Raw genomic sequence first — 61,933 nt, 5'->3', positions numbered from 1 at the left:
GCCAAAAACCCGCAGGACCAGTTTAGCTGCAAAAGCCCTAAAGTCCAGTTTAGATCGTGATTCCTTCACGATGGCTCCAAAGCAGAAGGGGTCCATCACGAAGGTGAAGTAATAGCCTCCGATCAGCACCGTGAAAATATCCCCGTGTTTTCTCTGCATCCTTTTTAGAAACTCGGAACTGTCCTTTCTGAAATCCAGCACATAACCCAGCCAGGGAATGGTACCTTTGTCCAGAGGCGGCTCATCGGGTCTCCGTCTCCGAAATGTGCCCAGGAGGTAGAGCCCACCGAGCAGCAACGCTATCAAGGTACAGAGGAGAATCATCGGGAGCACCATGAGAGCTCTGCGCCCGCCCAAGAGCTTGGACTAGAGCTAGGCTGGGGCAGGAGAGTGCTTTTTATTCCCATCCAGCAGCTGATATGCAGATGCACAGCTGACAACCTCTGTCCCCATTGGCAGCGTTTGCCTTTCCCCAGTGCACTGCTCCAGTGTGTACTTCTCCCTTGATGAACAGACAGAGATTTTTAAAGTGGAAGGTACATTATAATCAAGTTGGAGTTACCAGGCTGCTGCCTCAGGCAGATGGGTTTTGGCGTGTCCTTTGCTGCAGCTTAAGAAAATTCCCTTTTCTAGATTGCATGGAGCCCAGTTTTTGAAAAAGAAGGTTGAGAGCATTTCACACAGTGATTTCTGCCTTTAACACCAGGCTATGGACATGTGCTACAGGCTGAAAAAAGAGAGGAACAGGGGATTTGGCAATGCTACTGGAAATGAGCTCAGCACTGAGGGAGGAGGTTACAGCTGAGCTAATTTGGTGTCAAGATCCAAGAGAAGGAAACGTCTCCAACATTTCAGTGTTCTCCAATGCACAATGCCCCATAAGCGCTTTGCCAACAAGTGGTGCAAGCACTGCTAACCTGTACAAGGGCAAAGCAGGGCCGCTTTTCCCATGGGTGATGGGGGCTTGAATCAGTTGCATTTGCTTTGAATCAGATGAGTCCAACATCTGCGTGTGGCCAAGTCCACCTCCTGGCTGGAGAGCAGCGGCGCCCAGATGGATGACAGCACTTTCTTCTGTGCACAAGCACACCCCATGCTCGGCGGTTGCAAATCAGTTGTGTCCCCTCCAGCCAGCAGAGAACCCCTGGCCCTCTGCCTTGGGGCTGGCATTTTTCCCCATTTTTGCCTTCTGCTTCTCGATCTCTCCTGCTCCCCACTCTCCAGATGGGGTTCGGGGACGACGCCAGGGACCCCGTGCCCCATCCAGCACTATGCTCCTGGGTGCTGCCACCCTGATCTATGCACCCAGTCACCGCAGCCCCTGCCCCAGCCGCTGACGTTTGGATCTCACAGCACCCTCACGTAGGATAGTGACATATGGAAAGAGAGTTAAGAAAAAGGATTTAATAAGGAGACAGGACAGACAGCCGTGACCGTGCACAGGGCACACTGCTTACCCACAGCCAGCCCCTTTTATGCACTCCTCCCTATTTTCCCATCCCAATCCAACCTGATACCCCCCCATTTCCCCTACCTTTGCCATTCCCCTGAGCATCCCATCATAAGTTTTGCACAGTCCCACGAGCCCTCCTCTGTATGGGATCACAATCTTCATCTTTGTTTTTGCTTCCCAGCTGCTCTTGTCTTCCACGTTCCCTCCCAGTGACCTGACCTGTGGAGTGAAGGCCACATCATAGCATCAGATAAATATTTATTCTGGATATTTTTTTTTTTTCAAGGAAAGCTCCCAGACTTATCATTTTGGAAACGCGCTGTAGCAATGTTGGGAAGAAAAATAACAGCAGTGAAAACAAATCCACTTTTCTAGATCAACTCAAAGCCCTTCTTGGTCCAGTAACCTTGTCTAGCACTAAAATTAAGGTGATGAGTGTTTTCTGCCGGCTGTCAACCACTACCCTCAGGTCCTTTTCCGCCAGGCAGCTCCCAGCCACTCCTCCCCACGCCTGCAGCGGTGCCTGGGGTTGTTGTGCCCCAAGTGCAGGACCCGGCACTGAGCCTTGTTGACCCTCATACAGTTGGCCTCGACCCAACGACCCGGCCTGTCCAGGTCCCTCTGCAGGGCCTCCCTGCCCTCCAGCAGATCGACACTGCCACCCAGCTTGGTGTCATCTGCAAACTTACTGAGGGTGCCCTCGATCCCCTCATCCAGAGCATCAGTGAAGATATTGAACAGGACCGGCCCCAACACTGAGCCCTGGGGAACACCACTGGTGACCGGCTGCCAACTGGATTTGACTCCATTCACCACCACTCTCTGGGCTCGGCCGTCCAGCCAGTTTTTAACCCAGCGCAGAGTACACCCCTCCAAGCTGTGTGCAGCCAGCTTCTCCAGGAGAATGCTGTGGGAGACAGTGTCAAAGGCCTTACTAAAGTCCAAGTAGACAACATCCACAGCCTTCCCTTCATCCACTGAGCGGGTCACCTTGTCCTAGAAGGAGACCAGGTTAGTGAAGCAGGACCTTCTTTTCATAAACCCATGCTGGCTGAGCTTGATCCCCCGGTTGTCCCACACGTGCTGCGTAATGGCACTCAAGATGATCTGCTCCATGACCTTCCCCGGCACCGAGGTCAGGCTGACAGGCCTGTAGTTCCCCGGATCCTCCTTCCGACCCTTCTTGTAGAGGGGCGTCACATTTGCTAACTTCCAGTCACCTGGGACCTGCCCGGTTGACCAGGACTGCTGATAGATGATGGCGAGTGGCTTGGCCAGCTCCTCCGCCAGCTCCCTCAGTATCCTCAAGTGGATCCCATCTGGGCCCATGGACTTGTGGGCATCCAGGTGGAGGAGCAGGTCACTGACTGTTACCTCTTGGATTATTGGGGCTTTATTCTGCTTCCCATCTCCATCTCCCAGCTCAGGGGGTGGAATACCCCGAGGATGACCAGTCTGACTATGAAAGACTGAGGCAAAGAAGGCATTAAGTACCTCAGCCTTCTCCTCATCCTTTGTGGCGATGTTTCCCTCTGCATCCAATAAAGGATGGAGATTCTCCTTGGCCCTCCTTTTGTTGCTGATATATTTGTAAAAACACTTCTTGTTATCTTTAACCGCAGTGGCCAGTTTAAGTTCTAGCTGGGCTTTTGCCTTTCTAATTTTTTCCCTGCATAACCTCACAACATCCTTGTAGTCCTCCTGAGTCACCTGCCCCTTCTTCCAAAGGTGGTAAGCTCTCCTTTTTTTCCTGAGTCCCAGCCAAAGCTCTCTGTTCAGCCAGGCCGGTCTTCTCCCCTGCCTGCGTGTCTTACGGCACATGGGGACGGCCTGCTCCTGGACCTTTAAGACTTCCTTCTGGAATAACTTTCAGCCTTTCTGGACTCCTTTGCCCTTCAGGACTGCCTCCCAAGGGACTCTGTTAACCAGACTCCTGAACAACCCAAAGTCCGCCCTTCTAAAGTTCAGGGTAGCAGTTTTGCTGACCCCCCCCTCCTTACTTCTCCAAGAATCAAAAACTATCATGTCATGGTCGCTGAGCCCACGACAGCCTCCGACCACCACATCACCCACCAGTCCTTCTCTGTTCGTGAACAGCAGGTCCAGCGGGGCCCCTCCGGGCTGGCTCGCTTACCAGCTGTCACGAAGTTATCATCTCCCACACCCTCCAGGACCCTCTGAGACTGCCTCCTCTCTGCTGTCTTGTATTTCCAGCAGAGATCTGGTAAGTTGAAGTCTCCCAGGACAACAAGGGCTAGAGATTGTGAGACTTCAGCCAACCGCTTGTAGAATGCTTCGTCTGTTTCCTCATCCTGGTTGGGTGGTCCGTAACAGATCCCCAGCAGGCTATCTCCCTTGTTGGCCTTCCCCCTGATCTTTACCCATAAGCACTTGTCCTGGTTTCAGCTGGGATAGAGTTAATTTTTTTCCCAGTACCTGGTAGAGTGCTGTCGTTTGGATTTCGGATGAGAATAATGTTGATAACGCGCTGATGTTTTAGTTGTTGCTGAGCAGTGCTTACACTGATCAAGGGCTTTTCAGCTTCCCATGCTCTGCCTGGTGCACAAGAAGCTGGGAGGGGGCACAGCCAGGACAGCTGGCCCAGACTGGCCAAAGGGCTATTCCGTACCGTATGACGTCATGCCCAGTATAGAAACTGGGGGAGCTGGCCAGGGGGCAGCGATCGCTGCTCAGGGACGTGCTGGGCATCATTGGCAGGTGGTGAGCAATTGTACAGTGTATCACTTGCTTTGTATATATTTTTTTTAATTATTATTATTACTATTATTACTACTATTACTACTATTCTATTCTATTTTACTTCAGTTATTAAATTGTTCTTATCTCAGCCCACGAGATTTCCCCTTTTACCCTTCCAATTCTCTCCCCCATCCCACCAGGGCGGAGTGAGCGAGCGGCTGCGTGGTGCTTAGTTGCTGGCTGGTGTTAAAACCACGACAGTCCTTTTTGGCACCCAACACGGGGCATGAAGGGTTTGCGATAATAACAGATTAACTAGAGGGTATTAAGGAATTTTTATCTGTTAACAGTTGCCGGTCATAATATTGATTCAGCTGTTCTCGGTATTAGTCTACCTGATCTGCACCACGCTCTTGTTTTTGCAGTACGTGTTAAAGATTGGTGCTGGGTTTTGCAGGTTGCTGTGCTCTGCAGTGATTGGTGATGTCTTGCGTGGGAGATTTGTTATTGAAACACTGACCTTGAGCGCTATCTGGTATTTGGGTTCTGTGATGAAGCCGTTACTGTACTTCGGGTACCACCTCATGGAGACAATTAGCAATTAGACCTCTTCCTCTGAGAGGTTTTTTTCTGGAGGAAATACAGAATGGCACCTTCGTTGCTTTCTTCTATGATGTTTCCTCCTTCATTACAACAACTTTTCAGTATCTTGAACATCCTGGGGCAGATAAAATATATCTATTGGTAGTTCTTGGGAATATGTCATCGTTTTCCTGCCGTGCAATGGCTTCCAGCTCCTCCTGTTTATTGCCCATGCTGTGTGCCTTGGTGTAAATGCGCTTCAGTTGGGCTACTGATCTCGTCTCCAACACAAGTATGCCACCCCTAGGCTCATCCCTAGCAAGCCTGGTTTTATCCCCTTCCCCCTTTGAATCTAGTTTAAAGCTCTCTCAATGCGGCCTGTTAACTCTTGAGACAATGATTGGCCAGGACCAATAAACGGGTAAACTACAGCACAGAGGGCACATGTGCAACATAAATAATGTAAATATTTATTATGTATTTGTGACACTCAACATTTCTATCTCAGCTGCGTATCTGCTGCAAGACTGGCTTGTGTCCGAGGGCTGGATGTCAAAGAAAGCGCTTCTCCTGAAAAGGGCCTGAGGGATCTTCCATAAATATAACCTGAACCGTTTTTTCACAAAAGCATAGAGCAAGGGGTTGAGACAGCAGTGGACAAAGGACAAACTCTCCGTGATCTGCATGGCATAGTCCAGACGCCTACTGCTTTGACAGCTCCTGATGACACCGACATCTTGCAGGGAGTGAAGGATGAGGGCAATGTTGTAAGGCAACCACAGGACAAAAAAGACACTCACCAGAGTGAAGACTAAGCAGAGCGCTCTCCTTGAGCCAGGCATCTGAGACGTGGTGAGGACACACGCTATGCGGGAATAGCAGAACACCATGAAGAGGAAGGGAAAAAGGAAACCCAGGCAGTTTTGAATGACCCGAAAGACAACTTTCCAAAATAAGTGTTTCTCGCCATAATCATGGGTGCACAGGATGGCTTTGTTGTGGATTTGCCTTGTGGTGGTGAAGAGGCCATCAGGAACGGAGAGAAGTATAGAAAGGACCCATACCACCAACAAGCTGAGGATGGACTTCCTCCGTGTCATGGAGCTGCGAGGAGAGCAAGCATGAACTATGTGCAGATACATGTCCAGACTCATGCAGCTCACAAAAAAGATACCACTGTAGAAATTCACAGTGTACATGGTATTTAAGACCGGGCACAATATGTCCCAGGTCACCCCCTGAGAAATGTGCAGAGCCCAAAAAGGAAGGGTTAGTAGTAAGAAGAAGTCTGAAACCACCAGGTTCAGCAGATACACCTCAGTCATCTTCTTTTTCTTCTTGATGTACGTAATGAGGACAACAAAGAGGAGGACATTCCCAGTCAACCCGACCAGGAAGACCATGGTGTAAAAAGATGGCAAGAACACTCTGCTAAAGGAGAATACCTCTTCTTTCGTGCAGAGGCCATACTGCATGTAATCCTCCTCGTCCAAGTACTCATACGGGTAGTCGCTCGAATTGGCAGCATCCAGCCAGGCGGCAGAGGTTGTTGTTGCCACCTTTGAAGCTGAATTTGACAAGTTTGCTAGGAGCAAAAGAAAAGCGAAGGGGATTAAAATGTTGTTCCAATCCAAGACAAACACCACAACACGGAGGGTTTTCCTCCAGTTCATAGGTTTAAATTTCTGCCACCTTCTGATAAATATTTTGTGTCCTGCACTCCTTGGCCTTTGCCTACAGCATGGGGACAGCTGTCTAGATATACATATGAAAAAATAATTCTAGTTTCCTTACTCCAACATGTTGAAACTTGAAAATAAATGAGCATGGTGTCCTCTGACATAACTTACCACTTCCTCCTGACACCACTACAAGCTTTGAGGAAGTTTCTGCTCAAAATTATGTGAAATCCACCACCACAGCTCACTGTGAGCTGCTTTAGATTCACCCGGGTTGCTACTGAGAAAGTGGCATCCCAATTCTTGGTGAAGCAGAACCTGCCACCAGCACCTTTATGTTGGTGGGGCTGCTCCCAGAGGTGAAATGCTGAACATCTTGGTGGGATGCTGACCCCTTTTCATGCCAACTCTAGGATACAAAGCCATGGATTCTTGTAAAAGATATTAGTAAGTGGAAAATAATACAGAATCATAGAATGGTTTGGGTTGGAAGGGACCTTAACGGTCATCTGGTTCCAACCCCCTGCCATGGGCAGGGACACCTTCCACTAGATGAGGTTGCTCAAAGCCTCATCCGAGGTAAGGACATGTAGGGACCAGAACCAACTCCTGAATCAAGGTTAGAGGTGGGGGTTAGATTTAGCTGGAAGGATGTTGCTGCAGTCGATCCTGCGTGAGACGAGGTGTGGATTGAAACCCTGCTGACGGAGGAGGGCGAGGGCTGCGCAGTCGGCCACTCCCCAGGCCTGCAGGCTGGCGTCCGTGTTTGTTAGACAGCTGCAGGCCAGATTTCAGGAAACAGAGACTGATTTGGAGAGCTTCCTTTTTAGAGTCTGATTTTCAGAAAAAAAAAAAAAAACCACACACAAGAACACCAGAAGGGTTTCATTTTACAAAAGTCACCCAAACTAGGCAACGGCAATCGCTGAAGAGCCCATCACCCGCGGTGAGAGATGGGATCTGCCTGAGCCACCTCCCATCACTACAATGAAGGTTAATGTGGGTTTTAAAAATCAAGCCTAATCTCCAGGCTCTGACAGCAAACCAGGGCTGTCACAGGGAAAAACAGAGCAAATATTCCACCCCTAAACCACACCGGTTTTCAGCCATGGCCAAAGCTACCTACCGTTCCCTGCGGGACTCATTTTGCCAGCAATCCCAAAACAGGCATGGTTATGTAGTTCCCTGCTTCAGCCACTCCCGCGTTGCTCTCCTCAAGGATCTGTTTCTTCCATTGCCCGAGACACCTGCAATGAAGCTGTTGGTCCGTGGTTGTGTTACGCATCCCGAGGAGGACATACCCCACGGTGGCTCTGCACCTTCCAGGGACAGCTCCCTCCCCACGAACACCCTGGGAAAGGGCAGCCCCTCCACCCCAAGTGGGGTAAGCAAAGCAGCCAAGGCTTGGAGTGGGGTGCTGAGGATGCCTGTGGGTGTGCAGCCACAAGGGGTGAAGCTGTGGACATACCTGTTGTGGTCCCGTGTCTAAAATTGCTTAAATGTCTATTCCAGGCAATTCCAGGTGGCTGAAAAGAAAAGAAAATTTGGGTTGGGCTGGATTTAAATGTTTTCTTGCTGTCTCGTAGTTCTTTAGCAAGTGCCGCGGGGCACTTCAGACCGAGCAGCCATGGAGAGCGGAGATCTGTCACGGAAGAGTGCCAGGAAAAGACTTTTCTGGGAATGACCTTTTTTTTATCTGTTTCATATTTTGGGGGAAATTCATCTTTAGCCATATGCGGTTCTGACTACACCAAAGCTGCCGACCCTTGTGATTGCAGCAATACCCAGCAGGACTCCTAAACACCTCCCCCCGGCCCCCCACTCAGGACAAGCCATACCCAAAGTCTCCATTTCTGGGTCTCTTCCAGCCCACCGAGATGGCTTTTCTCCCTCTGCCACGTCTTCCTCCCTCCGTATCACGCTGCCACTGACATTCACATTCCCATCCCGTAGCTCATAGCAGAGAACTGATGCAATGTGGGCTTAGCTCAGAAATTAATCCCGAGCCTGTGGGAGCACTGGAGTTTATGGGCTGGCTAACTTTCAACAAGAAAAGAAAACGTCTCCAGGTTTCTCGTGCAGCTTTGTCTACAAGTAAGAAATAGAAAACGCACTTACAGGAGCTCCTTCTCCACCGCGGGCAGTTCCTATCCTGCTGGAGGCCTGAATCAGGCTTTTAGGAACTTCTTTTACTCGTGTGAATGCGTTGGCAGGAAATGTGAGCTCAACGTGACCTCCCTGGTTTTGTTTTGCTTTTCCTGGTGTTGATCAGTGGGTGACAGCACTGGAAGAATCATCTCTGCACTGTGTCCAAGCACGAGTCCCTCTACAATATCTACAACCGGCGCCTGCACCCAGAGGTGGGCTTTGCCACCGGAGATACCCGTCAGGACCGCAGTGCCTCCTGCCACGGGTGCCGTGGGGAGCCAGCACCCCTCCTTGAGAAATACAACCTGCTCTTGTATAGCTCGAGTCAGGCACGATGCTAGGGATGGCCGGAGCCGCTGGGACCGAGGACCCACGTCAGCACAACGTGAAGATGGCTGGTGGATCCCGTGCACCCCAGCATGCACCGGCTGGGTGGTGGGAGCACCCACAAAACACTCTGAAGTAGGTTTTTCTGGGATGTGCTAGACCAGGGTCACCCAGGCAAGCACACAGACCAGCCACGTGCTTAAACACAACCAGTTCCTTTTGCCCTTCTTCTCTCCATTTTTCCATGCATCCTTTTCCCCTCTCCATCTTGATTCCTTCCCTTTTCCCCACCCCATCTCCTCCCAAGCAAGCAATCCGTCCCTAATTCCTTTTTCCCTGTTGGTCCTGGGTTTGCTGCATCCCAACCCCAGATGTGGCAAGAAGCTCCCTCTTGTTATTTTGTTTTTTAAAAGCTTTAATCAGTGGAAACATCTGCCGTTGCCTGAGAGAAGGATATCGAGATGATGCCCACCCTGCCCACCTCCCCGCTCCCCTGGGCAGGACTGGACCTGCTTGGTCTCTGCACCGAGAGGCTCCTGGGACTGAGGAGAATGTGGGATGGTGTAGAAATCTACATTTTTTCCAGTAAATCTGAATAAGCCACGTGCTACTTGGATGCTGCGGGATCCTCATCCCTTGCAAGAGCAGAAACGGCTACCGGTGGGGACATGGCCGGGGCCAGCGGGTGCTGGTGGCTCCATGGGGACAACCCCATGTCTTTGCAGGCAGTGGTGAAGCTTTGCAAGTGGTACCAGAATAAGGAGCTTATCTCTGTCGTTGAACGTACAGAGATTGACCACAGCAGAGATGTGCCAGGCTCCTGGCACTGCCACAGGGACGTTTTGGGGACAGCTTCATGGCATGAGCCTTCGCTCGCCTGTCAAAGGTGTCTCTGATAAAGTAGTTTATTGGAGAGGTCACCCTCCGGCTCGTTTCCCTCGTCTCACCACCAAACAGGGCCACGGGGAACACCCTGACCGTGCCACGGCCGTTCCCACCCCGGTTGCGCTTTATAAACTCCAAACCGCCCTGCTAAAAACAGGAGCAGGGAGCAGCAGCGATGGCCACAGCTCCGCACCCAACCTGCCCCGTGGCACGGGGAGCCACGGAGAGAAATACGGTATTTTTACTCTTTTCCATCTTCGCCACCATCAGCTGGCGTACACTTGTGCTTGCATTTAAAAGATATCGTATAATAAATATATCTGGGTAACATACACATTAGGAGAGAGCAAGAAGCCGCTCGCAAAGCCGAGGCACCAGACACGCACACGGGGACACTACAGGTGACAGCAGTTTCATTAGCCCAGCAATTAAAATGAAATAAGTTTTTGTTTTTAATTGAGTTTCTCCCCCGAAGCACATGTCGCGCAGAGCTGCAGGGAATTAAATGTGCCTCTGAGAGTCACTGGAGAAAGTAGCCTTCACTGTAATTTATTACAAGATTTTAACTCAATTCGGGAGCTGGTAATTGCATAGATTTCTTTTTCCTTTCAGACTCTGCAGAGCCCTAATGGCTTTGGCAATTAAAGTAACGAGATTACCCATAATGGGAAGCCCATTTAGAGAGGTACAGCGGTACTAGCAAACAGTTATCTGCACCACTTTCTTTTACGCTGCCGAAAACGCCGCGTGTCAGCGGCGGAGTGGGCCCGCGGGAGCAGCAGCTCCGCTTCCCCCCGTGCTCGGAGATGGGGAGTCACAAACACCGCGCCGGAGAGCTGCAAAAGCGGGCAGGGTTTCTGGGGAAAAGGACTTTTTTTTTTTTTTTTTGCTGTTTTGCTCTGAAGGGCTGCTGCGGGGTTTAGGGGAGGGTTTTAAGTATCTTCAGGATCCCAGGGGATTTTTTCCTCCTGCTCCAGAGTTCGGTTTGGTTAAAGTCAGGAGCAATTTCAAGGTTGCTTTTGGGCTTCAAAATCCACTGCCTGGCATACAGCAGGGGCAGAGCAAGCTGGGCTTGAGAGCAGACAGCCTGAAAGGAGGCTGGAGCCGGGGGGGTCGGTCTCTGCTCCCCAGGAACAAGCGATGGGACGAGAGGGAACGGCCTCAAGCTGCGCCAGGGCAGGGTTGGGGTGGATATTAGTAATTAATTTCTTCCCCCAAAGGGCAGTCAGGCCCTGGCCCAGGCTGCCCAGGGAAGTGGTGGAGTCCCCATCCCTGGAGGGATTTAAAAGCCGGGGAGATGTGGTGCTCGAGGACATGGGTTAGTGGTGGCCTTGGCAGCGCTGGGTTAACGGCTGGACTCGATGATCTTAAGGGTCTTTTCCAACCTTAACGATTCTGTGATTCTAAAGCTGAAATTCAGGAAAAAACCAGCCAACAAGCCGATTCACTGAGAGGAAAAAGCGAAGCAGAGCGTGGGAAAGCCGGGCTCTCCCTGCACTTTGCTGAGGAGCTCCCGCTGGCAGCGACACCCGCCGGGCCGCGGCAAAGCTGCAGCCTGCGCCGCCGCCCCCAGCCCCGCCTCGGGGGTGACACAGCCCGCCCAGCTCAGCCCGCGGCCTGCGCCTCCCGGCCGCCTCACGTCACCCCCCGCGCCCACCGCAATGCGGAGAGCGCCCCCCTGCCGTGACGTCACGGCCCGCCCCGCCTCCCCGCCCGTATAAGGACGCGACGTCAGCGGCGGCGCTCCGGATTGGGTGGCGGCGGGCGGGCTTTGCCGCGGGGCACGCTGGGAGTTGTGGTTCTCCGGCCGGCGGACGCCAGAGGGCGGAGGGGGCGGGGCGCAGCCGGCCAATAAGAGCCGCGGGGCGGGGCCAGGCGCCGCAGACGCCGGCCGGCTTCGGGATCGGTGAGGGGCGGCGGCGGCGGGGTGAGGGCCGGGGCCTCCGGGGGGGACGGGGGCGAGGGGACCGGGGGGCGAGCTGGGCCGTGGGGGAGCTGGGGGGGGGCCGGCATCTGGGGCAGAGGCCCTGTGCGGGTGGAGGAGCCCGGGCCTGGAGTAGGGCGGAAGCCCGCTGCGGGGACCTGGGGCTGGGGTAGGGCCCGGTGCGGGGCCGGTGGTGCCCCCCCCGGGCCGCCTCCTTGGCGGGAGGAGCGCTGAGAGCTGTGATTTCCCACCCGTCGTCTTCCACCCGTGTCAGGGCTGTCCCCCGTGGGTGGCCGGCCCCGCGGCTCCCTGCTATGGGTGGTGGCAAGGTCAGGGCAGGCAGGGCCTGGGTTTCACCCGGCTTCCTCCGCCCCACGGCCTCTGGTGAGCTGAAGGTCGCGGAAACCTCCACCCGTGGACAAATCGATTCACTTCTCAATATCCTTCTCTCGTGTAAATCTCCCCTCCGGCTGTCTCACCTCTCCTGAGTGCTCCCGTGTTTCCCTCTCTGAATGAGTCAGGCTGAAATATAATTTACGCTTAGCACATAAGGGTAACTGTAGCAGGCGCAGAGAGATGGGGTCCTTCGGATGGCAGAGGAAACGTTTTTTTAGTTTAAAAAAAGAGTCAGCCCGCTGAAACGGATGTGCACGGAACGGTGCGTAACCAGGGAATACGGCCACCTTTGAAATGTATCTTCTGCACGTGTTTGCTAGCCCGTGCTTAAATTAAATTCCCGTTGGCTGATTTGGAGAGCTTGGAGTGCTTCCACGTGAGGCCGAGCTGTGTTTTGCCGCTGAGCGTGTTGAACAATGCCGGTAAGACGTTGTTCTAGCTGAGCCCTTTGTGGTGTTGCTGAGCTAATTGTGGTAGCAGAGATAGGCACTAATTGAAGGACAACGCTTATGCCGGGCACTGAAGAAGGAACGGGTCTTGGCGTCACCTGGGATGGGGACAGCACGACACGCTGGCGAGTTTTGGCGGATGGCCCCACCGGCTGGGTGATGATGGCTCAGCCCTTCTCACTGCCACCGCCGCTTTTTTCTTTTCCTTGGAGGGAAGCAGGTGAGAAATCACCTGTGCTGCAGCAGAAACTCCGTTCACCTTCCTGATGTGTCCCCACACCGGTCTGGGCCTACCAGGGCTTCAAGACTCGCTCCGGCTCCTCAGCAGCTGCCATTTTACCCCCTCGTGTGCTCCAGCAGGAGTTTGAAACCCCGCTGGAGCGGCAAAGGGGGCGGGATGGGCTGTGGTAGCGAGCGACGAGCTGCCAGGTAGGGCTGGCCTTTCCACCCTGAGTGCTTGGGTTGCCGTTCTTGGCAGGGAGCGAAAGAGGAGGAATGAGCTTCTGAGGTCAGAGCTGCTAGTAAGGAGTAGCCTGGGAAAGTGAAACGGCGTGGTGGAGGATGGAAGTCCTAAAAGGAAACGCAGTGACCAAAGCTTTCAGCAGCCGCTGGGATCCATAATAGTGTGAAAAGGGATGGCAGAAACTTGTGGCTTCGCTACTTTTTTTTCTTTTCCTTCCCCCCCCCCCCGTCCTTACCCATTCTGGTATGCAACGATCTCACTTCCCAAGATTTCACTTGAATTAAATCACCCGTATGTAGCTCATCAGCTCAAGTCCAGCTCCTGTGCTTGTGACTGCTTGGACATTTGTGACTGGTGGAATACGCAAGGGATTTTCTTTTTCTAAAAGTTCTCTTAACTTGGCGTTTCTCAAACCTGAAGAGAGACTCTTTGTCTTCACAGCCACCATGTCATCCGGTCAGGAATCCGTTTTCTCTGAGTATGAGACTGACACCAGCCAGACATCGAAGCTGTTAAGAAAATTTAAAGAGACGCCGTTTGTACCCATCGGTAAGTTTAAAGATGAAAAAATGTGGTTACGTAGATCTTCCTCGTCGTGGGCAATCCATGTGGTAATCGCCGGCGCTGCTCACCGTTTTCCTGTGAACAGGAAATTAATTTGAAATTACTGCCTCGTGCAGGCTTTGTGTGTGATGACAGCAGTGCTCCTTCTGCCCGGAATGGTATTTGTTCTGCAAGAAACAGGGAAATTAGTGAGGCCTTTTATTTTAGATAGAAACCCAAACCTACCACTACAAAAAAAACTCAACCCAAGAAGAGTGTTTAGGTGAGCTTAACAAAGATGTGTAGGGGATCCTGTTAGGTGGGAAGGAGTGCGTTTTGCAGCCGTTCCGGAGTACGGTTACTGGGAAGTGTGTGATCACTACGAAGTGACTTTCAAGCTAACAAAATACAAACCAGAAATATCTAAACTACAGCTTCCCTGCTAAACATTTAGCTCTTCTCTGCTGCCATCCCTTAGTTTAAAATGCGTTTTCTTAGTAGATTTTATGGTACCCCAGCCCGAGGAGGTTGTCAGAGTTCTCAGCCTCTCTGCCGAGACCCCAAAAAAACCCTCTGAGGGGAGAGGGGTTGGGTCGTGCTCACCCTGAGAGCTTTCCTCTCGTCAGGAGCCGCCTCTGACGCGAGACACGTTTTGATTTCCAGCCACCTTAAATGGAGAGCCGTCGGGTCACTCGGGGTGAGCTGTCCCAAGCGTTTGCCAACAGATCTCTCTCACTGGTTTCTCTGGTCACAGGACTTTGCTCTCCAGCTCGCTAGAGTGTACTACGGACTCCGAGTTCGGGTTCTCCCAAGCAGATTAGCAGAACTCCAGCCTGTGTCAGAGCTAGTTTGAGGGCCATAAAACTCTTAATTGGTATTTAATGAAGCTACCATGTGGATCATGCCCCAGTGAAGTAAGGGTTTATGGCTTCACAAGTGGGATTGGTCATGCTCCCGTTCAGGGAGACAAGCTGTCTGCTCTCTGGGCAGGAAAAATAGACACAGCACTTAAAACTTGGCAGCTTCCTTCAAGCTATGCAAATAATCATCCTGAATATGGAACAGAGCGGATGGAATTGGGAAGTTCTGTGCGTTGCTGCTCTGTGATCTGTGAGAGCATCAGCGTACACAGGTTGGAGCTGGCACAGCCGGGGCTGTGTTTGTCTGCTGAACCTCTCTCCCCACAGCATGGGACAAGTAACGTGTGACTTGTCCTGTCCTGGTGAAAGCAGGCCAAACGTGACAACACCCAAAATAGCAGCCTCCGCAGGCCGGCGGGTACGGCAGGGAGCACGCTGAGTGTCCCAGCTGCAGCTGAGAGGTGTTCCTGGGTGTGAGCTTCGTCCCAGGAAAGAGGGTGCCAGCGGCACGTGTGCTTGCTGAAAGATATCCAAGAAACTCTGGCACCTTAGAATCATAGAAACGTTCAGGTTGGAAAAGACCTTTCAGATCATGAAGTCCAAGCGTTAACCCAGCACTGCCAAGCCCACCACTAAACCATGTTTCCAAGCACCACATCTCCCCGTCTTTTAAATCCCTCCAGGGATGGGGACTCAGCCCCTGCCCTGGGCAGCCTGGGCCAGGGCCTGACAGCCCTTTGGGGGAAGAAGTTTTTCCTAATATCCAACCTAAACTTCCCCTGGCGCAGCTTGAGGCCGTTTCCTCTTGTCCTATCGCTTGTTACTTGGAGGAAGAGACCGACCCCCCCCGGCTCCAGCTTCCTTTCAGGCCGTTGCAGAGAGCGATGAGGGCTCCCCTCAGCCTCCTCTTCTCCAGGCTGAGCCCCCCCAGCTCCCCCAGCCGCTCCTCCCCAGCCTTGTGCTCCAGCCCCTTGAGTCGCTGCTGTTGCATTTTAACACCAGTGGAAATCTCTCGCTGTTCTCTGCGCTGACTTGTGCATTGAACGAGATGGCACTTGAGTGAAAACAGTAAACAGGCCAGGACTTGCCATCTACACAAAACCGGCGTGATTAGATGAAAACATGATTATTCCCAAGATACCCTGTCCAGGTGGGTCACTTCACACATCTCAGTGGCTTGGATCTGGCCTCAGAAGGATGCTTTCCTTGCCTTGTAGGGATGGCTGGCTTTGCCGCGGTGGTTGGCTACGGGCTGTACAGACTGAAGCACAGAGGTGACATGAAAATGTCGCTTCACCTGATTCACATGCGCGTGGCGGCCCAGGGCTTCGTCGTGGGAGCGATAACGTGCGGTACGTACCCAACGGGAGGCTGTCCTCAGCGTGGGCAAACCACGGGGAACCTCTCGCATCTCTTCTCCTAGTGGATAATACAGTGTGCATGACATACCCTCGGGGTGGAAGTGTCCAGGCCGTTCTATTTGAGGATGTTTATGCTCGTTACTGGTGTTTTCTCAGCCTTTTTAGAGTAACGTGATGTTTAAGTACACATATTTAATATTAAACTGCACTACCTTTGATAGTAGAAGTTTTGATTACTCTTAGATGTGGGAAGTATGTGGGGTTCTGCAGGTGTTGAAATTAGAGGCAAAGAAAAAAAAAAAGATTATCTCATGTTAATATTTTCCCTTGTAAATATGTTCTGTTTCTGAATTTCATGCATTGGAAAATCAGCTTGCATAGCCTATGGTATTATTTTCAGGACTGGAGTTGTGTCCCTGAATGTACTGATTTGTACATACCAGGTCTCCTCTAAGTATTGCAGCTGCGTATGTGTGTAAATGTATAGCCCGTGAAACGCCGTTTGGCTATACTGTATTGCCAGAGGGTGCAACACAAAAGCCTGACTTTGGCTGCAAAGCAAACTATAATTGGCTGGCGATCTGCATTTTCATATACAGTATATTTTCCTGTCCGCTTTCTCTGTATATGAAGAATTTTGTAGTGTTCACCACCGCTATTAAAAAAAAAATACAGACAGTAGAAGAGGAAGGGAAGCATTATTCTGTTGCTGAGAATCTCTCTTACTGTTCAGATTTTGAAACCCATTATTTCCTATTTGTGCTCTTTAATATCTTTATAAATGACTTGGATGCAGGACTGGAAGGTTTGTTATCTAAGTTTGCCAATGACACAAAATTGGGAGGAGCCGTTGACGCTCTCGAGGGCAGAGAGGCCCTGCAGAGAGATCTGGGCAAATTAGAGAGCTGGGAAAACACCAACCATATGGAGTTTAACAAGGGCAAGTGCCGGATTTTGCACCTGGGACAGGGCAACCCTGGCTGTACATACAAACTGGGGAACGAGAGGCTGGAGAGCAGCCCCGCGGAGAGGGATCTGGGGGTTCTGGTCGATGGCAAGTTGAACATGAGCCAACAGTGAGCCCTGGCAGCCGAGGGAACAGCAGGAAGCTATGCCAGGGGAGGTTGAGGTTGGACATTAGGAAAAGGTTCTTCACCCAGAGGGGGGTGGAGCACTGGAACAGGCTCCCAGGACGTAGTCACGGCGCCAAGCCCAAAAATATTTAAGAAGCATTTGGACAACGCCCTCAGACATGGTGTGAATTTTGGAGTTGTCCTGTGCAGAGACAGGAGCTGGGCTCGATGATCCTTGTGGGTCCCTTCCAACTCGGGACATTCTATGATTCTATTTAACCCAGCTTTCTAATTGTGCTTGTGTTTCTGTCTTGTAGGTGTGCTCTATTCAATGTTTCAGGAGTATGTGGTGAAGCCCAAGGAGTAATGGAAAGCTGACTGAAATCTCTCTCCTGGTGGTGGCCTGTGTACTGCAGCTACAAACCTCATATCGAGGGGTTCTTGAGGAAAAAAAAATTAATACATGGTATTAGAGAATTGCCCTATATCTATTTGGTGTATGGTACACTGTCTTGAAGCTGGCAGCCTAAATGATTGCGTGCTGGGGGTGTGGGTATCAGGGTCTGGTTCTTTCTGATTGACGCTACCGTATCCCAGTTTTTAGGGGATATAGTGGAGTACAATCCCTTTATCTTCCCCTCGACTGTCAACTCAGTCTTAAAATTGGTGACTTCTTTTTGCTGCCATTGCCCAAAATGACAAAGTCTGAAGTAGCTTCTGTTAGGCCTCAGGCAGAACGTGGAGGCCGCGTCTGTAGGAGTGTTGTGAATGTTTCGCTGTCATTTTCTATCCTGTATATTTGTCAGCCTCCAGCTTTGTAATTTAGAAGCTTCTAGTAGCACTAAATGACTCCTAAAATATTGAGAGAGATATAAACATCTATTTTTTTATTTAAGGCGTAAGTATTTGGTATGTTGCAGCTATTTAAATGTTGTATTTATTCATTGTTAATGAAGACACTGGCTCCCTATTTTTACTATAGATTTTCAGACTCTTGGATTGCTGTATTTTTTTAACTTTCTTTACAGTGTTCTTCTGAATAACATTTAAATGTAACATTTAAAATACATATTGTGGAAACCAAACCTTGATTTGGTGTTCTAATGCTTTTAAAGTATATGATCTGGCTCTGATTTCTGCAATATAATTCCTTATAGACATTTTAAGACATTTAAATCTGAAAAGCCCCCATCATCCTCGATGAGGCGTTAAAACCCTTCTCTGTAAATTGCCAATGCTATTTTACACTCGAACCCCTTGTATCTCCAACAGCAGTCACAAAAATAAATGTGTTGATAAAGCCAATTTGTAAAAAAACTCATTTTCTCCTATTAGCTTACATTCCATGGTGACAGTATGATGTCTCTTTGTAATAAATACCGCAGGGTACGTACTGCACCTCTGTCTGTGACATTGTACAGAGCAGTGGGAGATGAAATACGAATAAACGCGTGAGCGCTGGAGATGAGAAGTGTTTGGCTATGGATTTGTTGGGGAGGTTCCCCCTCTGCACGCAGCCTCCTGTGGAGGGATGGGGTGAGCTTATATACGTGAATAAAAATCACCTGAGGGGCTGCGATGCTACAGGGAAGGGCATTCCCGGCCGTTACAATCCTGCCGCCCTTGACTGCTTGCTCTCAGAGGTCTCCCTCACCGGGGTGGAGCTGGGGAGGGCGTGAGGAGACGCCGCTCCACCGCGCAGAGGCCTTTCCCCGTAACTGCCCTCCTCCTCCCCAGCGTGGGGCGGGAGCGGGAGCAGCTCCCTGCCGGTCACCGCCGGAGGGGCCGGACTTTCTGCGGGCAGGGCAGGCCCTGCCGCCGGGGAGCGGAGCGGCGCCATCATGGCGGCCGGCCGAGGGGAAGGCCGCCAGCCCCGCCCCCGGCGCATGCGCGGCCCTGCCCTTCCCCTGCCCTTGGCGCCGTTGCTATGGGAACCGCGTGGGGCCGCGGCCGGGCCTGCAGCGGGAGCCGGAGCCGGGGCAGCCGGGCCCGGCCCCGCCGAGGCGGGCAGCCGGCGGGAGAGGGCGGCTGGGGGGACCCTCCCGCTGCCCTCCGGGCGGGGGAAGGCGGTTTCGGTAGGCTGGAGGGTGGGGGAGGCGCTGGGCGGCCGGCCCGGGGGTGGGGGAGGCAGCGCGGGCCTGTCAGGCCCTGTCACGCCGCAGGACAAGGCGGGCGTTGGGCGGGAAAGAGAGGGAACCGCTTCCCCCCACACAGCAGCGCTCTCTGTGCCAGGTTTGGAGTCGGCACCCAGTAGGCTGGGGGGCTAAAGGTTGCCCCCAGGCCATCGCTCATACCCAGGAGGCCCAGGGGCTGTGCGGGAGCACCAGACTCTGCTCTTTGCACTTGTCAGCCCTTAATGCACCTTGTCCGCGCCCGTGGTGTCCGGAGACAGGCGTGGAGGTAAAGCTGCTTGCAAAGCATCTCTGCCCGTCCAGTACATACAGGCACACAGGGACAGAGCGTGTATTTTGGTGCTTTATCAATATGATTGCTGCCTTAGTGTGAGAAAGGGCCTGCGTTAATTACCCAGGGCAGGGTGTGCCTTTGAAAGTTTTTACTGATTGTTTTTGCTAGGTGAAAGGTGCACTGGATTTTTTGCTGACAGTAAATGTTAAACAGAAGGAGAGGGGGCTGGAATACATTAGAAAACTGATCGTCTTTAGTCATACTAAGTAAAGCTCTAGACATTTAAATGGGTAGCAATATTATCGCTTTAATGTTATCACTTAATGCTTAGAAATTTGGGGGATAGATGAAATTTCAGGGATGGATGATTTTTGCTGGGTAAAAAACTGGCTGGATGGCCAGGCCCAGAGAGTGGTGGTGAATGGAGTCAAATCCAGTTGGCAGCCGGTCACCAGTGGTGTTCCCCAGGGCTCAGTGCTGGGGCCGGTCCTGTTCAATATCTTCACTGATGATCTGGATGAGGGGATCGAGTGCACCCTCAGTCAGTTTGCAGGTGCCACCAAGTTGGCTGGAAGTGTCGATCTGCTGGAGGGCAGGGAGGCCCTGCAGAGGGACCTGGCCAGGCCGGGTCGTTGGGCCGGCGCCAACTGTATGAGGTTCAACAAGGCTCAGGGCCGGGTCCTGCCCTTGGGTCACAACAACCCCAGGCACCGCTGCAGGCGTGGGGAGGAGCGGCTGGGAGCTGCCTGGCAGAAAAGGACCTGGGGGTGTTGGTCGACAGCTGCCTGAACATGAGCCAGCAGTGTGCTCAGGTGGCCAAGAGGGCCAGTGGCACCCTGGCTTGTGTCAGGCACGGTGTGGCCAGCAGGACCAGGGAGGTGATGGTGCCCCTGTGCTGGGCACTGGTGAGGCCGCCCCTCGAATGCTGTGCTCAGCGCTGGGCCCCGCACCCCAAGGCGGCCATGGAGGGGCTGGAGCGTGGCCAGAGCAGGGCAGCGAGGCTGGGGCAGGGGCTGGAGCACAAGGCTGGGGAGGAGCGGCTGGGGGAGCTGGGGGGGCTCAGCCTGGAGAAGAGGAGGCTGAGGGGAGCCCTCATCGCTCTCTGCAACGGCCTGAAAGGAGGCTGGAGCCGGGGGGGTCGGTCTCTTCTCCCTAGTAACGAGTGATAGAACGAGAGGGAACGGCCTCAAGCTGCGCCAGGGGAAGTCTAGGTTGGATATTAGGCAAAAGTTTCTTCACTGGAAGGGTAGTCAGGCATTGGAACAGGCTTCCCAGGGAAGTGGTTGAGTCCCCATCCCTGGAGGGATTTAAAAGCCGGGGAGATGTGGTGCTCGAGGACATGGTTTAGTGGTGGGCTTGGCAGTGATAGGTTAACGGTTGGACTCGATGATCTTGAAGGTCTTTTCCAACCTTAACGATTCTATGATTCTATGAAAGCCACACTCTTGGTGTCTAGTGCCCAAAGGGAGCATTAGGATAAACAGAGATCTTTCTTCCTCTGTCAGTTCCACGTTAACCCAGGAATGGGGGGATCTGCACCTTTCTTTGAAACATGGGAAGGAAGGCTGGATGGACCTGGGTCGCAAACAGTCCGTTCCCTTTAGTCAGTGTAATGTGGTTGCCGCATGCGCTTCGGTTTGACCCCAACTTGCTCTTCTGTAAAAATGTTTATTTAAACAGCTCTGTTTAAAAACACTTTAAAACATTGCTTTTTGAATGCTAGAGTGAAAAAGACCCGAAAACTTTTTTGAAGACTGTTTGAAAGCCATTTATGGAGAAAGGCACTTGAGGCAAGGCAGTGGGGTTGAAGAGCACAGCGGCTGAGAGGAGGAGGTGGCAGGGAGACTGTGCAGAGGTCAGTGAGGAAAAACTGCGAAGCAGCTGCTAGGAGAGGATGTTTTTCAAAGCGATGTTGATCTCTGCTCTCTGTCGCTTTTTATTTTATTCTTGTTATGCTTTTAGTAAACAATGGAGTCAGACATAAAAGTGAATGAACATTTTAAAAGCCAGTTTAAGGCTTATCAAGAACAACAGCAAAGGCGGCTGCAAAATCTAATGGAGAGGAAGAAGGAAAAGCAGAACAGTCAGAAGGGTGATAATGGCAACGCAAAGGAGACTTTCAGAATCCTGAATGATCTAAACCTGTTTGAAACGGGACAACCTGCAAATGACGATGACAGCAAAAGGTAAAGGTGTAGCAACACCGTTCCTCCAGGAAGTCACTGAAGTATATTTTGCGTATGATCTTACGAAACTCATTAAGTTGACAGAGCACTTTCTGTCGTCACGTATTGGGCTTTCATTATCCTGAGAAGACTCTCGCTGCCCCTAACATGTTTATCCTCAGAGCATTGTGATGTGCTCTTTATTATCAGTGTTTCACAAATGAAGGGCGGAAGAACAGAGGGGTTAAGGGTGACGTGCTAGAGGCAGCTAGGTACTGACAAAATCCAGTCATTCATAATCGCTAACATCCTCTGAACTGTTGGTTAGTTCCTGCCTAGCCTTCTAAACAAACAGGTTCCCTACCTGAATAATTTCCAAAGACAGATAAGGGCAAAGCAACTAATGGGTGCAAGCCAAAGGCCTGCAGCGCAGAAAAGTGTTCCCCTGGCTATCTTTGCAGTATTACCCAATTTAGTAGATCAAAAGACAGCCAGCAATATAGGAGGGTCTCATAAACACAGTTGCCTCCCGGTTAAGAGACTTGACAGGGTTACACAGAGTAGGGTTTTAAATCTTACTGGGGACAGGGATTTGGGTCTTATCTCACCCATTGGGGTAGTATCTGGATTACCAGGACATTGGACATTCTGGTGTGGATCTCTCTTGGTCTTGTTTTTGGAATTGAGTGCATAATTCAATTCACTGGAGCAGAGATTTGAAACCCCAGCTCAGATCACTCATCTTCCTCCTAGGATATAGTCAGTCACTCTTTCTCACCCAGTTAATAATTTTGTTACAAACTAGAACAGGTCTAAAGTTGCACGCATCCCAAAGATGTCTGCTGTTACCGCAGTGTTGGCTATTCAGGGATTTGCTCCCTGTTAGCGGTGAAGCCAGCTGAAGAAATTCCTGCTTCTTCTCCCCACTCGCAACTGTCCTGATACGGCTGTTTGCTGGAAACTGGATTCACTTTCTGGGGGAAGGGTACTTTTGTTCTCAAGTCATGTCAGTGATCCGATTTACAGCTTTAGCCTCGCAGACTGTTTTATTGGCACCACGATGGGGTGATGTACAGTGTGATACAGGGGCAGAAAGGAGGAGCTGGCAGCTCTACCAAAACCAGCAGATCACGGGTGGAAAACTGCTGTTAGGCATGTACCTTTGAGACAGTTTCCCCTCCCAGAATCCGGAGTGGGGAAGGGCACCTCTACCAAAGAGTATCAAGCCACTAACCCAGGTTTATTAGGCCCTAAATGCTGACCTTCCCTCTGTGTTACTCCGGGCAACTCCCTGCTCAGTTTGTTTCTGAAGATTGCTTCCTTAAACGCCCAAGTGCGTAAGCTGCAACAGAGCTTCTGTGAAGATGCAGGGAACCCAGGAGTGAACCACTGAAACTTTCAGGTGCTTCTGGGAATGTGGTGTCCATGCTGCAAAGGAAGGCTGCGTGGAAACAGGGAGCTGACCTAGAAACTAATGCTCTCACCGTTGCATCGTACATTGTCTTCTTCACACGTAGGTCCCTCACCACGGCTGTCTGATTTGCCAAGTTATGCTTCTGATCTGACCTCTACCAGCTGTCCTCTTCCCTTCCACATTTTGTTCTGATAATATATAGAATATAGAAGATTACTATGGAGATCCAGAGCACTGGAACAGGCTGCCCAGAGAGGCTGTAGAGTCTCCTTCCCTGGAGATATTCAAAACCTGCCTGGATGCGATCCTGTGCAACGTGCTCTAGGTGAACCTGCTTTAGTAGGTTCCAATCCCAATCATTCTGTGATTCTGTGATCTGATTTTTTTTTTTTTTTTAAGGAGGGGGAGACTGATTCCCACAGCTCAGATGTGGATTTGTCTGGTGGAGGAGACGGGCTTAGGCGCTCCCATAGCACACCCTGGTGCGGTGTACGTGCTCTGAGGTGCAGAGTACAGGAGAGTCCCAGCAGTTCTCTGCCATTTACGGTTCAGTTATTTAGGTCTGAGTAATTCAAGAGCTATTACTTACCTCCGTTTTCAGTGGCACTGACTGTTAAAAGTCCCCATTTGATGTGGCAGGTGTAGCGGATTTATCGGGCTTGTCCTTTGCTTATGTACATCTGCGCTCATCAAGAGTGGTTATGAGTGTGTCAAATCTGGGCAGGATTTGCTTCTGGAAGGGATTCACCAGGATGTACTTTGCAGTATTCCCATGACAACACGTTAGAAACTTGTTCCAGAATAACAGGACTCCATATGGTCTGCAGTGGCAGTGATTTCAGCACGTCGGTGTTGTTTATAGCAGCCTTTGGAAAACATTCTCTTCTCAGAAGTCTCCCTTCCTCTGAGCATTGGGAGTTCGTTTTTCCTTCCTCCTGCCCTGCTCCCAAATTTTTTTTAGGCGAGTGTTTAGCTGACATTTCTGTCTGTTTTGTCCTTTCTGTGACTTTATCCTCCCTGCTCTGTTTGGTGCATTTAAGATTTAAGTGATTCTCCCCATCACATGGGGAATCTGTACCAGAGTTGGGAAAGATACTTACCTGAATTTCAGTCAGAGGCCCTGCTCATAAGCTTCACCTGGCTCTGTTTCCTTGAACCAGAGTGGAAAAGGTTACCCTTCTGCAGCCTGTTTCTTTTGACTGACTTTCTGTAGCTGAGCCGCTTGGGTGGAACCTGCTACCTCCTTTGTAACATGGAGGGTCACTCTGGGATGGGGTGAGAGGGAGAAGTTTCTCAGAGGAGACTCCAGCTCCGTGCAGTTGGGATTTCTGTCCATCCTACCTTACGGTGCTTTTTGTCAAGACTTGGAAGCCAGCTCTGAGGAAGACATCGCTGGTCAGGTGTGTTAAGAGCTTAGAACGTTTTTTCATGTTAATTCCCTAACTCTTAAAAATCTTTTTGTCCATGTGTCTCTAATTAGATCTGCACAGTTTTGTTGCTCACTTCTATGAGCGGTACATGTGGGAATAACTTAGTTTTGCCTTTTCTCTGCTCAGATTGCTGCTTTTTTTCTTCTCCTTTGTAAACAGCTGCCTTTGATCTCCCTTTGATTTGCAGCTTTGAAACAGAAGTGCATTTCTTAATTATGGATTGTGAATCATCTCATAAATGGACTGTGCTGTTTATGACAGTGCTTTAAGGGGTCATTTATTCTGACATGTACATATGGAGTGTGCATTTAAGAGCTCCAAAGTCCAGTTGGAGCAAAAAGCTTGCTAAAACTTTTGAATAGAAAAGATAGCTGACTTGTCTGGCTGTGGATATGTCTATAGCCACAGGTGTATACTGTAACAACTGGGCTTCATCCAAATCTCTGTGATCATCCAAGCTACCTACTTCTGTTGTAGTCTGGAGAAATTGCTATAGGCCAAAGCGGTGGGACACAGTTCCAGACTAAGTCACCAAAACGTCACACACATTCAGGGTGACACTGTAGATAATAAGGTAGTAAGGGGTCAATTCACCTGGCTGGCTTAGGTGTCTGATGATATCTGAGATGCTGTAGGGTATCGGGAACTTCCATATGGGCATGATCGATAGGACACAGGAGACCTGCACCCTTCAGCTGGGGGACGGGTGGGCAGCCCAAATTGCACCTGTGTGGGGGTAACTGAATCGAGTCCCCTCATCAGAGCACTCAGTGGCCGTTAGAGAGCGATTCAGGTCACCCTGCAGTGGCAGTTAGTCTGTAAGCAGCACTGGTTGCATCGACTAGGCCTCCTTTGACTTTCGCCTGCGTTTTGGCTTGCTGCTCGTGGAGAGACACCTGTGTCTTGGTACGGAGTGGGACCCCACCCCAAAACTCAGATGGGAAGAGAGGCAGGCAGAATGGGAACCACCGACTTGAGTCTCTACCACAAACATATTTACCAAAGGCAGTTTCAGTACAGCTTCTCTTAGCGCATTTGGTTTCCTCTCTGGGGAACGGAGACCAGTTCATTTCTATTCTGAAATGCTGCTCTCTGGAGGAATCTGGGTAAAAGCTATGTCTAAAGTTGGAGGATGTTACTAATTCTTGGGGTTGGCTCATATGTCCACACATGGGTGGCAAGTGCTCTCTGAGATGCTCTCAATTCTCTGACTGGGCCCCAAAAGTTTTCCCAAGAACCCTGCGTTGTGGCTGCTGGCCTCACGTAGGGAGCTCAGATAATCCTGGGGCATCTCAAATGGATGCCTGAGTGCTCACAATTGAATTGAGCCCCTGAGGCTTTAGCTTCTAGTTTTTACATTTGGAGGAGCCATCATGTAAGGACAGCAAAGAGATTAAAGTTGTTAATTCTCTGGATGTCTTAGAGAGATGAAACCCATAAATGTTACTAAATGTACTGGAGAATAGGAGAAGCAAGGCGATTTCCTCCCGTTCAGAGGGCTTTTTGATATTCTTTGTTTCTAAATGAATTCCAAAAAGCAACATTAACAAAATAAACTGATGCCAGTCCACCCTGCTGGGGTTCCAAGAAAATCAGATGAGGACACAGGAAACTGGTCTTTTGTGAATTGCTACGAAGCATTCATTTTTAAAGAAAGAACCTCAGTAACAGCTTTCGTAGTTGATGCTCCGTTGGCTTCTCTTGGCTTCGGTAAGCATGGAAAGTAAAGCCTGAATGTCACGGATGCTGAATGGTGAGCTTGCCTGGTTTCCTCTGAAGAACCAGGTAAATAAGACTGAGTGAGATGAGACTATTCAGTAGCCTCACGAGCACTGCAAAGATACCCGTTCTGTGATGTTTTGCCCCAGACAACACAAGGAAGTACAGAATTTTTGGAGAAGAAATAAGTTCACTGAATAGATCAGATCTGCTTCTGTTCTGATGTGACGTTTAGAATATTCTACTTAATTCAGTAAACTCACTTCTGGTAAGCTAAGCTCATCTCGTGTACCGTCGTTTCATTATTTTATTTCTGGAAGCATCTATTTGAAGCACGTTACAGTGACATTTGCCATTATGGCTTATTTTTTCACAGATTGCTTGAGGCTGAGAACGAGCAGCTCCAGGATCAGCTCCGAGAGGTCCGAGATGAGAACTGCAGACTATACAAACTGGTGACAGAGAAAGATTTTGAAATAAAGCAACTCCAGAAAAAAATACAGGAGGACAGATTGGCTTTGTCGGGTAAACACAGTAACTTTGTGTTCTCACTATGTTAGTTCCAGTGTTTGCTTGATGCTGATGAAAATAGAGGTAGGATAAAGGATTCATTGTGAGCTCCTGGCAGTGAAATATTCATGTGACATCTCTTTACCTGCTTTATGCTAAAAAGGAGTATTTTGGTCATATTGTGGTTGCCTCCGTTTCCACTCCTGTAATAAGCTTCTGCTAGGAAGAACCAAAATTCAGCTCTCAACTGAGAGAGGCTTGTTCTCTATTGAGCTTGTAGTAATTTGCAATAGCACTGGAACCACTTGGCTCTGAACTTTGAAAAGACTTAGACACCTGGATATAGATTTAGCCAACACTTAGAGTTGCTACCTAAACTTGCAAGGGTCTAAGTTGACACCGTTTTGCATTCGCAGAGTTTCCTAACCATCGCTGTCTCTCCCATGTCAGGAGTCTCATTGCTTTTTTTGCAGAGGGAAGTTCCTCGCAATGGTTTGACATGGTAGCACCTACAGGTGGAATCGCATGGAGGCTTCAAGATCTGTGCCTTACTCTCTCCTTCAGTTTCATGAGCTGCAAAATACGAATACTACTACTCCCCATTTTAGAGAGCTATTGAAAGGACCAAATGACATCTGAGGTAGTCAGGTCAGACCCAAGGCGCAAAATACTGTTATTGATAATTATATATCCCTTAATATAAGTATAGTGCTCTTTGGGGGTACACAGTGATCTCTGTTCCCCACAGATCTTCTGCAAACTTGCTATTATTGGCACAAAAAATGATGACTCATGGAACTCATATTTTAGAAAACTTTCTGATAGTGTCAAAGAGCTGTGTTGCAGCTTTCTCTGCTACGCGGTGTTAAATTCCTTATTCTGGCTCCTTTTGTTTGAATGCCTGAAGAGGGCACATGCAGGATGCTGGCTGAATGCAAAGTCCAGCTTCTAAAGTGGCTTGGGTGTCCTTTGAAAACTGAACTGTGCAGGCTGCGCCTCCTCCACTGGGTGCCACTGTTGTTCAGGACAGCAGTGATGACCAGGCTAGTAGAGAAGGGGGAAACCAGCAAAAAGCAGAACTAAATAACACTTAAATTACACCTTCATTCTTAAAAACTATCTATCTGTAGCTTGTATGTAGGAGAACTGATAAGCTGTTACTGGGTCAGGACCAGGAGGCAGGTGTGCTGTTGCAGCTGCTTTGGCTGACTCGCATGCCAGCTTGTGGCAAACCCAGCTTGTGGCAGTTTGCCCCATGCCCCTGTCTTCCCTGTCTACACTGTGGTAAGAGACTCGCCCACATTGCATGGGAATGAAAAGCTTTGATTAAATGTGTGCAATGCATTTGAAGACCATCACATGGAAGCACCGGCCTGGCTTTTGGTTAGTTTAGTACTTTCTGTGCTCCTTAGCAGCCAGTATTAATTACGAAAACTAAGGAAAAAATAGCATCTAGATGCGAGGGAAAACACACATCAGATAAAGGAACAGTGGAAACACTTTTAAAAATAAGGAATTTCTTATTTTCTCTACACTGTTTTTAAATAGTGACACGGGGTCATATTCTGTGCTCACCTATATTCCGCATAGCCCCTTTAATGCCTCTAGGGATTTTACAGGACTCAGAATTCACGTGAGAGCGATCTGTCATCCTTGCATCTCACCCCGGTTCTTGAATATAATCTTCACAGATGTCAGTAGAAAAGTCATTACTTCAGAGCACCGAAGGAGGATGGAAGAGTTAAAAAGAATGACAACAGCCAAGTTCAATCTTCATATATCCCACCAAGGATTTGTTATTGCAGGCTCGTGTTCATTGCTGAGCTAGAGGTTTCCGTGGACGTTGTATGCAATCATATGGATTTTGCACTTGGGCGAGAACTTTTCTTCACCTATGTGATGTTAACAAAAGCCAAGTGACACACAAGCCAGTGCTGGGGATTACTTTATTCATGACACTAATCAGACCCTCCCTGATGAGGAGGTGAATGAAGTATCTGTTTAAAAGAGCAATTAAAAGAGTAATACAGTAAGGCTCCATGTATAATCACAGGGGACTTATAAATAGGCACAATGAAATTTCCTGGACGTTATCCAGGATGCAACTGTAATAGCGTGCCTGACCTTTTAGGACAGATGTTTAGAGAAGTTCGCACCTCTGTTTCAGCAGCTCCTCCAGTAGTAAACAACCAGCGCAAAAGAGAGTGTTGTCTTTTTTGTTAATACGCTGCAAAAACCAGTTTATAACTGTCCTCCACAGCAGCGAGCAGAAAACACCTCCACCCTTTCTACGTAGTAATGTTGCTCCGACCACTTCTGTGGCCTTCTGACGTGTGGCTGTTGCTGAAGTGTGAAATGTGGCTTCACGAGCCACAATGGGATGCTGACTCAAAGGGCCAAGCAATCCAGCTGGAATCACTGACACCTCTTTTCCCTCACTTGTTCATTTAAGTGCCTGGCACAGCTCTGAGAGAAACGGATTGGACAATAAAAGGACACTGTGCACTGAACAGAGAACAAAAGCATCATCTATTCTGAATCTTGCCTGTAAAATGTCCTTTGCTTTTGTGTGTCCGTTTCAGGGGCGTCTGGTTTAGCTGGAGATGTTGCAGCTACTAAAATAGTTGAATTGGCCAAAAAGAATCGTGAGATAACTGCCGAGACCGAGAGTGAAAAAGCCAAAGTGAAGCAACTGAATAACAAAGTCAAAGAGCTGGAGAAAGAAGTGAGGCATTTTTCTTGTTCTCTTTTTGCATGCTAAAATGTAGAAATCCAGCTTGTGGGATAGAGAAGCTGTAGAAACTGGGTTTAATTCATGTTCCCATTTTGAATTTTCTCTTGCATCCGTGCGTGCTTTGAGTTCTTGTAATTTCTGTCCGTGATAAGAGAGAGGGATGTGTGCTCTCAGCTGTTTCCACCTTTGCAGAAAGGAGGAGATAAGAAAGGATATCGGTAAGTTATAATGAGTGAAAGATTTATGAAATACCAATTAGGAATGTTCACTTGTATTTGAAACACAGAGGCCTTCCTAGCAGTATGGCGATGATATTTTTCTGATTTTTTTTGGTGTGAGGAGGAGCAAATTTCATACTATTATGTCTTACATTCCCGCCTCGTTAATACCAGTCATGAATTAGTACTCTATTCTTCTAAGCTTTATTCATCCACATAATGAAGGCTGTTTTCTGGCATAAGTACTTCCAGAACTGAGACAGTAACAAACTATATCACTTAAAACAGCAAATCTTCACTCAGTCAAATTTATTTTTGTGATTTAGTATGACTTTTTTATATGTGCTAACCTTTCACAGGAATACTTTTCCTCGGGTGGCGGCTGAAATGAAAATTAGATGCCCTGATGTCAATGTTTACTTTGTTCATTGGCTACTACTGCACTCCCTTACACAATACTGATAACGTTTTGGATAATTTTTCATGCTTTGCTTCCTTAAAAGATAATCATTTAAATGGATCAATAACGTTCATCATGCTGACAAATGCATTTTGACTCTTATCTTTCACAGTCCCTTATTATCATGAATCATGCATCTATCTGAATTGTACCCTAGTTACCTGAAAGTAGATTAATTTTTTGAGAACTCCTGCATAAATCCAGAGCGATCTGGTCAGAGGGATCTTGTCAAACAGTTGCCAGGCTGGCTACGAAATATCAGGTGTAGCTGTGGACCTTCAAAATCACACAAGTAGGGGAGCAAGCCATGAATAACTTCAAGAAAAATCAACTTGGTTACAATCCCCTACTGCAGAAGTGTAGTGACCATTATTCAAGCAGATATTGTCAGATATTGACCCAAAAGAAAGGACCACGGACATTTCAGGAAAGGAAATCAAACTCAAAGCAAACAGAAATTTTCAAGAAACAATAATTGCTGGTCAAAGCAGAGATGGACACTATAGATATGAACTAATCTGGCTTTAGACACCAGCACCATCAAAACCAGACGCAGCAACCTGTCTCATCTGAGGTAAAGATGAACCACAATGTGAGCCCCACCGAAACCATGCCCTGGTCAATGGTCTGTATTTTCTCACAGCCTGATTTGAGGTGGCTCTTCTCTAAACTACTGGTCACCGGCTGCGTTTGTGGGTTGTACTTGTTCGGTAGAACTATATGAAGATGTAAAAGATGGGTAAAATTAAAGCAATGTTTGAGAGTGGGAGGTATCTACGAAAAATGCGGAGTGATGAAAGAGCTGTCATAGATAGGAACTTACAGTGATGCACATCTCTTTGGTAACTCTTAAGCTAAGCTGGATCACTGTCTAGACGCACTCATCTTTTTCCATTGATTGTAGAAAGAACAAAGACAACTAAAGTGCAATTCAGTTGCCAATGCATAAGTGTAAAAGTACAGTCTGAGGTGCCACTTGACCTCTCAGACATCCCTGCAGGGCTGTTGGACGTGACAGGACTGGCAGCCCTGGTGCAGCAGCTGAAGGCCTGCTGGGTACCCGCGGGTGCCTCAAATGGGACTGGGCGGCTGTGGGTGAGCAACAAAGCCGAGTCCACAGTCAGTGCGTCCACTTGATGTAACTACTGTAGAGTAAGCTGAAGACTAGACCTCTCTGTTTGTATTGACTAGACTCTGTTCTTTATAGAGACACCCGCACTGAAAGGAAGGAACCTGTTAATTCCTGAGTTGAGTCTCATCCCCTATGCCCGCTTCTAGACGCCTCAAACTCTGCAAAATGAATTGTGGTGATGGTACCTTACAAATACATCACAATATGTACTGTCACCAGTGGAAAACACTGTTATTTTACATAATCGTTAGCTCTTTGCTTGTGTGAAAACTGAAAAATATGTAAATTAAAAGTGTTTTAATGTGACTATGCTTCCACAAGCAAAATGGAAGGTGTGGCCATTGAGCAATCGCTTAGCAAAGGGTGGTATGTGTAAACAAAGACTGCAAACGGATGTTTGCAGAAAATTTCCTTGGGATTTGACCTAGCAGCTGCCAACACTAGCTGAAATTTCTCATTCTCAGTCCATTGACTAAAAGAGCTTATGAACTGGATAGTAGGGGTGGCCTAACCATTGATTTACTTGCAAAGAAGGGGTGACATTAGAGCTGGCTCCGAGTTGCACTCTGTGTTTCCCCAGATATCACATTAATGAAGAAGCTATCCCTTAGAGCCTTCTTTTATTCAGGCAAATTATCAAGATTTTCTGCCTACCTCAAAGAATGAAGTCTCAGCCCTTTAAAGCAACAACTCCTGGCCTTTGCAGCTCCAAATTCACTGCATTCCCGTCCAGTAAGAAGTCTTTGCAACCTCAGCGTAGGACATGATTCAGAGCAGGAGGGGGCTATACGTCTGCCTGCCTTTGCTGTGTCAAGCAATAGGAGACATATTCTTCACGAGCTGAGAAATGCTACCTTAGAGCTACCAGCTAAAGAGAAAGAACCTTAACACCATCACTAAATCTCAGCTATAGGCCATTAGGTAGTCATTTCTCCTTTTAAATTCCTCTGGTGAGTAGAACTATGTGCTTTTTATGAAATATCCTGTGATATTCTTGAAAAGTGGGTAAACTGGCATCCAGAATCTAGAGACAACATCCTGATCTGTACTGTACTGGATTTGTCTTTATGTATATAAACACTTATTTTATGAACCTATGGTGATAAAATCCCCCAGAAGTCTCCATACTTGATAACCGATCCCATCTCAGCACGTCAGAGACATTTTCACTGAAGTTATTGCGCAGTAAAATAACACATGCTTCTTTGGGAAGCATTTCAGGGAAAAATTATATCCTTTCCTGCTGATTGTATTTAAAAAACAAGGGAAAAGTAAGTAATTTTTTTTCTAGAGTAAATAAACATCCATGTTGTACGTTTTTGCAAATTGATATTCCATGGAGGTATGCCCTTCACTGTATTCATTCTATAATAACAATGCATTTTTTTTTTCCAGCTACAGACTGCTGTAGAAAAAATACATTCTCTTGGTGGTGGTGATGCAGGAATCAAGCAATCAACTCTGAAGATGATAGAAGGAAACTTGGTACGAATTGTAATTGAAGAGAGGAAATCAGAAGCTGATACCTAGTTCTCTCCTACTGTGCAGTCCTTTCCTTATGACAAGGATGTATCCCTGTCACCAGTTTTGTGACCAAATTGCTCTGTTCATACCTTCTTTATGACCCCCAAAATCAGGGAAAGCATTTGCATGGGTCTGGGAAAAAAAGATTCTGTCCTCCTGATGGATCTGTGGATCTTAATCACTTCAGTTTTTCCCTGAGGATTCTGTTCTTACCAAGTATATTCTTCTCTTCAAAGGCTGAAAGTCCAGAGGTGAAAGCATTGCAAGAAAAATTAACCACAGCCAACTTTAAAGTGATGGAGTATCGTAACCAACTCCAGTCTGCAAAACAGGAGCTGAAGATGACCCAAAAGGTACTGTTGCAGGACGCAGTCTGTGGCTGGGATCCTGTGCAAGACATATATTCTTGTGAAATCAGAAGGAGGCTTCTTTTGAGCTTTGATTAGCCTCCGTGAAGTATTCCAGTTGAGCCGTAAGGGGATAAGAAAAGACAGAGGTGTAGTGGCTGTGTTGGAAAGATGTGCACATGGACAGACAGATTTCATGCTCTGCCACCACAGCTGGAAGACTGTATCCATTATTTCTATTGCTATGATGGGTACGGATTCTTTAAGGTTTGAAAGTCCCGGTTCAGCAAAATAGGTTTGTGATTGACTCGAAGCATACATTCAGGCCCATTCCTCCTTTCCGAAACATTTAATTATGTATTTACTTTTAATGTAAGCTTCAGTCCCACGGAAGTCAATGGGATTAAAGACCACGCTTGAACTAAAGCACATGTTTAAACAGTTTGTTGGAGTGACATCCAGAGTAACCTTTTCCTCTTCGATTCATGATGGATTTTAATGCCTTACTATGTGCTCTGTTTCCTTTGGTTTCATTACTTTGCGTAAGAGACCTGCAATGCAGATCAGAGTAGAGAATATGGTCCTAAAAATAGAGCTCTGCTGACCTTTTTATAAATAATTTAAATGCTCTTCATACTAACTTTAGCTCTCGTTAATGTGTCTGTGTTGGAATTGTGCAAGAGGTTGGCTCAATTGCTGATTGCAAGGGTGTGTATTAAGGCAATCTCTCTACTGTGTTCCTGTTTAGTTCTGGTTAAGTATTCATTATGTCAAAAATAATTGCCTGCATTGCAAACTGTTAGTAATGCTTAGTAAACCTTGATGATGAATTTGGAATCCTCTTTTTACAAAAGTAGCACAGTTTGACACCCAGCTATGCAGCTAGATAGTACAATTTGACACTCTCCGTAGGCAGACAGCAAAACACAGATTCACGTTTTTAAAAAATCAAAGAATATTACTCAAACATCAAAATACTGAATTACCCACCTCACAAAGCCAAACAATTCATGGTAGCCAAGCCCCTCCTAAGCACCAATACTCTGTATTGTGATAATGATATGAAAGAGCTTACATCACACGGGATACAGGATATCAAATACAGGCAATAAAGGCCACTGTGTATAGATACAGCGTTTTGTGTTTACTGCTAGAGAGAGCAGCTTTTCCTTCCCTCTCCCCAACACATATATTTAAGCCTAGCCTTATTGTTGACGTTAATCCCTTTTTCATAGCTTTTAGCAAATGAAGTTGGCGAAGATGTGAGTATTCAAAGTCTCTTGACCAATTCTGGCAGCTGGCGCGGACGAGCCCAGCAAATTCTTGTTCTCCAAAGCAAGGTGAGTTAAGACCCTGGTGCCATGTAAGCTGGGTGCTGGGATGCTCTTTCTAAATGTAGATATTACCTCAGTTTAAGGTAAAGATACTGTTTAACATCTGTACTTGCTTATAAGGTGTGTCCCAGTACAGTGTTTACTGCGACTACATGGCCAGTATTTTCTATGTTGAAGAAAGCAACTGTTAGAATAAAACACTTCATGGTAACTTTTGTAACAGTATTTTGGTACGTGTGTGTGTGTGGTGGTGGATTGTGAAATTTTAAATATGTGTTGATGTGTGCGGGGTCTTTCAGAGTTCCTGCAAACAATATTAATTAGTCTATTGCAAACATGCAAGCTTCAGTATTTAAGCTGGGAATCTTCGCTGTGGCGAAGGAGAGAGTTCCGTGTCCTTGGAGAGCTATGGCAGCCTAGTTAAAATCCCAGGATGTTCTGAAGGTGCCTCTCTCCACTGAGTACCGAAGGAGCCCTGTCAGTGTCTGTGCTCTGACTTAGACACCTCTGTTCAGTGCCTGGAGTCAGATGGGAAGAATTGAGGCCAGATAAGATTTTCAAGTTGTTCCCTCAGGAACTTCAGTAAAATCTTTAACTCTTGAATCTTCTGAAGGGCACAGTCTAGCTGAAATGTCAGCTTGAGACAGGGAGGCAGTTTTGTCTGCATCTTAAATAAAACTCTCAAGCAATTCGATACAGATTTTTCCTATTTTTCCTATTTTCCTGCTGTTTAATTATATGCCAACAAACTGTGATTTTTGCGCTCTGATTGGCTGAAATCGTTAACCTCTACTTTCCCGTGAGCAAATTACGTTTTCCTTCCATTAGACCCCCTGGCTGGGATTCATCTGAAGACTGTACGTACTGTACTCTACTGTAATGCAGAAATTTCTTTTCTGAGCCAGTCTCCTCAGGTCCTTTCTGTAGTCAGTGGGGATCTTGTAAATACAGCCACTGGATCAAAAGTGAGGTAGGTGCATCGCATCTTAGAAGACACCTGCAGAGCAGTGCCCATTTCCTTCTACCGACTGTAAAAGAAGTCTGTAGTGAACAGCTGAGGTGCAGGGGCTGAGTTCACTTGACCACACATAGGTGTCTAACGCCTGCCGAGATGCCGTAGGGTGTCCCTCTGACCTCTGGTCTTCTCTCCAGAGGGGTACACATGTCTGGTAGATCCTGCGTCATATGTGTCCCCGATATCCCAGGACATCTCAAACAGTCCTAGGTACCTACCTTCAGGCTAGTGAACTGTGCCTTAGATGTTTTCTTTGTGGACATCCTGGATGGTGATTCTGCTAAAGACCGAGATGCTTAAATGTATATAGGTGAGTGGCCCTTTTAAAGAAGATCTAAAGTATGATTCTGTTGCCCACACGTGTTTAATGGCATTAAAGATGCTTTGGAGTGTCTGCCTGGCCTCCCCATGTGGCTCCAATAAGGTACAGATCTCCCATGTGTCTTCAGTCTCCTGTAGGTCTTGTGTCATATCTCCTCCCCGCACAGATGCCCTAGACATCTGCGTATTTGTTAGCAGCTAACAAATTTAAGTTTGAAAGAACAGACACTGCTCTGTCCTAGTTAACCATGATAATGTCAAGAAGTAATATGATGCTACAGTCTGAGTTCCCTTAGCTTATGTGATCTTTGATGCTGGACCGCTGTACTCCTGGTAAAGGCTCTAGATGAGTTGTCATAATGTCATAATGTGTCCTAGGTTCGAGAGCTGGAGAATCAGTTGGGTCAAAACAAGACCAGAACATCACTGAGTGAGATTGATGAGGAATTGCTGGCCCTTACTGATCCAAGGAAGTTGTCAGCCCAAGAGAAGAACTTGCTGAAGATTCGCGGCTTGGAAAAAGAAAAGAAAGAAACTTTGGAGGTAAAAACCTGTGAGCTGACAGAGTCAAGTTTGGGTATATAGTGTGTAATAACTTGCCTTGCCTTCAGGGTATATGTTACACCATACCCAGAGGAAACGGCCTCAAGCTGCGCCAGGGGAAGTTTAGGTTGGATATTAGGAAAAACTTCTTCCCCCAAAGGGCAGTCAGGCCCTGGCCCAGGCTGCCCAGGGCAGTGGTTGAGTCCCCATCCCTGGAGGGATTTAAAAGCCGGGGAGATGTGGTGCTCGAGGACATGGTTTAGTGGTGGGCTTGGCAGTGCTGGGTTAACGGTTGGACTCGATCTTAAGGGTCTTTTCCAACCCAAATGATTCTATGATTCAGAAACCATTTCAGAAACCCACCTGATCTGCTGGAGGAAGTTCTGCCACACTTCACAGACTGAGCAAAGGCTGGCTGTATTGCAGTCTTGGAGTACTGCAGTCACGCTTGCTGTCTGTATTGCAGTCTTGCGTGGCCAGCCTTACCTCTGCAGTACAAGATTTGGTCTTCCCCTCTGCTTCGTGATTCATGTGTCAGATGCATCCGCTTGGCCTGAAATGTGGCCACCTGACAAGCGTGCCTGATACGTGATGTTAGAAAGAGGGAGAGAGGCCCTGGGTTGCAATTGCAGCTGGTACTGGCTTTATACTGAAGGCATATGCAGAAAGAAGCCCTGCTGCAGCTGCATCCAAGCTCTGTAGCATCCCCCTCACCCTTCGGCCAGACGTCCGTTCTTCATGCACTGTTAAATACAAGCATCCCCCTTGCACCTCATGTATCTGTATGGCTATGGGCTTCTACACTTGAACAGAACAAAGCGGAGAATTATGCCAGACATCCTCTAAGAGGCATTCTGAAAACGGGTCTTACCCTCCATCTATCGTGTGTAGTTGCTACAAAAATAAACAGGCATCCAGCGTTTAGGGGTTGAGAGAGGCTATAGGTAGTGGCACGTGTAGTAAACCCTGAGGTGGAAAGGATACATAGGCCTGTGTCCACAAGAAACATGGGTAGTGGGGGGCAGCTATACATATTCAGGTTAGTAAAGCACATCTCCCTGTGCTCCTTTCCTATATTTGCTTCTGTAAAGGCCATTTGGCACCATCCCAGAGCTTGATTAGCTGCTGCTTTTCTCACCACAATTTAACCGTGCAACAGAATGAGCAATGGGGTGATACACACCTTTCACTCTTGGCCGTGAGAACGGAAGAGAAGATTTATAGCTACACAGCACAGGGAAGACGTTCCTCAATAACCGCAATCTGCATGGTTCCATTTCTGCCTTTGCGTTTCTTCCCCTGTACTTGTCCATTACTACTTCACTGCCAGCGTGCTCCCTGGACAGTTTCATCTAGGTAAAGGCATGGTGCAGGAGGCAGCGTATGCCAAGGACAGCTTCTAGTAGACAGCGTGGCATCACCACACTGTAGCTGGAGGGAAGAGAGTTTCCCTGGGGAGAATGGTGAGGCAAATGAAAAAGCAGGAGCATGAGGAATTAGGTTTTAACACAAAATTATCATTTGCTTCCTGGCACATACTGAATCAACCTAGTCCACTTGTATTCATTTTTTGATGCTGGCAAGCAGGCAGTGAATAGTAGCATTTATAATTTCTACTTACTTAGGGGTGATATGGTATGCCAGTTCCATTTTTTTAGATTCTGTTAGGCGATGTGTGATTCCTTTAGCTCACCAGGGCTTGGTGATAGGTTATAACTGCCATTTCCTATGATGTGTTTGCACCACTGCAGAAACTCACTGGGGAACATGATGCTCTCCAAAAAAGTCACGAGGAAGTGAAAAAAAAACTCGATGCATCAAAAGCCAGGAACAAAGTACTGTGCAGCGAAGTGAAAACCCTGAAGGGACAGATCGTAACCTTGCTGGAGAAAGGAAAACACGACGATGAGCTCATAGATGCCTTACTGGTACGGTCTGACTATTACTGTTGGTCCCAACCCCTGCAGATCCAGCCCTCTTCCTATAAGTGGTGAAACATGATGTCATTTTATAACATGATGACACAGACAATGATGAATCAAACTGTGACAGCCAGAGGTTTCGCAGTCAGCTAAAGCGCTTCATTTTGGATCAGATCATGTAAAGGCTACAAGACAGCACCAGGCGTGACGCAGCTGCAGTCAAGTGGCTCTAAGCTGCAAGTGTTGTAAGAAACATTTTGCAGAAGGATTGAAATAGGATTGTCTAGTAGGTAGAGCAAGGGCTTCATTCCTGACACATAAAGCTGGACTGTATTCTCTGTGCTGCTTTCAGCTCCATTGGTAGATTATTTTTTTTTCTGACAACGCCTGCAATCTTGCACTTTAATTTTTTGCGTTACGCAGCCCAAAACACACAAGCTGAACCATGAGTACTAAACCGTTCGCTTGCAGTAGCTGGAGCTGAGAGGACTTGGCCCCTTCGAAACCAAGAGTATTAGTGGAGACTCAAGATGCAGTTATGCTGAAATAAATGGCTGCTCTCATGGTATTGCAGGACCCTTTTGTCCTGCCATGGTTCTAAACAGTCTTCCCCAATTACAATAATAAAAAAAAATTACTAGAAAATATGCCACTTCTCAGTAGGGTTAGTTCTGTTTCCTGATCCAGCTCCTCACAAGTTGCTAATCACTTACATTTCCTTGCTTCTGTACGTAGGTTTTAGCTAAGACATGCTTATGACTAAGCTGGCATTCACCTTTCTGCACACCAGGCAGCTGTGGGGAATATGGGTACTGACCAGCAGATTAGGCAAATTACAGAGGAGCCAAATAACAGTTGTCACTTTTGCCAAGTCTGAGCATTCTCATTGAAATTATTACAGAAAGACGTGAGTTTATTTGGGAAGGAATGGTTAACTTGTATTATCCCTTACATCAAAGAAGCACCTTGCTTGCAGTTTGTTGGCCTGACAGAACAAACTGTCCGACAAATATTAGATTTGTCAGCGTGAGAAAAACTCCAAAACCCACTGGTAAAACAGCCTAGCCTCATACCTGTTATCTCATACTACCCCCGTCTTTTAATATCACTATCACACAATCTGATCGTGTTCTAATTTCACAAAAAGCACATTGAAATCTTTGCTTTTATCCAGTTTATGAAAAAGTCACCTTCTTTGTCAAAGGCCAGCCTTTCTGGCTCTCTTTTCTGCTACACTGAGTAGCAAAGCTGCCAGCAAACTGAATCTCTCAGTTGCTCAGGTTTTTTCTACTTGCAGAGTCCAGTCACTAAAGTCTTGATATGACCAGCAGGGGCCAGTGGGGACAGACTGTCCTTACCCCGCTGCATGTGTCCGGGCATTGCAAGCAGATGTGCTGTGCAGTCTTTTCAGAGGATAGGTGCTGAGAACAAGGCAAGGTGATCTCACGCTTAAAGCGTAACGGACCAAACTCTTGGAGTAGCCCTAGTGACATCAGTGTGCTTACACCAGGGAATGGGTTTGGCAGGGCAGTGGCTTGCCCTAGCGTTCCTAAATGGGTATCATCTGTCTTGGAGAGTGTAAAACACCCAGGGGGTCTTAATAATCACTGTGTACAAAAGCGAATCTCTCACTCGTTGTTTCTATTTTATTAGAGCCAGCAGAAGCAAATGCAGGAGATCTTAAAGCACCTGAGCCAGCAGGACGAGAAGAACAAGGAGTCCCAGCAGATGCTAGGGCAGCACTTGAACAGCGAGGTTCAGAAACAAAACTGCCTTATAGAGCAGCTCAGACAGATGGTGGCTGAACGAGAAGCAAAGGTTAAAGAGCTGGAAGAGGAAATTGGACAACTCACACTTCAGGTAGGCAGTCAGAAGAAACTAGCTAGAGGAGCACACTTTGTAATCATTTGAGATCTGCTCTTCCACTTCCTTCTCCCTTGTTATCTGAGATGGTTGCTAGCTCAAGACACGAATACCTGTCCTGCTGACAGTCTCTCCTGATGGAATGATAAAGCAGAAATTCTGTCTTGTAACTCTTAAGTTTCTTTCCTGTTTGTATGTAACTTTTCTTCAAGCTGTTTAAGCGACAGAACACACAGAAATACCGATCGCATCCACATGTGGCTTCGTGCCAAGACATGACTGACAGCAAGGGTGGGGCTGCAATAGGGGCTCTTCAGTATTCAGCATCCTTGGCTGCTGAAGGAAGCAAGCAAGCAAACATAGGTGAGGCGAACATCAGCAGGCTGCCATGGTGCCCAGCTACATCCCCACATGGAGGGATGGGACCCCTAGTACGTTATTCTCATCCCCCACTGTAAATCTCTTCAAAAAATTCCTCTCCCTCAGATCTCCAAGCTACTGATATGAGTCTGACGGGTCTCAGGCATATGGAAATGTCATTGTACAGATGAAAGAACTGGGAAGGTTGGCCCCTTATGGACTAGCCCGTTAAAAATGATTTCAGCTTTTATGCTCTAGTGTTGCAAACTAACATAAGCCAAGTGGTACTATTGCCAGAGCACAGGCAAAGGAATTGAGAGGCAGTCCACCAACCTGCCAAAGGCTTCTTGTGGGCTTTGGTATCTTACAGGCAGGTTTTGTTAGAGTGTTTAGGCATCCAATTCCTGCTGATATAAAACCCTCACAGGGTTATGGTGAGATTTTGAATCTGTCAGATAACTCAGTAATGGGGGCTAAAGCACTGAACCCAAGGTAAAACTTGGGTTAGGGACACAAACCAACCATACTGGCACTGGTAGGGCTGTTGCTGCGCTGTGGGTTCTCTAGCGACACTGTGTGTACCCTGTGATTTCATATGAAACTGCACTTTTTACTGACTTCTGCTTTGTTTTCATCCTGCAATGGATAGAAACTAAAGAAAAGTTTCTGAGGAGGTCCTGTAAATCAAAAGTTCTGGCACGCTTGTAGCAATAATCGTAAGCTGCTGATTAGGCATTGATGCAGCTGTTTTGCTTTGAACTGTGTAATTGGTTTTATAACCTGCTCCAACGTTAACAGAAGAAATCTGCCCATCAAGGCGATGGTTCAGGAGCTGCTGATGCACCACCTTCAGAGCGCTCAGAAGATCCAGGTTTTACTCTGCTTAAGCCTCTGGCATCAGGCAGCAATCAGGTTGGAAGGATTGGATCTGCTCGGTAAGAAGACCCTAATGTCAATGTTTAAAATTGTTGCGGGTTATTCAGAAGCATGGTTTTCCCAGACAATTGTATCAAACCACAAGTGCTATGTGCCAACAGCTGGGGCAGCCTGTTTACAGTATATGGGAATCTCTAATCACATTATCTCTTGGACTTTCGTCCTGGAACAGAGAAAGATATACAGACTTGCAGACATTACTACATTTGGCATGATGGTAGTGCAGCTAATTCTCTTTCTCCAGCTCAGATAATGTTTATGTGGTTAGCTTAAGTGCCTGTGATTCTTCTCTCTTATGAGAAACGGGGCTTCTAATGAGCAGACTTCTGAGAGCAGGGTGGTGAATTAATACAAAATGCCATTTTAGGCAAGCACTAAATCACCGGCACATTATTTAAATCAATAGATACGCTTTGAGTAGGATTTCCTTGCAGAAATGTAGAAAACACACCACATCATTTGTTCTTAACAAACACCCTGTTCAAAGCCTCGCTGAGGACCCTGTAAATTACACTAATGTTAATACAGCAGTAAATCTGATTTTTGTTTACGCTGATGTGACTCCGGGTCACTCTGGCTGTGTAAAGGGACCATAATGCCAGAGCAAGTTACGTCCTTTCCTGCTAAGATGCCGGTTTTGTTGCTGAAGAGTTCATGGTCTAATTGACAATGAGGATTTGAGACTGGTCTTCTGAGGAAGGAGGAAATTTTTCATCAAGCTAAAGTTGCAACTGATTTCTTCTATGTAATTTTAACTTGCCTACCACATTAGTTTAGACACTGAATTTGGCTTGAAAATTGTCAGATGTATCCCGGAGTCTAAGTAGAGCATTACTACAAAATTTAAGTTCTTCTCAGTGTTTTCGAGTTAAAACATCCTTAATTTGAAAGTTTCCGCATCTCCGTTGTTGTGCCCTTCTGACTTTATTCTCCCACTTCTAACTCTGCAGAAGCTGTGCTCTCATGGAGCAAATCTATATTTTATCCACTTTTTTACTTCATATGTCTGCTAATGGTAAGCAGGAAGGCAAGCAGGAAAACGAGGCTGGGTAATGACTTCGTAGAAGCCACTAAGTGCAATGCATAAATTATTGCTTGTATACGTGGCTAACATAGCTCTGTCATGACGAGAGCTGACATGTCAGGTGGGCAGTGAATGAGGCTGAAACCTGCAAGAGCCGTTAATAACTTGGTCAGCAGGGCTCACTCATTTCATTAACTTTAATATGCTGATGAACTCTCTATTCCATTTTACTTTAGTGAATTATCTTATCCTATCAGGAAAGATTAAATGAAAAATGCTATAAATAGGAACTAAAGCCCCCTGGAGATGTTGAAATAAAAATCTTCATTGTTAGACTGGGCCATTTCTGTCATTATCAGCCTTAACTTGATTTTAGGATTAACCACTCCTAGCCTAGAAGGCAGCCTGTTCTACAATATTAAGGCTTTATCCTCTGTTAGCTGCAGCCTAAAGACAAGGAAGCATGGGCTAAGTCTACAGGGACTTGCCTTTAGGCAGCTGAGCTCAAGTTTGGAAAACAAACACACACTGGAATTTTATGTCCCAAGCACACGTATCATTATGCATAAAACCCATCCAGACTGGAAGCGATAGTCCAGTGTTATCACCTGACTCCTCCTCTTACAGCAGTAAGCCTGACAGATCTTCCTGAGGGTGTCCACAAAGTAGAAGGGTTCAAAAGACTGTATAAAGTATATTTTTAAAGGGCATTTGGAAATAAAAGTTGTGCACCTTGCTGCAGAACAGGGATTCTGTTGGCTATGAAAGCATGCAACATGCAAACACCATCAAACAAGCACAGTAACCTGTGCTTCTCTCTCACCCTGATGGGTGAAGGTGTGAGTGCTCTGTGCAAGGGTCCAAGGCAGCGCCTGCGAGGAAGGAGCAGCGGTGGCCGCTCCTGTGGCTGCGTGCTCAGCTTCAGCCACGCAGGGTCGAGAGCTATTCCAGCTCACGAGCTGCTGTGTAGCTACTCTGTGGCATGGAGCTCCACAATGCTGGTCTGGACTGCCAGCAAAGTATCTCCAGAAGCACAGAGATCAAACGCCGAGCTATACTTTTTGCATAACAGACAGACAAGGTGGTTTTGCAGCGTATTTTGGAGTCGGGGAGCAAGCTGAGCTATTGCGTACGCAGGGCCTGTGTGATACCCACTTAGGAGGCTCTGGGAGTCTTTTCCCTACAAGGCAGCAATAAAAACAGACATTGAAAAATGGCCGGAATTCTTGGAGGACTGCCCTCTGTAGATCTCAGCGCTTAACAAAGGTTTCTTCCTTTCAGCACAGTGTCCAAGATGGGCCATACGCTGGTAGAGTCGGCAGCTACTAAGCCTTCCCTTCTCAGTAATAACATCACACCTGGAAGGTATGTGTGTAAACTTCCTCATAAACAAGGGCGGTTTCCTGCCACGCTCCGCAAGCTGCTGGCAAGCCTTCTCCTTGTCTGCCTTGTTTCTGTAATGAACAGCTGCTTTCACCATCCTTTCTACCTGATACGGCCAAAGAGCTCTGACACAGGCTCTAGCGTCTTCTTGCTATCTTAATTGTTTAATTGATTGCTAGTTTTACACCCCATAAATCCCATTTTTCCCTTTTCACCCCCAACCACCAAGATTTCTCCTGCTTTTTGCTCTAATGGAGATATTCCTGAATACTCCTGTGCGGAGGGGTTGGAGAAGGAATGAAGTACATAATAATGGGATCCATGGAAAAACTGCCCCTTCCTTCCATCACACATTAGGCACAAGAATGGCCATTGTACTAATGCTGCCTGAAGCCTTTCAGTGGGAGAAAATCAATAGCACGCCATTTAACAGCTTAGCGTAGCACTTTGGAGAATCCACGTCTAGGCTTCTTTTACTTTGGCAGAAGCGATGGGAGGAGAGTCAGTGATAGTGGATTGATCAGAGGTGGAAGTTTTTTCAGGGGTGACGGGAAGGGAAAGCATCCTTGTGAAGGAAAAGACTGAATGAAACTCACGGTGGCTTTATTTCCAAATATTTCTATTCCATTTATTGCAGTATAGAGATTGATGCTGGGGGGAGGTAGTGAGCCTGGCTCTGCATTCTGGCTTAGTCTTCAGACAAGTGTATTTTGATATGTTTTTCAAATCCCGTCTTTGTTTCACTTCTTTCATTTGTGAAATGGGAAACAGACTCTCTATGCTTCTGCTGCTTTTAGGCTTGCTGGCACGGACAGCCTGGATTTGAAAGTGCTGCAGACGCAGATCACAGAGCACAAGGCTCTCTGCCAGGCTGCTGAAGTGGAAAGAGACAGGCTCCTGGAACTGGTCACTGTGCTGCAGAAAAGGTAGCGGCTGATTCTGCCAGTATCCTTTGTGGGATGCTGCGATTAAGGCGCGCTTGAGACGTGCGAGAGTCTATAGCATGCAGTACAGTATGCCAGATGCTGCCAGTGTGATCCTTTCCTTAAATAGGGGCTTTTAATTTTTTTCTGCTCAATTTCCCTGCCTAGTTGATGATTCACTTTTTATTATTCTTTTAGAACAAAGGGCAGAAAAAATGGAGTCATCTTCAAGCTTCCTGCACCTAGATAAAACTAGAATTCCTGTATTTATATATGCATGGTGTTATTTAGGCAGCAATATTATTCATCAGTAGTAAATACTGTAATTATAGTTATAATCTGACTTCTGTTCCAAAAGCTTTTCACATTCTTTTAAGTTTCACTGTATCCTCTTCTAAATGAATTTCTTCTGTTTAACTGAAGCATAGCGGTGATTTTTTTTTCTATTATTCTGTTCAATTTAAGCTGATGTTAAAAGCCAACATGTTTTAGGAGGGCAGGGAAAGCAATGTCTTTTCTCTTTGGACACCTTTCAGCTACTGCTTTTCTTCCCAGTTAGAGAATGTGTATTATTTGATGCCCAAATCTGTATTCCAGCTTGTAGGAAGATATACTTTTGTCTGTGTGCTTTTAAATACAATAGGCACTATTTGCTTGCTTGCTTGCTTTATTTTACAATAGTTACCATTTCTCACTTGTCTAACTTTTGTCCCGTACAATTAATCGCAGTCAGAAAAATACATATTTTTTTTATAACTGTGGTAACGGTGTTTTTAAGGGCTAAATCCTGGAAATACACGTTGGGAGAATCTTATTCATGTTTTTAAGCCCAGTGCCTGTAATAGAGCTATGCAATTAGATAAGGATGGAGGTGTGAGTGATAGCTGAAACGGGGCCATCACCAATATGGGATAATGAAGAACACGGAGTCAATGAAATGCACAGTTGCTTGTAAAATGTTCTATAGGCTGATGATTCAGCAGCTCCACAGTTATCACACATTTATCAAGAGCTCCTGCAGGTAAAGTAAATTTTGTGAGACTGTGTGCAATAACTCTTGGAAGGTCTCAGGATAATACAGCATCCAGTCATATTTCAACATGAATATATGTAAAAAAATCAGCCATTCCTCCTCTTCCCTTCCCTTGTTGGAGTGTGGGTCAGCAAAGCTGAAGTAACACATGTAACACTTAAGTCAAGAGAAGAGCACTGGGAATGGTGGCACGAGTGGGGTTTTTCTGCAGCAGCGGGCAGAGTTTAGGGCCGTGTTTGACAACCACTTACTGCGGAGCAGATGTACCGTCAGAAGATACTCCGTTGTAAACGGTTTGTAGGATCGGGCCCTGCTGGGAGAAGGAGAAGAGCTAGAGGAACATTTTAATTTAAGTTATTCGTATTGGCAGAAGATTTAATAAAACCCGACTATTCTTGTCATTTTTCCTCCGCTGTTTGTCTAACGCGGATGCTAGGGGAACACCTGGTCAAACGAAAGTTTAGTGAATTCAGAACCACTGAGAGAAACAGAATTCCTCGTAGCATGTCACCAGCCTGGTAATTCACTGCCGCAGGAGGTCAGAGTCTTGCCTGTGGCTAGATTTTTAAGACAGTGATATAATTTTATTATAGTTGTAATATTTTTTTACTTATGCCAGCTAGGAGGGAAATAAGACTAATCAAGTCTCTTGATTCAGGGAGTAATCAGCTATCACCCATGGGGTCAAGAAGGAAATTCTTTTATTCTGCGCTATACAATACAGTGAGTCAATTTGGGTTTCTCTCTAGCTTTAAACTCCTTTAAACCATTTGGTATCAGGTGCTGCCCCACACGAGAGGCCCCACTGACTGCATCTGTGGGCGCACATCAATTTTTTATAGTTAATTTTCTAAGGTGTCGTGCGGGGTGAATAGAGAGGCAACTTGCTCTTCCATACTGTACTACAGAGTGAACCATCACTTTCTTTTCCACTCACTGTCTAATGGCCAAGTTTATTAAAAGCAACATCAAGTTTCTTTCCTTACTTGCAGATAACTGACGCAAAACAGCTAAATACTAGACAGTGTTTTTATAAACTATTTTCTTTCCAAATTTTCCCAGTGTGTTTAAAAAAAATGCATTTTATTCTTGTAATAAAAGATCTCTCCTCAGCAACCTGCAGCTTGCCTGCCCATCTGAGTGGTAAATTCACACAAGTAGCCAGTGTTAACGGATCTAGGCAACCTCCGTTAATGAGCCCATTATTTCCGACAGCACTCGTTAGTTAATTCTGTTTTGCAAATTTGGAGGATGTCATCTGGAACAATTGCACTGGGATTTCTGCCTTTGGATGCATGGAAAATTCTCCTTTTCCCTCTGTTGGGAGCTACGCAGCATGAAGCAGGATTCAGTATCAAGACTGACTGATCCTTAATAGTCATGACATAAATAAGCTGAACTACCTTTTTTTTTGCCTATCAGGGTGGAGGAAGGCAGCGATAAAGTCTTGGAAGCTGAGAAGAGGCTTCAGGAAGAGCGGCGGCGATGTGTCATTTTGGAACAGCAGCTTGAAAAACTGCAAATGGATTCAGGGAGGAACACAAGTGCACAAAGACCTCCCCTGAGGAGCAAAACAGGTGAGGTGGACCACTTATCCACAACTACGTCCCTTATCCCACCTCTGTGGTTAACAGACAGCAACAACGTTTGGACTCTTATCTATCAATCAAACCTACACAAGTGCTTGACCTCACACACGGCGATTTGGACCTACTCAGACCAGTGGGCCAATACAGAAGGGGAAATCCTGGCCCCACTTAATTCAAGAAGATCTTGCCACAGATTTAAGTGGGACCAGGACTTTTGCAATACGTTGTTTTCATGGGATGACAGTCTCCAGAAAAAACTGGACGCTGCTCTGTGTTGCCACCATGCCCACTGCTGTGTTCCCGTTGCACTTCTGCCGGAGAGATTCATCTGAAGGTTAAGAGCAGAATTAAAGGACGCATCCCAATTTAAGGCCTGTCAGTGTCTATGAAAAACTATTGCTGGTGATGAAGTAATTAGATCTGGTGTAATTTATTATCCCATGAACATGATAATCTCCTGCTATAAATATGAAAGCCTCACTAGCATAGTTAAAGGAGAAGAATTCATGGTGGATGTTAAATTTTTATTTCCCTGATCAGATCCTTTTATTGCTTAAGGACTCTGATTCTGTAAAGTGTCTAAACCAATAAAATGGCACATATTCTTAAGGAAACTTTTCCAGTGGTTTCCCTTTTTATATGTATTTTCCTAAAGTAAAAAGGCTTTAAATGCCAGGATATGAACAGTAGGAATAGGAATTTCAATTTGGCAAATACTAGGATGCCGTCAGGCTGAGTTACAGTGATTAGAGAGGTCACAAGCCTCGTCAGAGACCTTGTACAAGCTCTTGGCCTGCCCCACGCTGAAACGCATGATCTTGGGCTGTAGGGGGACTGCCCTGCAGCTCAGCAGATGCATGGCGTGGCTTTCCATCGTGACTCCATCCACCACTACGGTGTGCACTAATGCTACCTCATCACCTTAGACCTGACCTGTACCGAGCACTATGACCTGTATAAGCAGTCACCTCCTTTTCCACCTGCACTGCTGTCTTGTTTCTCCTTAGGCGTGGGTCAGACGGACGTAAGAAACGCTACTGTAACTGCATTGCCTTTCTTTGCATCTCCCATTGTAGTGCTTTTAGTCATATGCATGTTTGACAAACAGTTCTCTCTGGAGCATGACCGTGATGGAAGACATTGCATGTTGTTGTTCACTATGATCTCGATTCATACAGGAGAGCGAGGGTCTCCAGTGTAACATCTACACGGTGTTCAGGACCTCAAGGGAAGCACTGCCATTCACCCACCCAGCGTACAGAGCGAATTAGATATATGGAAACAGGATTCAGAGGAGCCTTTGTCCCAAATGGGGATTGAATGATTGCTTCAGACCTACTCCTCTCTGTAAAATACGGATCCGTTCCTTAGAGCAGAACTGTTGTGTCCTTAGAAAGGGCTCCAGCCAGCACTGACTCATTCTCATGTGTTTTTCTGCGAGCACTGATTTTTTAGAGTTGTCTTACTGGTATTAACCAAGAGCCTGACAGCAGAAAAAGTAGTGCGGAAAAACTTAGATCCTAATAGAAACCTAGTGCTTAGAAACAAAGTGCTGCAGCCTTTGGCCTCTAGGATGTAGGACGTTCATCTTGATAAGAGAGCAGTGCTGGGCCTCACAGAAGTGGTATCAAGGGATGCCCTTTGTGACTCCCAGGAGGGTTCGGAGGTGAGAGGCTTTGGAGCCCTCATATGGTTCTGCAGGTGCCCAGAGGAAGAAATCGGGTTCTGCGTAGGGGCAGGTAGGAGCCAGGTGAGAGCTGTGGGAATACAGCTCTCAATGGTACACTTTTTACTGACTCTATGCCTTAAATAGTATGTCGTGCTGTCTTCTAGAGGATAACTTAACTCAATTTTTGAGTGCTTAGACTTTTCTACAACCTGGTAGTGTAAAGTGTTGATGTGTTGTTCTGTTATCATGCTACCATACTCCACTGAGATTTCCCTTGCAACCTCCAAGAGATACAGCGATGGACTCTCCAGGTCCTGAGCCATTTTGGTCAAGTCGTTGTGCTGTAGTAACCGTTTGGTAACTCACCTCTGGGGGACGGGCATTTCACGGCCGGAGGAAGCAGGCTGTTATCAGTGTGACAGGTTCCTTCTTACTAAATATTTAGTTCATTAGACTTGTCTGCTTAAGGACTACAAGCAAATGTAGAAAAGGATTGGCAGTAAGGCCAAGAAGAAGAAATCCTCTCTAAGTCCATAAGGTTTGTAGGTAACAATCTATTTCACCACCCTTCTTTGAAGGGAGCTGAGCCCCTTATGATGTGCCAAAACTCTCTGGAGTTTGTACAAGAAATGAGCCTACAAGTCTGTAATATACCTCTTCAGCAGAGCATGGAGGTTATCTAAATGCTTTCATGCCAGATAGTTGAGGAAATAAGAAGGAATGAAAAGCTTGAATATAAAATAGAGACTAGAGAACCCGCTAATTAACATAATATTTTCTTTTCTTTCTGAAAGTGCAAAATTGGAGAGAGCTGATCTAATTGCTAATCTAATGTTTCTAGTCTCTTCAGTTCAAGGGAAGTAGATAATGATGCTGAGTAGCTAGAAACAACTCAGTTATGTTTTAAAATTATTCATGCTTTTCGTTTTTTTTCAGTCTTATTCAAATTTCTAATTAGCAAAGAATAATCCCAGAGGAGAATAGGTAAGTAACAGCAGGTTTTCCTCAGTCCTGTAAAACACAACCTCAAAAGCATTCCTTGGTTATACAACATAGCCTTTTCTTCTCCTGTTTTTGTCAGAGTCCAATACTCTCTGACCAGGTTCTTGTAGACATTCCACACACGTGTGTTGTTTTAATAGTAGTCTTTTAATACCAAATTGACTTATTTGAAGATATTTGACCTTCTGTGGGATTTTAATTTGGAAAAGTGATACAGCAATGTAGCGAAATCGCAGCACAAGCACAATATAGCAATTGCAATGTACAGTTGAATCACAACACAAATACGATTCTATGATTACCAGCCTAGATGTTCACTGGCACCGTGCTGGGTGTCCCCAGTTGCCCGAAAGGAATACACGGGTTAAAGCCAGGTCAAACCTGTTTTCTTCAAAGTTCATTTTGCTGGTTGTTTGATTTTTATACTCTGTCTTGGGCTGAACCACATATACACTTCCCTCCAGTTGGTCTAGCCGGCTCAAGGTAGGTAGTACTTTCTATTGATTATTTTAGAACAGGCCATTTACATTTACTCAACTGATTCAGCCGTTTATCTACAGCAAAGACCACCCGCCAGTCCCCTGGGTGCTGGGATAAGTTCAGCATCCTCTACGATAGCTGTGGTCACCTCCTACATCCCTTTCTGTGCTTCCTGAGCACATCATCCTTGCCCGTCTTTTCTGAGCCTTCTTCCATTGTAGGGATTCACTGGTCGGTCACAGTTTTTTGCTTTTCCAGTCCCAGTAGTAAATTTGAATTATATTTTCTCCATAACCCTGAAAAAAGTTTTTGTGGCCCTTTGAAATGACAGGAGCAATGCTGCGTGTTTTGGGTAGGCCGTTATTTAGGAAAGCATTCCTGATTTAGAACCATAGTTTGAAGTACACATTTAAGTGCTTTACTGCATTTAACCTATGTTGTGTTTATGCTGAGGATCAACGTGCTTTACAAAAGCTGTTTCAGCGTGTGCCACACGCAAACTTTATCACAGGCATTCAGGAAGCAACAGTAGTCATAATCTTAGGTGAAACACAATGACAGAATAAACATCAAAATAATCCTTTTCAACTTCTTCCATCACCTATTGTTTTGGTCACTTAAATTGGATGAATTTTTTTCTTCTCTAAATAGCAGGCACACAGGTTACTGCATTTAGCCCTGAAATGCAAACTCATCATGTTTTCATTTTGCTGAAAGGAGATTAAAATAAAAGTCTGTCCTATATATTTACAGCATCTTCAGGGATATACCTAGAACTTAACAGATTCCTTAGTATTTATTCACCATCTCCTGAGATTTACTCAGTGTGCTACCAAGTGAAAACGGTTGCTTGTTTTACTAAAACTCCGTTTTGTGATTAAATCTACAGGCCAGTCTGCGAGTCACTCAAGACTCACCTTGAATGTGAGTGAGAGGAAGGAGCTCTCTGCAGCCCAGCTTTCCAAGTTGCCTCTAGAATCGCAGATAGAGGCGCTGAGCACCAGGTATGGATGATTTCCCTTCCTCCACGCTGTGTTACTCGCAATAGCTAAAATTCATTGCTGTCCTCTTAGCAGTGATATTACCTGCACCCGCTCCTCAGAAGATAAAACCTAGAGAACTCTGTAGAAACCACAGATCCTCTGGTTTGAGCTTGTCTATGTCATTCTTACACAAATTTCCTAATAATTATACAGACACCCAGAAATGTTAAGCTAATGCAAATGTTAAGCAACACAAATCGTGTGCAAGGAAGACACCTTTTTTTTTCTTTTTCTTTCCTTATGCATTGATTGCAAGCTTATTAGTGAAAATAAAATCATAATCTTTAACAAAATAGATCTTGGTCATCTAATGCTCTTTTCTATCTCAGAGAGAAAAGGAACAAGTGTTAAATCTGCTCTTTCTCACGCCTGTCATAAAATTACCAGAGAGCATGCGTTTCAGTGTTTTCTTCCCCAGAGCTGAAGCGCTGTTTTAATTTGCTTTGAAGCTCCCCAGCTCACATGAAAGTTTTCCTTTTGTTTCCTCATAGGCTTGTGATCCAGCTGGATGAGAACGAAGCTCTGAAGGCCGCTTTGGAGACTACTGTGAGAAAGAAAGAGGAAGACTTCAAACTGTATCAAGACACAATGGACCAAGTGAAGGATATCTTTTTACAGGCCATTCGGCAGCAGAAACAAGAGAAGAGTTAAGCAAGATATTCGGAGTCCTTTGGGCTGCAAAGCAGGGAGAGAGCCCAGGCATCGTGCCCACAAATTGAAATGCAGTGGCAGTGTCGTTTTGCAGCCTCAGATCATGTCATTTCTTTAGCATTTGCAGGAAGAGGATGAGAAATGGAGATGAAATACAAAAAGAGTCAAGGTTTTGCACGTCAGCAAATTCTGTCTGTAAGAGGTAGCAAGCAGCTGGCTCTCAGACTGCACATGCCCTAAGTTGGTGCAGTTTAGGAAGCTGCAATTCTGCAGTGTGATTTTTGGGCAAAACCTCCCTAGTTTCAACAGCATTTTCCTCGAGAGGGCTCAATATTCAATATGCTGCTGCCTTTATCAGCTCACGAAGGAATTTGCTATACAAAAGTTATGCCAGCTCCCCTCCAAAGCCGTGCCAGGAACAAAGAGAGTTCAGTTTTTATCAGCACGCTGATACCTGTCTGTCTCAGGCTTTCTGTAGTACCTAAGTGCTGAGGGAGTGAATTAGCCTGGCCTGTGAATATCTGCAAGTGAACTTCGGGGGGGCTCCACTCACCATTCCAACCTGTTTCTTTGCTTGAACATATTGGCAGCAGAGTTTTCTGAAAGTCCGTGGAGTTTCCACTGAAAAGGTAGACTGCAGATGACCTCTGCAATCAGTCAGACCTACCTTAAACTCAGCTCACTCCATACAAAACTTGCCATCCAGGTTATGAATTCCCTATTTCTGGGTCTCTGCATTCATCCATCAGGCAGGTCTTGTTCTCGTGAGGGAGAAATGCTACCAGAACGCAGGCAGGTCCTCGCTGCAGTGGTGGAGGGACTTTTGGAGATGCTGAAAACCCTTGCGTCTCTGTCCTTTCCTCTTGCAGCATGGTGAGAACACCAAGCGCAAGCTAATAAGGCATTAACATGCAGCCTGCCAGCAGCGAGCTAGCCTTGGGGATTACAAGCAAATGGAGAGCTAGTCATTTTTGTATAGTGCTGCTTTGTTTCTTGATTGAAAGTCTTGAAAGCTCTCCTTTTTCTGCTTTCCTTTGTCAGCCTCTTTTTGTGAGGGTGAAGTTTGTCAGACTTTAACCCCAGCCACCACCAGTGCAAAGTGGATTTGCGGAGAGGCAAGCCGCTGCTCCCTTCCCCAGAACAGGGATTGCGTCCTGACGCCACCTGCGCCGCGATAAGGCAGAGTGAAAAAGAGCAGAGGGGGAGTTAGTCCAGATGCGGTGAGGGTGGTGTCATCCCTGTCTTTTTCCTGCTTAGGTTCAGAGATGTCTCTCCTCAAACAGGTCACAGGGTCCCTGATGGAGGAGGCCAGGGAGGTGAGGATAAGCTCGGCACCTGAGAGTTAACCCTCCCTGTACTTAGGAGCCTGCTCCGCTCCCCCAGCACTGGCCTGTGGCTCAGCAAAGCTGTCAGGTGTCTGTCTCGCAAAAAGCGGGACCAAAACAGTTCATTGCCAAATTCCTCCTGCTCACCCTGCCGGCAGCGTTAGAGGAAAAGGCATCTTGCAGCCTGCAATCCTCTCGTCCTGACAATTTGAGGAATCGTAACTCCTGGATCGAGAGACAGACACAGTCTCACTCAAGCGAGCTGCGGTTTGTTTCTGTTCACCCCGATGGTTCTGTAGCATGGGGCAGAGCGAGCAGACCAAAGAGAAGAAATCAGCCCACCTCTGACAGATACCGTAAGGACCGGCAGGAGTGAGCAGATCCCTCTGAAAGCTGCCTGAGCTGTGGCAGAGGTGTGGGGATTTTGTTATGCGGTGGCTGCTAAATTCAGGCTGGTAGCTTGCAGCTGGAGACTCTGATTTCGCTTACGCAGAAGTGTGAATCAATAATATTTTCACATAAGCACAGCAGAGGCAAGCTGCAGTCCTTTCTAATCCATGGTCAGCATTTGTCTCCTGTCCCGTGATGAAGCAGCGAAGATCATACCGCTCTCCAGCAAAATTCTTCCTGTGGTGGCTATGAATCAACCCATGAAATGCAGATAAAAAACGGAGAGTGCTATATGTTACAGAACACATATGGCTCGCTAGCACATGGTGCAAACCTCTTCTCAAGTGCTGCAACACTCATTTCTTTAAACATATGCTTGTTTGAGGTTGCACAGAAGCATTTTCTCTTTTTTTTTTTTTTTTTATCTGCACAAACGCACACACAGCACCACCGGCGCCTTAAGAAGGAACTAAACCACTATAAAATAGTTTATTTAGAGAGCCCGTACCTGTAAGTAACTGCTTCTCATGGAAACGTGCAATCTGTCTCCTGTCACAGAGTTGGGGGGGTCTGAACGCAGGGCAAACTGTCCAGGTCTGCTCAGTTTTCACCTTAGTTTTGAAATAAATTCCCTCTGCACTTCCACAGAGTGACCTGCCTGCCAGTTCTCCCCGTGCTGACTCTTGCAGCAACGGCTTCCCAGTTTTCAAGGTACGAGACAGATTTTCTTGCAGCGCATGTCCTTTTGTTGCTGAATGTAAGAAGCCCTGACAGATCTCGGAAGCAGCAGCCCTGGTTCAGAAGGCTGCAGCAGCTCCGTGTCCCCCAACCCATCACTCGGAGAATAAAAACACTGACAATATTTTTGATGTGCTGTTTGAGCGACAACCTTTCTTTCAGGGATGTCGCTGGGCTTGATCTGAAACCTCCACAACCCCCTGCTTTCCTTGGAAGTTTGTCCTCCTGGATAATTACCAGCCCGTTAAAATCCCATGCTTCAATTCTCATTTGAATTTCTCCGGCTTCGGTTTGCAGCCAGTCATCGTTACGCCTTTCTTCGCTAGATAAAAGCGGTGTGAGTACGCAGCGTTGCCTCGCTGGGACAGCCTTCATCCAGTGGAAAGTCATCTCACAGGCTGCTTTTTGATAAGCTCTGAGTTTTTTCAGTCTCTTCTTATTGTAGCTAACGGTGGTGACAAGCTGGTGGTGACACGGCTCAGCATCGCTGGCACAGGCTGGTGGCTACAGTTAAGCTATGAAGAACAGTGTATGGTTAATTTTGCTGCAAATATTTGAGGCTATGGACGCCCCTTGTTAGGATTTGGCCAGCTTTTAGCCAATGTATGCTAAGAATATGAGTCCTCCAAACACTTGGGCTGAGCCAAAGGTTGTCTCCTACCCCAGCGCTGGGCAGAGCACTTCCACGAAGCAGCCATAAAGCGCCTGACGGATGCATCCGATTTTAAAAGCACAAGTGAACCGCTGGGAATAAATGACCTTTGATGAATTGTCATCGTTTTCTTTTCGGCCTGTTGCGAGGCGTCTACCTGTGAAGAGCAGGCATCGCAAGAGTGCAGCTTTCCAAACTGGCCGTAACATGAATTAAGTTGCATTAGCGTGGTTAAATATAGACCGTATCGACAGAGGCGAGCTCTCCCTGCCCTGGGCTCTGCTCGGCCCGGGGGCAGAGGATCAGCCAGCAGGTCAAAGCCGATCCCAGCTCCAATTTAGAGCCGTAGACCGGGGCTGCGGGCGGCTCGTGCCCTCCCCGAGGCTCCAAAGCAGGACAGAGGTGCGAGGAGGAGACAGATTTCACCCCTTCGCGTGGGTGAAATGGGAAGGAAGCTGGTGGCAAAGGGGAATTGAGTTGGAAACTGCTTTGCCAACCCCTCCGGCAGCCGCAGCCAGCAGCTGCTACTGCCCTGCAAGCCGCAGGGCCCTCGCCCCGTGCGTGACAAAAGGCATGAGGTTCGGCTTTAAATGGAAAAAAACTCCAGCAGAGCCCCCATGCTCTAAATTAAGCCACGACCGAGCCAAGAGGGGTATTGGGTTTCTCCCCTCATCCTCTCCCCTCCAAGCCCAGCTCCGAGCCGGCTGCTCCCGTGGGACGGGGCGGCCTCGCTCAACAAATGCCACCTCAATCCCCACGTGTCTCCGCTTACAGCTCCGAAACGCGTCTGCAGGCAGGGGGTGAGGTCCTGGCCTTCAGAGCAGCTCGTCTGGCAGCAAGGAGAGCTCTCTGCGGGGCGCAGCGAGAGGAGGGGGCCATCCCAGCGTGTCGCTGACCTAATGGGGGCATTTTCTCGGGAACGAGAGGGGGTGGCGAGGAGAGGAGCTGAAGGGCTGGGTTGTCCCTGCCAGGTGGTGGGACCCTTCTGTGGAGTCCTTCCCCAGGGCAGCAGGAGGTCCTGGGACCTTCGATGGGGTTGGTGGGTGCCATGGGGCATCCTGGGACCTTCGATGGGGTTGGTGGGTGCCATGGGGCATCCTGGGACCTTCGATGGGGTTGGTGGGTGCCATGGGGGTCCTGGGACCTTCGATGGGGTTGGTGGGTGCCATGGGGGACAGGCAGAGCCATTCTGGGCGTGCTGAGAGGGGGTCCTGGGGGTGACCTTGGGTGGATCAGCGGATGGATGGGGCACACGTCCCCTCTCCTGAGCCACCCTGCCAGCAGGGAGGTGCCTGCTGAGGTCCTGGTGGGGCTGGCATGTTCCCAGCGACGCGTTTGAATGGGGAACCCCATGGGGCACCCTAAGGAGGTATAAAACAAGCCGTGTGGGTTATTATAACCCTCTCTCCTCCCCGTTCACCCCCTATAAGAGCTGCTCCAGCAGCAGGGAGACAGCAGCGGAAGGCAGGAGCAAGCAGCCAGGAGGAGGCTCCTTTGGTGTCCCCATCAAACCTTTCCAGGTTGTGGCCGTGCCTCGCTGGGACGGAGCCGAGAGCCTTTTGGTGAACCCCACCACCTCCCCGCTCACCTTCTCGGGCACTAAAGAGGGGCCTGGCCCCCGCTCGTGTGCCACAACTTCCAGCAAGCTGCCAGATGTTTGGCAAAGCTACCATAAAAATCAGCTCGAAGCCATAAACAGCCCGTCCTCATAAAGCAGCAGCACCGGGGCAATAAAACACAGGGCCGTCCCCTGTGCTGAGGAAGGCACGCTGCACACATTAAAAATAAATCTTATTATATTAGAAATCAAGAGCGGGTTTTTTTTTTTAATTTTAATAATAGCTATAAATTAAAGCTAAATGATTTTTATCACCACAGTTCCCAGAGCCTTGTGAAAAACGGCTACCCAGCCCTCCACCTGTGTTGCACTTTCAATCCAGCAAGCTCACAAATTACTCAGGATGAAAAATAAAAAGAAAAACCTATCATCGGCCCCAAACTCTCCGGATGCCAATGCCCAGGGAGATGGGCCCGTGGCCCTGCGGGAGCCCCCGGCATCCCTCGCATCCCCGACAGCGAGATCCCCATCGCCTCCAGCCCCGTGGCCGCTCGCTGGGGCCCCTCGTGCCTCCGAGGCAGCGGACGCTCGGAGAGAAGGGTTTGGGGGCTGGTTTTGGTTTCTGCGTGGGGCGGGATGGGGGGCGAGTGGGTTTGGGAGCCAGGGAGGGCGACGGGGACCTGCCTTCCCATCCCGCCCTGCCACCGCAGTGAGCCACGTCCGTCTGCACCCGCTGGCGGGGGGGACGGACACGATTTTCCCTCCTGCCGAGGCTCCTTGATGTATGGCGGTGGCTGGCCATAAACCCCGGCCCTCCACAGGCGCAGGGAGCGTGATGAATTGTATGGCTGTGCTTATCTGCACCGATCTGTTAATTACTTCGCCTCTAAGCACCCAGTCAATTATGCCAAGGTCTGAAGAGCCGAAGTCCCTGGGTAGGGACGGAGCTGCGGCAGCAGGACGGGGGCTCCGGGGCATCCGAGGGGCAGGCAGCCCAATCTGGGCCCCGGCTGCTGCAAATTAACGTGGCTCGTTAGGCACTTAAAGTGTTGGCCATACAGGCATCGCCCAGGCTCTCTATGGAGAGCCTCTCTCCGTGCACACCAAGTTAAAAAATGCTGCTAAAGAGCCTTTTTGTCCGTGGCCAGTGCAACGGCAAAGCTGGGCTGACCTGAGGGGTGCCCGTCCTGGAGATCCTCCCTCTTAAGCCCAGAACAGGACTCGTCTCACCCCAAAACAGACAACCCACGGAGCTGTTTATAACATCCAGGGTCGTCTGCCTTGTTTCTCTCCCCCAAGAAGAAGGATCTGAGAAGAGAGCATCTCCAAGCAGCCCAGGAGATGCTCCGGGAGGTCGGCATCAAATCTCATCGTGAGCTCTCCCCAGATCTCATCGGGGTTTGGTAGAAAGAGCCTGGCGCAGGACACGGAGACGGGCCTGGCGCCGTAGTGACTTGTTCTCGGCTGACTTCGGTTTGCATACCCCGTAACAACGGAGACCACAACCCAGCCCAGCCCCTTCCTATCCCCTGTTGGGCTGCAGGTGCTGAAAGCTGAGAAGGAGACCCTGAAGATGGTTTGTAGAGATACTGCAACCTCCCAGCCCTCCGCTGATTTAAACACTGCCCGAGCCAGGGAGGAATTGCACCTTTTGGCTCCGTGCCTCAGTTTCCCCATGCAATGCTAGCTGCCTCCCCTCCTGCACAAAGGGATGGGGGCTACCCCCTCCCTTGCAGGGCTCAAAACGGGGCACTGAAACACCCCTGGGAGGGCAACCGGTCCCTGCCTGGGGGTTGCCGTGCCCCAGGGCTCCTGTGGCCACCCGTGGACCGTGCTCCCTGGCCCAGGGTGAGCTTTGGCAGCCAGCACGGGTCCTCTCCAGCAGCTGCCGTGACAGACAGCTCCTGAACCAGCCCCCCTCTGCAGTGCTGCTCTAAAATAAAAATACCTCCCGCCTGCTCCGCTCCACTCCCGGCCAAACTTCCCCCAGGGGCAAGGTGGGGGACGGCAGCCCAAAAATACACCCGGCCACCCCCCCAAAGCCGGGCTGAGAGATGCTGTAGGGCAGGCCAACGGCCCCCCAAACCCTCCATCGCTTTTAATCCCCCCCATTTTCCCCCCTCCTGCCGTCCCCCCCGTCGCGGACGCTGGATCCCCGCACCCTCGCCCGCCTCCACCCGCGGCCCCGGGGCTCAAGGTCAGTAGCGGGGAGCGATGGGAGGCTCGGGGGGGCCATGCCGGGGGTGGTGACACGATGTTCCCCCAGCTCCAGGGCTTTTTGTCACCTCTGCCTGCTCCCCCCGCCCGGCCGGGGGTGCCGGGGGCGGCGGAGGGGATGAGGATGCTGCTGCTGCCCCGCGGAGGCTCGGATTTGGGGGGGGGGGGGCTGTGCTGGGGGGACCCCCCCATTCACCTGACTCAGCAGCCCGGCAGCGATCAGAGCTAAAATTATCCGAGGGGTCCCCCATCAACCGCAGGGTCCCCAGCGGCAACCGGGGGCCGTTAACAGCCTCATTTGCGGGGTGCCCCCCCCTAAAAAAAAAAAAAAAAAAAAAAAAAAAAAGCCTTGAAAAGCGTGGAAAGAAGAAAAAAAGCAGCTGTTGAAAGGCATCTCCGCGAGTGCCCTGCCGCCGCAGGGGGACCGCAGGGGGTGGCAGCCCGCCCGCAGCGGCCCCGCAGCGGGGGAGCGGCCGCGGGGCCCCCCGCACCCCGGGGCCGTGCCCAGCCCGGGGGAGGGCCCCTCCCGCGGGGAAAAGCGTTTTCTCCAGCGCTGGGGAAGATGGGGTCACCCCGCATCGCTGCCAACGACCCCCCCGCAACCTCTCAAAAAATTCAATAGCAAAAAAAAAAAAAAAAAATTAATAAAAAATAGAGATTAAATCAGCCCCCGCGGCAAAGCGCTTTGCGGTGCAGATGTGAAGCAGGGGGGAGCGGGTCGCCTTTCGCTGCTGCCTGAGAGCAGAGTTTCGCTCCTTCGGTCGCTTCAAAGCCCCCGGCGCCGTGGCTGGGGCCGCGCCGCGCCGCTCGGGGTCCCCCCCCCCGCGGGGGGTGGTCGCGGGTGGGTGGCGGTGCCGGGGGAGGACCCCCCCCCCCCGCCGGCTCCAGCCCTGAATCGCGATTTTAGCCGCTGCCCGACATGCAGGCGGGAGGCTGCAGAGCCCGGGGGGGGGGGGGGGGCGGAGAGGCAGGGTCGCGGCGGGGTTAATTAGCCCTGGCAGCAGTAATTAGCCCAGGGCTAATTGCGGGGCTGAACGGCGGCATCCCCCGCGCCCTGCCGATGCTCAGCCGTCCCGACGGGGTCCTAAGGATCGTGAGTGGGAGCAGTTTGGGACCGCGGGGCTTTAGGAGCCCCCCAAGAGCTCAAGGTTGGGCTTTGCACCCCGGCAGAAGGTGAGCAGCAGCCCAGGGCAGGGGAGTAACATCCCCTCCAGCACGGGTGGATGCTCTGGCTTGGATCCCCCCAAAGGTCCAGTTAGGAATTAGGGGGCACATCAGAGACCCCCATCCTGGGCGGCTGGCGCTCCCGAGCATCTCAGTGTTGGGATGGACAAACTCGCCGGGAAGAGCCCTTGATCAGGACCAGCTGAGCTGCCCCCAAACCCTGGCTCCTGGGTGGGTTTTGCAGCAGGGCTCAGCAGCAACCTCTCTCCTCGCACCTGAGTTGTGTCTCAGGGTTCAGCCCTCGGTGTTCCTGTCGTCTTCTCTCCAGCTACCAGCCGTCAAGCAAGCCCACAAAGCAGAGCTGCTGAGGACCAGCAGCAATTCAGGGTGTTTGAGGGGCAGGAGGGCAGCTGAGCTCTCACCCGTGGTTTTCTTCCCTTTCCCAGGTCTGGACCCCCCGCGCCGGCTGGGGCGGTAACCTGCCGCCATGGGGGTTAAAACGATGCTCCCCAGCTACGAACTGGGGTTTTACGCTCTCGCCGTGACGTGCGCCGTGCTGTACAGCGGCAGCGGGATCTTCGAAGCATCCAGAGGTAACGGCTCCCCGTCGCAGCCCTCCGAGGGGGCCCTGGGAGGGAGGGTGGACGGGAGGCGGCTGCTTTTACAGCTGTCGATACCAGCAGCAGATCCCTGGCTTTAATTTTTGCAGAGAACAGTTTGGGAATCCTTTGCAGGGATCAAAAAGGATTTTTGCCTTTTTCTTGGTTATCCCCTTGTCCCCGTTTCCATGGCTCAGAGCAAGCGGCTGTGGCACATCGCAGCTCTCCAGCCAGTGCCCAAAACGCTACCACCCTGCCTACACAGCTCCAGTTCCCAAATTTTTTGTCTGACAATTGCATGGGATCAGCCGGGGGTTCCTGGGATGTGGCACTGCACGCTTTGCTGGAAAGTTATGCCGAAAGAGTTGAGGTTCCTGATTCCTATGGCTGTCCGTGGGAATGAGGCTCTTTGGGGACGGGGTGTGTGAGCCCTGACGGCTCACCATCGCGGTGAGGAAGGCTCCCTGCCTTGCCGAAACCCGGGCCCCGTTTCCCAGAGCTGTTTCTCTCCCCGTAACTCTGGTTCTTTTGCAGACAGCATGAACAGAAAGGCCTTTCGGGACGGCATAAAGCCGGGCTGGCACTACTTCGGCAGGAAGATGGTAAGCGGAGGAAGGACTCAGCCTTTTCTAGCTACGGGTGACATGGTCGGTGCCGACCGCTGGAGGAGCAGAGGTGGTTTTTCTGCTGCTGACACACTTAAGTCCACGTGACTCCTATTTTTCTCCCTAAAGAACTAGTCAGGAAAATATCAGCCCTGCAGCGCCGTGGGTGCTCTGCTTTGTGTGCACCGAGACGAGCGACCTCTGCACATCTCTCCTGGGGTTTTATGACCAAAGCTAAAGTGCTCGGGAGCCCTTGGGTGGAAAATGGGAAGAAAAGGCTTTGAAAGTTGTGTGCTTTCCTCTCCAGATGGGTGTCGGGGTGGGGTGCGAGGGCTGAGGGCAGTAAGGCGCCCGGTGCTGCTCCCGCAGGACGTGGCTGATTTCGAGTGGGTGATGTGGTTCACCTCGTTCAGGAACGTCATCATCTTCACCCTCTCGGGACATGTCCTCTTCGGCAAGATCTGCTCCATGACGGTGCCACAGGTAAGCCAGGGATGTGGTGGGATGGATTGGAAAGGACCAGGGTGATCTGGGATCTGTGGAGGGGGCTTGGGGGATGTTCTAGGATGGGGGGGATGTTCTAGGATGGGGGGAGCAGGGTTGGGGCTTTCACCAAGCTGACCGTGGGTCCGGGCCACTCTCTTCTCACAGCACCGGGCCGTGGTGTACATGCTGTACGGGGTCCTGGCCGT

The 61,933-nt window shown here is 48.5% G+C and overlaps 5 protein-coding genes across 8 annotated transcripts in view; 3 read left to right on the top strand and 2 right to left on the bottom strand.

Moving 5' to 3' along the window:
- CYP8B1 (cytochrome P450 family 8 subfamily B member 1) overlaps positions 1–336 on the bottom strand; it is a gene marked incomplete at both ends in the record, with an annotated part of 1,533 nt that extends 1,197 nt beyond the window's left edge. Inside the window, one exon of the mRNA XM_082309511.1 lies at positions 1–336. This exon is cut by the window's left edge and continues 1,197 nt beyond it. Within this exon, the coding sequence (XP_082165637.1) occupies positions 1–336 (336 nt within the window).
- A 4,872-nt stretch (positions 337–5,208) lies between these two features.
- On the bottom strand, positions 5,209–10,029 carry ACKR2 (atypical chemokine receptor 2; the record flags this gene model as incomplete). Its single annotated transcript, XM_082329810.1, is given in 7 exon segments — positions 5,209–6,320; positions 7,541–7,604; positions 7,608–7,613; positions 7,615–7,661; positions 7,883–7,940; positions 8,533–8,672; positions 10,020–10,029. Coding segments are annotated over 7 exon segments (1,437 nt in total).
- Positions 10,030–11,641: 1,612 nt separating this feature from the next.
- HIGD1A (HIG1 hypoxia inducible domain family member 1A) lies at positions 11,642–17,650 on the top strand. Of its 4 annotated transcripts, none has more exons than XM_082325406.1 (4): positions 11,642–11,680; positions 13,448–13,555; positions 15,627–15,761; positions 17,161–17,650. In XM_082325406.1, exons 2-4 carry the CDS (start codon positions 13,453–13,455, stop codon positions 17,208–17,210), a joined length of 288 nt encoding a protein of 95 aa, XP_082181532.1. In that variant the 5' UTR covers positions 11,642–11,680; positions 13,448–13,452; the 3' UTR covers positions 17,211–17,650. The 4 variants fall into 4 exon arrangements, with proteins under 4 accessions (XP_082181532.1, XP_082181535.1, XP_082181533.1 ...); XM_082325409.1 differs by lacking the exon at positions 17,161–17,650 and adding an exon at positions 16,171–17,150; XM_082325407.1 differs by having other exon boundaries at positions 11,680–11,701.
- A 3,567-nt stretch (positions 17,651–21,217) lies between these two features.
- On the top strand, positions 21,218–51,993 carry CCDC13 (coiled-coil domain containing 13; the record flags this gene model as incomplete). The annotated part of the gene is made up of 15 exons (XM_082311289.1): positions 21,218–21,435; positions 26,354–26,502; positions 29,070–29,212; positions 32,427–32,516; positions 32,792–32,908; positions 34,138–34,242; positions 35,951–36,115; positions 37,867–38,043; positions 39,691–39,897; positions 41,059–41,195; positions 43,502–43,585; positions 44,401–44,529; positions 46,982–47,136; positions 51,189–51,303; positions 51,834–51,993. 15 exons carry the CDS (start codon positions 21,218–21,220, stop codon positions 51,991–51,993), a joined length of 2,151 nt encoding a protein of 716 aa, XP_082167415.1.
- Positions 51,994–60,524: 8,531 nt separating this feature from the next.
- Positions 60,525–61,933, top strand: part of HHATL (hedgehog acyltransferase like) — a gene marked incomplete at both ends in the record, with an annotated part of 12,914 nt that continues 11,505 nt past the window's right edge. Inside the window, 4 exons of the mRNA XM_082309472.1 lie at positions 60,525–60,630; positions 61,171–61,238; positions 61,611–61,724; positions 61,893–61,933. The exon at positions 61,893–61,933 is cut by the window's right edge and continues 154 nt beyond it. Of these exons, the coding sequence (XP_082165598.1) occupies positions 60,525–60,630; positions 61,171–61,238; positions 61,611–61,724; positions 61,893–61,933 (329 nt within the window). The remainder of the gene's footprint in view (positions 60,631–61,170; positions 61,239–61,610; positions 61,725–61,892) is intronic.

This window comes from Platalea leucorodia, assembly GCF_965183815.1.
Source record: "Platalea leucorodia genome assembly, chromosome: 1".
NCBI classification, from domain to species: Eukaryota; Metazoa; Chordata; class Aves; order Pelecaniformes; family Threskiornithidae; genus Platalea; species Platalea leucorodia.
This window is presented reverse-complemented; position numbering and strand designations above follow the sequence as displayed.

What these genes read in the sequence shown, in the direction of transcription:
- HIGD1A (XM_082325406.1), top strand. Translation starts at nt 13,453, where the DNA reads ATGTCATCCGGTCAGGAATCCGTTTTCTCTGAGTATGAGACTGACACC. An exon ending in GACGCCGTTTGTACCCATCG is followed by an intron (nt 13,556 to 15,626) that starts GTAAGTTTAAAG and finishes CTTGCCTTGTAG; the next exon opens with GGATGGCTGGCTTTGCCGCG. An exon ending in CGTGGGAGCGATAACGTGCG is followed by an intron (nt 15,762 to 17,160) that starts GTACGTACCCAA and finishes TCTGTCTTGTAG; the next exon opens with GTGTGCTCTATTCAATGTTT.